The 71502-nt window shown below is 40.2% G+C and overlaps 3 protein-coding genes, 2 long non-coding RNA genes and 2 pseudogenes across 10 annotated transcripts in view; 4 read left to right on the top strand and 3 right to left on the bottom strand.

Annotated features, from left to right (window-relative positions):
* The window catches only part of LOC121770532 (adenylosuccinate lyase-like), a 5724-nt gene extending 250 nt beyond the window's left edge, over positions 1-5474 (bottom strand). The window contains exons 1-11 of the mRNA XM_042167255.1: positions 5225-5474; positions 4270-4514; positions 3006-3161; positions 2036-2251; positions 1717-1899; positions 1275-1496; positions 936-1052; positions 708-851; positions 498-599; positions 319-387; positions 1-191 (exon numbers count right to left, since the gene is read on the bottom strand). The exon at positions 1-191 is cut by the window's left edge and continues 250 nt beyond it. Of these exons, the coding sequence (XP_042023189.1) occupies positions 1-191; positions 319-387; positions 498-599; positions 708-851; positions 936-1052; positions 1275-1496; positions 1717-1899; positions 2036-2251; positions 3006-3161; positions 4270-4464 (1595 nt within the window). The 5' untranslated portion in view covers positions 4465-4514; positions 5225-5474. The remainder of the gene's footprint in view (positions 192-318; positions 388-497; positions 600-707; positions 852-935; positions 1053-1274; positions 1497-1716; positions 1900-2035; positions 2252-3005; positions 3162-4269; positions 4515-5224) is intronic.
* Positions 5475-16247: 10773 nt separating this feature from the next.
* Positions 16248-22598, top strand: LOC121772254 (annotated as a pseudogene).
* Positions 22599-23254: 656 nt separating this feature from the next.
* LOC121772253 lies at positions 23255-23921 on the bottom strand (annotated as a pseudogene).
* Positions 23922-27599: 3678 nt separating this feature from the next.
* Positions 27600-35280, bottom strand: LOC121772255. The gene is made up of 4 exons (XR_006044304.1): positions 35148-35280; positions 35019-35078; positions 33665-33724; positions 27600-27657 (listed from the first exon to the last, which is right to left on the bottom strand). It is a non-coding gene; the product is annotated as an uncharacterized LOC121772255 (long non-coding RNA).
* A 2172-nt stretch (positions 35281-37452) lies between these two features.
* LOC121771754 (SPX domain-containing membrane protein At4g22990-like) lies at positions 37453-46262 on the top strand. 3 transcript variants are annotated; one of them, XM_042168619.1, is made up of 12 exons: positions 37463-37607; positions 37784-37964; positions 38162-38220; positions 38593-38713; positions 39389-39700; positions 39860-39964; positions 40066-40520; positions 41156-41457; positions 42059-42228; positions 44510-44700; positions 45456-45589; positions 45778-46262. In XM_042168619.1, the coding sequence occupies exons 3-12, from the start codon at positions 38168-38170 to the stop codon at positions 46014-46016; spliced, it is 2082 nt and encodes a 693-aa protein (XP_042024553.1). In that variant the 5' UTR covers positions 37463-37607; positions 37784-37964; positions 38162-38167; the 3' UTR covers positions 46017-46262. The 3 variants fall into 3 exon arrangements, with proteins under 3 accessions (XP_042024554.1, XP_042024552.1, XP_042024553.1); XM_042168620.1 differs by lacking the exon at positions 37784-37964 and having other exon boundaries at positions 37453-37607; XM_042168618.1 differs by having other exon boundaries at positions 37461-37964.
* A 1011-nt stretch (positions 46263-47273) lies between these two features.
* LOC121770596 (protein HOTHEAD-like) lies at positions 47274-51649 on the top strand. Of its 3 annotated transcripts, none has more exons than XR_006043769.1 (6): positions 47274-47647; positions 48679-49320; positions 49648-50036; positions 50300-50865; positions 50965-51083; positions 51494-51649. XR_006043769.1 is itself a non-coding variant. In XM_042167349.1 (6 exons), exons 1-5 carry the CDS (start codon positions 47566-47568, stop codon positions 51005-51007), a joined length of 1722 nt encoding a protein of 573 aa, XP_042023283.1. In that variant the 5' UTR covers positions 47274-47565; the 3' UTR covers positions 51008-51037; positions 51494-51649. The 3 variants fall into 3 exon arrangements, 2 of the variants coding, with proteins under 2 accessions (XP_042023283.1, XP_042023282.1); XM_042167349.1 differs by having other exon boundaries at positions 50965-51037; XM_042167348.1 differs by lacking the exon at positions 51494-51649 and having other exon boundaries at positions 50965-51120.
* Positions 51650-68638: 16989 nt separating this feature from the next.
* Positions 68639-71192, top strand: LOC121770709. Of its 2 annotated transcripts, XR_006043815.1 has the most exons (3): positions 68639-69400; positions 69596-69756; positions 70979-71192. It is a non-coding gene; the product is annotated as an uncharacterized LOC121770709 (long non-coding RNA). The 2 variants fall into 2 exon arrangements; XR_006043814.1 differs by having other exon boundaries at positions 68639-69756.
* Positions 71193-71502: the final 310 nt, after the last annotated feature.

The following is a 71502-nucleotide window of genomic DNA, read 5'->3' as shown; positions in this document are numbered from 1 at the left end:
AGCTTCTTTGCCAACTCTTCAGCTTCCCCAGTATATGTATGGGGCGTCAAATCTAAGAGACCTTTCTTGGCATCTGTGGGAATATCCAGGCGTTCGATGAACTCTCTTATGCTTTCTCTGGTGACTGCTCTGCCTCGAGTTAGCTCTTTAAGCTTCTCATATGGCTCTGGAACACCACATCTCCGCATTACCTATAACCAGACGAAAAAGGGCCACTTTAAGAGATGCAACTAGAGAATCTATTGTCCGCGGAAAAGAAAAACTACTTGGTACTTAGAGTGAACAAAAGCAAACTAAAGCATGACAGAAGAGACATACAGTTTGTATTGGCTCCGCAAGCACCTCCCAAGTCTGGTTCAAGTCTGTATTCAGCGAAGCTTCATTGACCTATATTTAGTAGACAATTTAATTGAGATTATCAAATCATACAAAAATACCATATGTATGTAGGCTGTGGAAATCAGCACAATTACACAAATACTAGTAATATTTTATACCTGGAGCTTTGCGATTCCTTGCAATGCACTTTTGTAGGCAAGAAGAGAATGTCCTAACCCAACACCCATGTTCCTCAGAACAGTCGAATCAGTCAAGTCTCGCTGCAATGAAAAATCACAGGACGGTAAGGATTTAGACGCTTAAAGTTAATAATGAAGATAATACAATTCAAATTTTATATTGCTTCAAATTATTTGGAAAAACGTTACCTGCATGCGTGATATAGGCAGCTTTGTGCTTAGATGTGATAAGCCTCCATTTGCAATTCCACAATTGCCTTCGCTATTTTCAAAGTCGATTGGATTAACTTTGTGGGGCATTGTTGAGGATCCAATCTCCCCCGCCTTAGTTATCTGCTTAAGGTTAAGAATGTATTAAATATGGAATGATGCAAGAGAAGAATGATATAGAATTAAATAACAGATTGTTGCTCTCACCTGCTTGAAGTAACCCAAAGAAATGTATCCCCAGATATCTCTGTCAAAGTCTACTAAAATGTTGTTGAACAGCATAATAGAGTTGAAAAGTCTAGCCATGTAGTCATGAGATTCAATCTGTATTAGAAGGATAATAAATGGTTAGTTAGTTCAGGTTTTCACAGAAAAATCCTTTTTCGATCTGAAATAGAAAAGGACGGGTGATATTTTTTGTCAGACAATCATTCTTGTGAGATGGGATTAAACAACACTCAAAAGAGCATATATTAGATACTGTCAAATGAAAATGGACCTAATAAGCAACAACAAAAATTAGAAACTCGTTATTTCGTTACATACCTGAGTTACATAAGGATTAAAACTTATTCCAAGAGATGTCACAAACTCCTCTGCAACCTGTGGCCAGTTCACTTCAGGATATGCAACTAGATGAGCATTGTAGTTTCCAACGGCCCCAGCAAACTTTCCTAAAATTTCAATTTGCGACAATATCTCGCGTTCTCTACTGAGTCTATATGCAAAGACCGCCATTTCCTTCCCTAATGTGGTTGGTGAAGCTGGCTAAAAATCACAAAAACGTCACAAAGTGGAAAAAATATGGTTAGCTATTTCTCAGTTAGTCATAGAATGACGGAAACAATCTTGATAAATAATTTTGTGCTTTCGTATCTGATTAATGCATGTTAATGTATCATCAATACACAACAGAAGACTACACTGCAGGGGCATGATAATATTAAGTATGAAAATTATTTGAAAGCTTAGCACCAAAGTGTATTACTTGTCCATGAGTTCGAGACAACATAGAGATAGAAGCAGTTGCAGTTGCAATGTCACACAAAGCTCTGATCAATTTGTCCATAGAAGGTAGTATGACTTTATTGAGGGAATCTTTCAGCATCAACGCATGCGCCAGGTTGTTAATGTCCTCCGACGTGCAAGCAAAATGGAAAAATTCAAGCACCTAACAAAATGGATAGTGATTAGTACATACTAGGTGCTACAGTGACTACCGAATTCTTGTATATTATTCGAAGTAATATTATAATACCAAAACCAGATTCAAAATCATCCAAGGCCAAGGGTATAGACATGTGCACCTTATTTATTTCTGGATGAGACTGGCATATTTGTTTCAGAAAGTACTCAACAGCTTTGACGTCATGGTTAGTCACCTTCTCAATTTTCTTCACCTCCAATGCATCGTCCAGGTTAAATTGATCGATTAAATTTTGAAGATAAGACTCGGCTTCTTTAGAGAATTTCGGGACCTCAGAGACTTCATCGATTTGAGAAAGCTTGAGCAACCATTTAATCTGACAGAAGTTGTTTAAGACCATTCAGAAGGTGAAAGAGATCAATGTGGATGAATCACATATAAAATGTAGTAGCTTTTATGTAACAACACATCATATAAAATCTATCCAAGCTTTATCATGTCCAATAAAACATCAACAAAACTCCATACAACTCAGTTAAGTAACTTCCGTAATATTTTGAGTGAAAGGCTTGACTCTTTGAACTGCACAAAATTAAAATAAATCATGTGTTGGGAAAGAGGAGGAGGATTTCCATTTCCACAAAACTGAAATAAATCCCAATTCTTAATTCCAGATGAAAAACAAAAGCTACTAAGAATTTTCCATAGCATGATTTTCCAAAGTCTAGTATACTTCCGATCCAATCCCTTTATACCCACCAGATACCACCTGAACAAGCAGCTAGTGAGAACAATGATCTTGACAAATAAGCTGCCATTTCATTTTTTGGTCAAAAACTAAAGTCACTACATCTGTAATAGGAGTATTAAGTTGTAATGAAAGAGGGTATAAACCTTTTAGCTGAGTGTATAAACTAAAACGAAAGAGTTCCTTATGATAGTCTCCACTCTCCAGCCATGTAGTTCTTATTGTCATACGAGCTAATTGATCAGGGCATTTATGCCACATACAACATCTAGTACATTCTACGAATGTGATGTAAGAGCCTAGATACATCTAGCCCACTGCCCGCTGTTATAGTGATGACCAGCAAAAATAGTTATAATCGAATTGTAAACCAAACGCTTACCTCAACTACAACTCGATACTTAATAAGACCGAATTCGCTCATAAAAGGAGCCAAATCCTTCACTTTGAACCAATAACGTCCATCCAAGGGGCACAAAGCTGCCAAACTTGATAGCTCAAGATCCAGTACATAATCATGAGCATCCATCGAGTTTACCTGAAAAACGATGCAACTTGCATCAGGCAAAGTTTATGCTTTCACAGTTTCACATGTGAAGACATCAGTCAAGATAAGTTACGTCAACGTAATCAGTGTATCAAGTTACAAAAAAAACATGAAACTTCCCTTGACTATCTCTTTTCTTTTACCAATTACCATTATATCCTCATATACCATGAACTGATCTGAACATGCAAACCTAGTTACCCACAGCGATCCAAATTCCGAAGCACAGATTTTTCTGAATGTTGAAAAACAGCAGTATATCTGAAATATGCCCTTAAATGATACAGATAAGAAACACTTCTTGCATAAGTATCAATATGCCAACTCATGTTGACTCTTGTTTGAAATTGGTTCAAAGTCAACCAGGCTACACTTTGTATGTACCTATAACAATATCAATTGAGATGATTGTCATAAACATCTATTGATCAACAAACAAAATTATTTGTGCTTGTCCCTGGAATTCCATTTGATTTTCGACTAACAAAAGATACTTCCAATTGTTCCCATGATTAATAAATAGAACCTGAATTGGTCATTCTGTTCCCCTTACTTCTACTGCAAATATCAAAACCATTTTTTACTATCAGCTAGGATTAGGAATAATTAATACAGATCCAACTTTCTAGTACTCCCTCATTCATGAGTTTGAGTAAAACATACTCCCTCCGTCCACGAAAAATAGGACACATTGTGAATAACACGGGTTTTAATGTGAAATTGGTAAAGTAAGAGAGAAGGGAAAAAAGTAAGAGAGAAGTAGTATTAGTGGAATGTGGGGTCCATATTATTAGTAAGAGAGAAGGGGAAAAGATAAGAGAAAAGTTGTTGAAAACTTTCCTTTTTTAAATTTGCTCTTTTTTTCGTGGACAACCAAAAATGGCAAAATGATCTATTTTTCGTGGACGGAGGGAGTACTATATTTCCTACTCTATATTCATCTTATCCAAAATAACCTATCTTCAAACAACCACAAACCTTTCCAACTCTAATCCTAAAATTGAACTAAGCACCTGTTCAATGTATAAACTAACAAGAAACTTAACTGTACAAAAATTCATTTGAATCTTAGGTTCCTCAGCAAAGTTGTGCACATTACCTTCGAAACAGAATCGGTGATGCTGTTGTTCACTTTGACAGACGCTCGCCCCATGGGATTCCGACGAGAGTGTAAGAAAGCATATGAGGCGACGCGATTACTATTAAGATTGTCAGGTTTGATGTGGTGGAGATGGCTGAAGTACGAGGTCGTGGTTTTGGTGTTGAAGCTCCTGACTGCAACACCCAAATCCATCTAAGCAATTGCAGTAGGGAAAGTCTGACAATGTTTGAAGGTGATAGGTACTGTAGAGAATTCAGTTAGAAAGGAGTCAAGTCAACAAAGTAGCAAACCCAAAAACTATAACATCAACTACATTAAATTCTCTTTTCTCTGTAAAAGTTCTACTGGTTTTGCTTCTTTGCAATTAGTTTTGTCCTTACTGCTCTTCTGCTACTTCATTAAAAACAACCGAATAACACACAATGACACAAAAAGATTACTAACATGAATGTGTACATAATTATATTTTTTTCATATGAACATAAGGTCGGATAAAAAACAAAGAAAATTCCTTATTGAGTATTGATTATACACTTTAATTTGAAAAAAAATGTACTATTACTGCAATTACTCCATCAGTGTCACAGATTTGAAATACTTTCAAGGAAAATGAAAAACTTAGCGAGAGCTAGATTCTTTAACAGCCAATCTAGTCTACTACAGTATTATACTTAAACACAAGTTTTTGGCACTTAATCTTTATTGGCGCAAGATATAAAATATTTCCTGCCGTGAAGAGTTACTTGGTAATTCATATAGGCTATAGCTAGAAAGAATCGGATGACAAAAATAGATTATGCCTTGCAGAATTGAATGACAAAATAGATGTAATCGATTATGCATAACTTGGCATTCCATGATCAAGTGTACACAGTGCTCCCATACCCAAATCAGTTCATTTCAATTCAAAATTGGATTTTTGTGCGGCTATATAAGCAGAAAAGAGTAGCACCTTGGATTCCTGACGTCTGGGCGTGACTCAACGGAAGCAAACTGATGCAGCCGATGGAAATCAGCAGCGTTTAATCTAATAAGACAGCAACTCGCGATGGTTAAAATTTGTCTTCACTTTGGAGATTTTTCTGTACGTGGTGGGAAATGGAAATTGAAGAAAATCAATGGAGAAGAGACACCCAGCCAAGTGCGGCGCGCTACTGGAATTAGGGCGGGATGAAATCCTCTAAAACGACAGCATTTATTGTTGTGCACTATACGCAAAAAATAATGAACAAAACGCTGATTCTCTGCTTTCCTTTTTACATGATGTTTTTATTTTTATTCTTATTCTTATTCTCTGTACTAAAAAAGCAAACCATCTAAATATTTTATTCTAGATATGCATGATTCCTTATTTGATTTTTCATGATATTTTTTAGTTTTATTGTTGATCATTTTTTAATTTAAACATTTAAAAAGTGGAATTAAAATTTAATTAGATTAATAAATTAGCATATTTATATGTATTAATTATTATAAGTATGATTTATTTTTTAATATTTTTATTTTATATTATCATTTTATTTTTTAAAATACCTTTTTTCTTAAAAAAATCAAAGCTAGTGATTTTATTGTAGTAATAATTTCTCCTTTGAATCTGTAACTAAAATCTTATAAATATCCCTACAAGTTTCGAATCGTAATTAGGATTCAAGGTACTATAAAATAAGGAATCATCAATCATGCATATCTAATATAAAATGTTTAGCTTATAGAATAAAAATAAAATATCATATAAAAAGAAAAGAAAAGTAAAGAATCGTTTTGCTCATTAAAGCACAAGCAAATGTAATGTTTTGTTACACTGTATGATCTCATTCCATAAAGATACAGTCACACTCGCCATTTTCCCTTAATTGCAATATTTTGCAAGTATATGCCATGCTTCCAATTTTTTAATGCCATGCTTCCAATTTTTTAATGCCATGCCTCTTCCAATTTTTGGATGCCATGCCTTTGTGATAGTGTTTGTGAGCATGATTGCGCTCGCAAATTTATTATTTGAGTGACATTACTATATATACATTCAATTGTTCGCACAATTTTTACTAGTGCTAGAATCGGTTTCCAAAAGCAAATCAAAGGTGGCAATTCTATTCCATTAGAAGTGAAATTTTTATATTTTACATGTTTTTTGAGAAAATAATACTAATAAGTAATTAAAGTGAAGAATTGGTAAAGTAAGAGAGAAAACGATGTGGAGCAATGGCGGATCTAGGATTTAATAATCATGGGCTTGAATTAAACAAGATAATAAATACATATTAGATACTCCCTCCGTCCCATAATAGATGTCACACTTAGAAGGAGACACGGAATTTTAATTAGAAGATGTTATTTTGTGTGTTAAGTGATGAGAGAAAATATAATTTTATAATTGATGTGATAAGAAACTTTTTCTAAAAGAGAATATGTGACATCTTTTGTGAGACAAATTAAAAAAGAAAGTGTGACATCTACAATGAGACGAAGAAAGTATATTTCTGCAAAAATACATGAAATATAAATATCACAATCTTATGTTATGCGGTATAATTTACTTTCACGAATATCAATATTTTGAAATCGATTCAAATTTTTTATTGGGAAAAGTTGCAAACACCCTCCTTCTCATTCTATACCATTAAAATGCCATTCAACCAGTCATCTTTTATTATTGAAAACACTCCTTCAACATATATTGTATTATCTTTTCGTTATTGTTAACAAATATTGTATTGTCTTTTCGTTATTGTTATAAAGTAAGACCAATTTAATCAATGTGACAAACCAATGGGGATTACTAAAAGTAAGAAAACACGATCGATCCTCTAAAAAAATTATAATTTATATTCTGTCTTTAATAATTAATAACATTTTATAGCATTTTGAAGTTAGTCTCATTAAGGATAAGACAAATAAAACAATTAAATCAATAATAAAAAACTAAATGCTTTATGAATACTTATTAGGCGTTAAAAATGAGTGGTATGCCCATTTTGTGCCAACTTACTACTTCTGCTATGTAAAATATGTTGGAGCTTGTGCCACCTTAATTATTATGTTTGGTAGGCCCATTTTATGAAGCCCAATTACTTGTTGAGAATTCAATTGTATCTCTCATCTTCTCCGCAGCAGATTTAGCTCACAGCAGCGAGCCAGAGACTTGGGGCAGGAGAGTTGGCGCCGTGGGGTCGGCAGTTGAGGGGGGTGGAGGGACTAGGAAAGAGATCGAAAACACGAACAGAATGCGGATCAAGTTATATGGAGTGATAACCGAACCAATTGGATCAGTTAGCAAATGTCGTTGCCACTTAATCAATGCACTCTAGCTCTCGCCCTTTCCGCCTTGCCAAAGTAATTTATAACTCCCAAATTTGCATAACTTTAACAGTAAAGCGGCAAGTTCGGGGTCGATCCCACAGGGAAGTTGGTGTGTTGAGTGTGTGAGTAGTGAACATGGGGGGTTGGCTGCTGCCACGCTTTAATTTGGGAGTTTTAACTACTGTTTTAATCTAGACAGAATTTAAACTAGCTAGCTTGATCAACAGAATTCTAACTACTGGGTCAAGTGATTTGCAGGAAACAACAGAAAAGTAAATGCGCGGATTTAAAGCTAAAATAACTTGATTAAACTAAAAACTGATTACAGCGTGAAATTAAACTAAGCTAACACTTGGAGTCTAAGAAAGCGGTAAACTGAGAAGAATCTCAGCGGGAAACTTAAGTCACGCTAACAGAAATGAGTATTCTGCAGCGCTCCCTTTGGTCGCCCTTCTAACTAAGCTATCTAACTAAGCTAGAGAATTAAACTAAACTAAGCTAGAGAGCTGGACTACGCTAGATAACTATGCTAAACTAAACTAGGCGGAAAGTAAAGTGTCTCCTCTCTTCTTGTGGTGGCACACCCTCTATTTATAAGCTCGATTCGGCATCCAGCTGGATAACGATCTTGTCAGGGAATATTCACTCATTCTGAGAATGAGCGACTCATTGATTGCTACGTGTTGTTCTTCTAGAATGTCGGCGCTTTTTGGTAACAAATTTGTGACTCAGCTTCGACCTTGCGTCTCATATTCCAGCACGTGTCCCCTTCTAGAACGTCGTCCTTGATAACAGAATGGTGCGTTGTATCCAGCTCATTTCCTCACGTGCTCTTCTTCTAGAAGCCCGTGGTCCCCTCCTAACTGCTTGATCGCTCCCCTTGATCAACTCCACCGATTCTGAGCCTTTTATCGCCTTTGTACTTGCTTGATCAGGTCGGCCGTGAAGCATTGGTCAAGTGGTAATTCTGCACATTTAACACTTGTTTTGCGCGATAAACTGATCAAGTAGCATGTATTTCACCCATAAACCGATGCATGAAATAGGCCCTATCAAACTGCTCACACTTAAAACATACTTGTCCCCAAGTATAAAGAAAAAGAAAAGAAAAAGATAGGGCAAATTTCAGGCATGGTTTATTTATTTTTTAAGTAAAAGACAAGACGAAAAGAATAACAAGACCTTAAGATAAAGACACGTATTCACATGTATGCATTAGACCGAATAATTTTCCAACAATCATACTCGAGGTCGAGGTCAATCCATTTGTGAGTAGTTTGTGTTCATTCTCTTTCGCCTTTGCTTGATCAAGGTGTCAGCTTGTCAAGATTGCTCAATTCAAAAACCACTGTTGGATTCACTCAGTCACTCATTCCTTACCTGAGAAGTTAGGACTGTTCACTCGATATTGCCATAAATTTAATACCTTGAATCGGATTGCACAAGATAGTTCCTTAAGGTCTTTGTTTTAAGGTTGTAACGAGACTCAAGGTTAGTAACGTATTAGGGTGGGTCCTAGGGGTTCTAAGTTCAAAAATAAAAAATAAAAAAAATAACAAAATTTAAAGAAAAATCACATGAGTCAAAAAGCCAAAGATTTTCCTAGACTCGCTGGATCAGAATTGGGATATTTTTTTTTTCTTTGGTGCTCATTCTTGGTCAGATTTCAACCTTCAGCCTTATATTATTTTTTGCTTTTGATTTTCTGGGTTAGGTTACAACTATTTCCTGCCCTTTTCTTTTTTTCTTTTTTTTTGAACCTTTTCATCATTTTCTTTTTATATGATCAATGATCAACCCGATTGTCTAACTTGATCAACCTGGCTGCCCCTTCTTTTTCTTGCTATCCCCTTTCGTTACCCTTGACAAACTCCATCTCTTTGACCCTCTTTCCTCATGTGATATGAAACTTTGAATTTGGTTTTAAGGCTTCAAAGAAAGGGAAAGAGTGTATAAACTCGAATTGGCTAACTAGGGGGTGCCTTGACTAATGAGGTGGGTTTGTGGAACGAAGGAAGAACACGGCTCAAATGGTTAAGTCCTAATGCCTTTAGTCATTACTACTTGTGCAATTTTCATCTCAATATTAAAAATCAGCCTCTCATAATTTTTTCTTTTGTAAAAATAGTAGAAAGTGTTCTACTTTTGGCTTATAGCTCACATATAGAAAGACTTCACAGTTGGTTTAGAAATTGAGCGTTTCTATCATACTTGCGTCATTCAAATTGATCAAGCTTTTGCAATCAAGTTTTACATGTGAGCATACTGAATCCTTTTTCTAACTCTCCCAAGAAGTAATCAAGTCTTCTATTTATCCAATTTCATGCATATTTCCTATTTTATTACTATCTTGAATTTGTTATTTTTTGAAAAAAAAATTTAGCATGTATGATTCTACTGTAACTAACCCGTCCCCCCTCCCCACTGCATATGAACTCGTCCTCGAGGGGCTGGATGCAGTGGAAAGAAGGGTTAGGCACAGTCAACGGCATAACAACAATCAAGGGAAACTTCTCACACTTAGACCGGACACTGGACTAAGTGTGAGATAGTGCCAGCAATCAAAACATGCTAATAACCACATAGAAATAAAACAGATATAGGCAAAACAGAAAACAACTTCCATAAACTTCTCACACTTAGTCCAGCCACAGGACTAAGTGTGAGATTGGAGTACACAATTTACACAAAGAAACAAGGTTAAGGGTGATAGTACTGCCTTCTAGATAACTGAATCAGGGGAATGTTGCGCTCCTTCCTTATTGCCTCCATTACACAGGCCTTCCTTATTGCCTCTACGGCTTCGTGCTTATCGGAGCTCCTCATCCTTGGTATTTTTATTTTTTTTCTCCTTCGGGGAGGGGAAGCAAAAGACCTACTGGCAGCTTTAGTAAGCCCCATACCTTAATTGGTATGGTGGCCCATATTAGGGGGAGGAAAGATACTTTCTTCCCCCTTCCTCTTGCGCCCTTTCTCTGCTCTCACCTGGTTGATCTCCACAATCTTGCTTGCTTCAATGACTGCTCCGGTCTCTTGATTTTCGCCTCATCCACTTGCTGTCTTGAACCCTCAGCTTCAAGAAGCAGCTGGTTCATTGTCTGGTGGCGCGTTCTTCTCGGAATGGAGTCTTCTTTCTGTGGTCGATGAAAGGTTAAATTCTGCCTCCTTTCGTCGTAAAGGGAGATCACTGAGACGAGGCAGCCCCTCTGTTGGTGGTGGCGGAACTGGGTCCTTAGACCGAGAAATCATTGGGCGAGCCTTTAGGGCAGTGTGAATCTCCACGGGAAAACTTCTGAGTACGGAGTCCACACCCCTTATGTCAGCCGGGTCCACATATTGGAGTGGGCCGATGAATCTAGGAGGCGATAATGGGGTTCTGGTGGTTGGTGGACTCGGTGGTGAAAAGGATCTCTGATTATTACTGTCGAGACCGGCTCCTGAAGAAAACGAGGAAGTATTGGAGGTCTCGAGTTGATTGCCCTGCATTTCTTTCCGAATGAAGATAGCACAAAGGTTCTGAAGATATTTGATGGAAAGTGAGATCCGGAAAACCCTCTTTTATACTCAAATTCCGACTGTTGAGATCTCCGCTTATTGATATCTCTGTGACCTTTCGTGTACCGGCGCGCCTTTTTAGAATGCCAGATGGCAAAGCTTCCCCGATATGTTTCCTTCCTCTCTCCAGAACGTCCTTTCATTTCAACAGTCGGCGCCGCCTGACACCTCTCTACTTACTGCACATGTCTCGTCATCACATGCTCTTATCAACTCAATCACTGTTCCACTAATTAAATTCAAATTGCACTGATCACGTGAATCATTAAATCTCGATGACAGCTCACATTATTCCACTTGATCAGTTCCTTTCCTCCACTTCCGACTTTTGATTAACGAAAATAAAACTAAACACACTTAAAAAAACTATTTACAAGGATTTGACCGGGTTTCCTTGGAATGTTACTTGATCAGATTTAGAGATTTAGAAATGATTGCTTGATCAAGCAGACCATCCATGAATACCCGATCACTCCTTATACTTGTTTACTGGTACAAGCTAGGCATTGGTAGTGAAATGTCGTCCACTACAAACGCCTTCCTTTCGTTCCTTCCGGGTAGCTCGCTTTGCTCCAAACCGTTGGTCCTTCCTGCGAACGTTGCCCTTTTAGGTTTACGTTGCTATCAGTTTCTCTGTTTACCTTGATCAATCCTCCTTTCCTGATGGATCTTTATGTTTTCACATTTTTTTCTGTCAACTGCTTCCCATTCAAACTCCTGTAGAAGGAGTAACCATCTGATCAAATGCGGGTTTGATCCCTTCTTCGACGATAGGTATTTGATGGCCGCCTAGTTTGTATACACCGTCACCTTGGAACCGAGTAGGTGCTGCCTGAGCGCCACAAATGCAAAGATTATCGATAACATTTCTTTTTCTGTTACATCATAGTTCCTTTGCGCCTGACCCAATGCTTTTGATGCGTAGAGGAAAACATAACTTTTCCCTTGGATTTTCCGACTTAGTGTTGCTCCCACAGCACAGTTACTAGTCTCACACATCACCTCAAGGGAGTGATTCCAGTCAGGACCACGAATTATAGAATAACTCATCAATTGTTTCTTCAGGAATGGGAACGTGGCTTTGCAGTCATCAGAAAGTTTAAACTCCATGTCGTCCTGGGGAAGCTTTGTCAGGATCTGCGCTCCCCCGGTGAAATCCTTGATACGTCCTCCACGGCCCTTAGCGTGCCTTAACAAGATTATGATCTTCCCCTGGTTAATAAGGTACGGAAATTTTGCCACATGTGTGTGTCTTGCCATGACTGTCCCATGTTCCGGCCAGTTTGAATTTTGCTTCTTGGGCATCAGCTGGGGTTGATGTTGGAAGAGTAATTATTCCTTTCTCTGCAATCGTGGTTTGACTGTCTTGTGATATGTCTGACTGGGCAGGTCCTTGAATGCCATCGGTGATGCTGGTACGGAAAATAGTTGTCTTGTAAACGAGGGATCCTTCTTCAGCATTTCTTTTAATGGAGCGCCTTGGTCAGGTGGTTTCTCGACCCTTTTTGGCTGAGTAATCTCTCTTGCCTCAGCTGGTTGTGACGGCTGGCAAAACTCCATAATTGCCCTTCCACTGGCTTGGTCATCCATTGCTTCAGCCATTGTCGTATCATACCATTCTGCTACCTCTCTCTTCAGCTGTTCGCCTTCAGCGGAACCAGACGGTGGCTCTTTGATGGATTCCCTTTTTGGATACTCCTTTTTTCGAGGGTTGATAGCATTTACTGTTTGTATGCTCTCTCTGTCCTGTGGCTCTCTTGCAGCTTCATTAATGCCGACTGTAAGTCGCTCTCCTTTAAACTCCAGATTAATTGTCCCATGGCGGACGTCAATGACTGTGTTAGCGGTGGATAGGAAAGGTCTCCCCAAAAGGATTCCTATAAACTCCTCCGCTCCTGGTTCCGTCATTTTTATAACAAAGAAGTCAGCGGGATACATGAATCTGTTCACCTTGACGATTTCATCTTCCAGAACTCCCTTGGGGTAGATGCAGGACCCTTCTGCTAGCTGTATTTCCATATTGGTTGGACGAGCTTAGCGTTCTCCAGCTTCCTGTATATAGAATACGGCATAATATTGATGGACGCCCCTAGGTCGCACATTGCGTGCTTCATTTGAACGTTTCTGATAGAAATTGGGAGCGTAAATACTCCTGGGTCAGTTCTCTTTGAGGGAAGATCATCAGGTTAGATCTTACCGGTTACTTCCTCTGCTTCGACCCTCCTTCTCTTTTCAGCACCATGTTCACATATGTTAGACTCTTCTTTCGTTGTGACTTGATCATGGGCGCTGGATTCAAGGTTTTTACTAAGACTTGCCCTGGATGCTGGAAAACTTGCAGTTGAGCTCTGATAAACTCCTTTTGATTTCAGAGAGACTGTGTTAACATTCTCACGCCCTGCTGGAGGTTGCACTGTAGCCGGAATCTTTCCATCATTACCTCTCAGCTCGCCCAGTGACATGGCGACCTGAGATAACTGCTTTGTAAGCATTTCTAATGCGGCTCTCTGTTCCTTCTGGGCTTCCTGTATTTCCCGCACAGCATCATGAGGCTGATGTGGAACCATCATATCCCCTGGAACTTCATTTTGCTGCCTGTTATTTCTCTGATTAAATCGGCCTCCTCCATGGCCTTGCTGGTAGAAACCGGAAGATCCATATTGCTCTGGTTGGTTCTGGGACAGATGGTTTTGTTGATTTCATTGGTAGTACTGTAGGTTCCCTTGGGATTGCTGGGTTCCTCTGTGGTACTGTGGGACATAACTCACCATTTGATTACTTGGTTGCCTACCCTGGTTGCCATACTGAGGAGCTTGGTGTTGGTACCCCCATTCTCCTTCCTGTTGTCGGCTTGACCAGTTAGGTTGTCCTCCACTTGACCAGTTCCCTTGAGGTCCACTTGACCATCCTGCCTGACCTCCCTGCATTCTATTTCCTCCTGTGTTTGGTCTATCCAAGATTCGGGCTGGCCAGTTGGACTGCCCGTCGAAGGGTTGTACTTGTTGAGGTGCGGTTAGTTGTGGCTGGCTTTGATTCTAATCAGTCCATCTGAAATTGGGGTGGTCTCTCCACGGAGCATCTCTCTGCTTCCCCTGGATCCAGTTGTCATTTGTGTTCCAGTGGCCTACTGCGTTCACTTGCTCTACCTCAGGGGGAAATTCACAATAATAGTAATGATGTTCTTCTGGAGGTGGCGGCTGCGGTACGTACTGTGTCTCCTTTGGTGCAGGTGGTGGCGGTGGTCTCGTTTTTTCTACTGCTTCCAGCAGTTTCTTCTCCATCTGCTCGAATCGAGCCTGCAGCTTTTCATCGTTGCGCGCCTCTGCTGCGTGCACTACTCCTCTCATGTACTGCCCTCGAGAGGTTTCATACGACCACTTAGCCTCAATCAGTCTCTCCAAAATATTCTTAGCTTGGCTAAAAAGGGTTTTTGAGAAATCCCCTTGTGCTGCGAGGTTGAGGTCGTTTTTGCTATCCACCGTGAGTCCGCTCATAGAAAATCGAGTAGATTTCCTTCTCTACCAATTTATGGTTAGGGCATGCTTGAAGCAGCCCTTGGAACCTATCCCAGTACTGGACGAGGGGCTCGTCGTATTCCTGTCTGGCTTCTGTAATTTCCCTTTTTAGGGCACTTGTTTTTTATGTTGGAAAGAAACGATCGAGGAATATCATGTGAAACTCAGCCCACGTTTTGATGGATCCTTCCGGCAGCCTTGACAGCCAGACACCCGCGTCCCCCTTCAAGACAAAAGGAATAGCTTTGAGTCTGTAATCTTCGGATGTGGACCCAGCTGGCACGGGCTGAATATCACAGTACCGGCAGAATTCATCCAGAAAAGCATACAGACATTCCTTCGAAAGGCCATAGAAGTGGGGCAAGACGGCCAGTACTCCTGATTTGATGGTAATGGTCCGCATCCCAGGAGTAGCGGTGATGGCATGCGTGGGCTCTCTCTCATCATGAGCATGTAGAGAACCGATCCCCGAGTCGTCGATGACAACGACCATCTCTGCTTCCGTTCGTTCTAGTGGTGGTGGTTGTGTTTTCTGCTCGGTGGCTGCTGCTGCTTCTAATGCGGCTCTGCCACGAGTGATGACAACGTCGGCTTCCTGGACTCTCCACTGAGTGTTAGTTCTTCTGTATATCAAGGGATAATTCCAATAATCGCCTTGGTGGTACCTTCTAGAATGTCGACGCTTTTTGGTAACAAATTCGTGACTCAACTTCGTCCTTGCGTCTCATATTCCAGCACGTGTCCCCTTCTAGAACGTCGTCCTTGATAACAGAATGGTGCGCTGTATCCAGCTCATTTCCTCACGTGCTCTTCTTCCAGAAGCCCGTGGTCCCCTCCTAACTGCTTGATCGCTCCCCTTGATCAACTCTACCGATTCTGAGCCTTTTATCGCCTTTGTACTTGCTTGATCAGGTCAGCCTTGAAGCCTTGGTCAAGTGGTAATTCTGCACATTTAACACTTATTTTGCGCGATAAACCGATCAAGTAGCATGTATTTCACCCATAAACCGATGCATGAAATAGGCCCTATCAGGAGGGTAATATCCGGCGATTCTACGGCGACGGTGGTGGGGTTGGCCGACCCCACCTGGATCCGCCGCTGATGTGGAGGAAACTCTCTCTTTTACTTTGCTAATTTTTAATTTTTAAGTATTTATTAACAATATATTTTATTTTTAATGAGACGCATAAATTACAATGTTAAAATATGCAAAATAATTAGTTTCCAAAGGCAAATCAAACGTGGCAGTTCAATAATACAATGTTAAACTATGAACATATGTTACTCCCTCCGTCTGTATTGTGTATCTCAATTTTTTATTTTAGTCTATATTAATTACTATATCATTTTATTTATATCATTTTTAATAATAGACTCTATACATTACTAGCTAATAATAAAATATACATATAGAATTCACGTTCTACTACTTCAATTTTATCTTCGATTAATTATATTTCTTAAAACTAATGCTTAAAAAAACTATAGAAGGGCTTTAAGTGGGCTCAATTGTTAATGGCTTGAAAATAAGGTGAGACGAAAGCCCACTTGACAAATGATAACGATACAAGGAACGTGCGAGAATAATCCAGAATCTCGAAGATTAATCAGATAAATTCGAGGAATTTACTAGAAACAGCCAGAATGATCAAATCAAATCAAATCTTGGTGCCAGCTGAAAGATGTCGCTGATTCCAAGCTTCTTTGGCAACCGCCGGAGAAACGTATTCGACCCATTCTCCTTGGATATATGGGACCCTTTCGAGGGCTTTCCTCTCTCCAACCACCTCGTTGGCCAACGACCGGATCGACTGGAATGAGACGCCGGAGGCCCATCTCTTAAAGGTCGATGTCCGCGGGTTGAAGAAGGAAGAAGTCAAGGTTGAAGTTGAAGATGGTAGCATTCTGCAGATCAACGGAGAGAGGAGCAAGGAGCACGAGGAGAAGAATGATACGTGGCACCGTGTTGAGAGAAGGTTTAGGCAGCCCGAGAATGCCAAGCTGGAGCAGGTGAAGGCGGCGATGGAGGATGGGGTGCTCACTGTTACAGTGCCTAAGGAGGAGGTGAAGAAGCCTCAAGTGAAGGGCTTTGTTGGATAAAATTGGGAAAATTCCCGAGCCGTTTACAGGCAGTACTCTAACTATTACAACCGAAGAGCAATACAGATACAAGTGAAACGGAAATTACAACAAAAATAGAAAATTACAGTACTAATGATAAGTCGAGTCGAGGAAAGCCCTCTTTCCGCAAGACAATTTACGCCCCGGCTAGTGCTCACGGATTGGCGTAGTGTCCCCAAAGATAAAACGACTTCGTCCAAGTGAGTAGAAGCACCTCAAACTCACTAGGCACCGGCGAACTTTCGGAGTTTCGAGAATTGAGGAGACTATGCTCCTAAATGGCTAAATGAGAGAACTAGTTTAGAGAATTGTGATCTTGATCTTGTTATGATCTCTCCTTCAACCCCCACACATATATATAGGCTTAGGAAAGATAAGTGGTGATCATTTTTGATTTTACTACTTAAGAGATAGTTATCAAATTGATAACTAAGTTGGTTATCAAATTGACAACTAAGTACTTAAGAAGCTTCTAACTTAATCAACTTGATAACTAAGTAGTTATCAAATTGATAATTCCAACAATCCCCCATATTGGTTAGAGCTTCACAAGCTCAAACCAACATCTTAGTCACACCTCTATCGGAGGAATGAATATGAATGTATGCAGACGCTAGCCTCAATTCTCAAGAAATAATATTGCATTTGAAATGGTAGCTTGGGGCTTTGAACCTTCCATAGTCAATACGATCGGGCATACTGGCGGCCTAGTGGACGTGATGCCTTGAACCATTCCTCCTTGGTGTATACCGAGACAATAGTATTGACACAATATTGTTTACAAACTCGTCAGTTCTCACGTTTGTGTCCTTTTCTGGCCATGGAACACCACTTTGGATTCATAAGTGATTTTACACATTTTGAAGCGGCCCTCACTTCTCACTTACATAGGTGATTCTTTCTCGAGTATCCTGCTATACTCTACCTCCTAGAGGTTTCCAATAATCATTAAAAGTCAAAGACTTAACCTCTTACCACGTGCAGGTTACAACACTCAATGCTTTCTAAGGAATGGGCGAAGACTAAGTTCTTCTGAGTGTTACGACTAGATTCGTATAGCTTCGTTTTCCCATTGAACCAAGCCCATGGGATCTCCAATCGTATGGTTGGGTTACCACTATAATCATCTTTTAGATGTGGTTTTCAACCCCATTCCTTCTAGCAGCTTAAGCATTTGATCACGACATAACCCTTTGGTTAATGGATCCGCTAAGTTATCTTTTGACTTTACATAATCAACTGAGATAACACCACTCGTGATCAATTGCCTCACGGTATTGTGCCTTCGACGTATATGTCGAGACTTTCCGTTATACAAACTATTATGTGCTCTCCCTATAGCCGCTTGGCTATCACAGTGTATCACTACTGTGGGCACTGGCTTCTTCCAACATGGGATGCCTTCTAGGACGTTTCTAAGCCACTCGGCTTCTTCCCCTGCTTTATCTAGAGCGATAAATTCAGATTACATGGTGGATCGAGCTATACAGGTTTGTTTCGTTGACTTCCACGAAACAGCTCCACCCCCCACAGTGAACACATACCCACTTGTCGAAAATGAGTCTTTTGAATCAGAAATCCAATTTGCATCACAGTACCCTTCAAGTACTTGGGGATATCTGGTGTAACGCAGCCCAAAGTTGAGAGTATACTTCAAGTATCTCAAAACTCTACGAAGAGCTTTCCAATGTTCGTTACTTGGATTGCTCGTAAATCGGCTCAACTTGTTCACTGGACATGCAAGATCAGGACGGGTGCAGTTTGTGATAAACATCAAACTCCCTATGATCCTTGCATATTCTTCTTGAGCAATAGGCTCACCCGTGTGCACGCTCAAATGCACATTTGGGTCCAATGGAGTCTTAGCTGGCTCACAATCAAATGAGCGGAACTTCTTGAGCACTTTCTCAGCGTAGTGAGATTGTGTCAAAGTAATTGCCTCGTGATCTCTTACAATCTTGATTCCAAGAATCACATCAGCTAGACCCATATCTTTCATGTCGAAATTTCTTTTCAACATATTTTTCGTCTCGTTGATAATGCGATTATTACTGCCCATAATCAACGTATCGTCTACATAAAGACACACAATAATAAACCCATTATCTGTGTTTTTAATATAAACACACTTATCACACTCGTTGATAGTAAATCCATTTGACAACATCACTTTGTCAAACTTCAAGTGCCATTGCAATGGCGCTTGCTTTAATCCATATAGAGACCTCACTAGTTTGCATACCTTCCTTTCTTGGCCAGGTACAACAAACCCTTCAGGTTGCTCCATATATATCTCTTCTTCCAATTCACCGTTCAGAAATGCAGTTTTCACATCCATTTGATGAATCTCAAGATTGTGCAATGAAGCAATCGCAAGAAGCATCCGAATAGAAGTGATTCTCGTAACCGGTGAATAGGTATCAAAGAAGTCATATCCTTCTTTCTGCTTAAAGCCTTTCACGACTAAACGAGCTTTGTACTTATCAATAGTACCATCAGCTTTATATTTCCTTCTCAGGATCCACTTGCACCCTAAAGGCTTACAACCTTCTGTCAAGTCCACTAACACCCATGTGTTATTTCTCATAATTGATTCAATTTCACTATTGATCGCTTCTAGCCAGAATGGTGCATCTGGGCCAGACAGAGCTTCTGCTAGTGACTTTGGCTCATCGTCCAACATAAAAGTAATAAAGTCGGGGCCAAAGGTCTTTGCAACTCTAGCTCTTTTGCTACGTCTTGGTTCTTCATTCTCAGTACTTGGATTCGTCCTTTCCAGAGAATGAGAACTAGTAGCTTCTTCCACCATTCTTTCACTAGAACGGTCCTCTTGCTTCTTACAAGGATAAACATTCTCAAAGAATATAGCATTCCTTGATTCCATGGTCGTTCCTTCAGCTATGTCAGGCACAGCCGACTTATGGACCAAGAAACGATAGGCGTAGCTATTGAGTGCGTAACCAATAAAGATACAATCGACAGTTTTGGGGCCAATTGCAACTTGTTTTGGAAGAGGCACTCAACCTTCGCTAAACATCCCCAGACTTTGAGGTATGAATACGATGGTTTCTTTCCTTTCCACAACTCGTAAGGAGTCACATATCTACCTTTAAGTGGAATTTTATTCAAGATATAATTTGCTGTTAACACAGCATCCCCCCACATGTTCTGGGGTAACCCTGAATTAATCAAGAGAGCATTCATCATCTCTTTCAATGTTCGATTTTTGCGTTCAGCAACGCCATTCGACTGGGGAGAATAAGGAGCCGTAGTTTGGTGAATTATACCACTCGCATGACATAATTCTGCAAACGGGGCTACATATTCACCACCTCTATCACTTCGAACACACTTAATTTGACAACTAAGTTGATTTTCGGCTTCATTTTTTAAGTCTTTAAATGCTTCAATTGCCTTATCTTTACCTCTTAACAGATAAAGGTAACAATACCTTGTGCAATCATCAATAAATGTGATAAAATATTTTTTACCACCTCTAGTTTGCACAACTTTCAAATCGCATACATCAGTATGGATCAACTCTAGAGGTTTCGTGCTCCGCTCTACCGAGTGAAACGGCAGCTTAGTCATTTTAGCTTCAACACACACCTCACATCTTTCAAGTGAGTTGAATTTGTTGACTTTTAGTAAATCGAGATTCACTAATCTTTTTATAGCATTTAAATTTACATGTCCCAATCTACAATGCCATAAATCAGAGCACTCAAGCAAGTAAGAAGAAGATGCATCATTTTCATTACTTGATAATTTCGGAGTGCGGCGCACAACCGTTACATTTAGTTTGAACAGGCCATTGGAAAGATAACCTTTTCCAAGGAAAGTACCAAACTTAGTCAGTACAAACTTGTCAGACATAAAAACTAACTTGAAACCATGACTAACAAGTAGGCTACCCGAAACCAGGTTCTTCCGGATGTCTGGGACATGCAGCACATCCTTCAGTTTCAGCTCATGACCTGACGTCATCTTGAGCTTCACTTCTCCCAAGCCGATAGCTTCAGATGAGTTTTGGTTGCCCATGTGAAGCTTTTTCCCTTCGACTTGTTTGTATGTTGAAAACTGATTTCGATCTGAGCAGACATGTACAGTCGCTCCAGTGTCGATAAACCAAGACTTTGGGTTATCTACATGGTTCACTTCAGAGACCACGGCCGCCAAGTCATCCTCATCGAAGTTCTTCTCGACCAGGTTCAAGTCTTTCTTGGCTTTCTTTTTCTTGGGTTTTCGGCAGTCCTTCACCATATGACCCGGTTTGTCACAGTTATAGCAGTTGCCTTCAAACTTTCGGGCAACTGCCTTCCCTTTCCCTTTATCTTTCTCATTTGGGCGGGGACGTTTTGAGGATCTTCCTCGCTCTATCAGATTTGCCTTTGAGTCTTCCGAGCTTCCCGGCTTCTGATGATAGCGCCTGTTGTCCTCTTCGACACGAAGACGAACAATCAGGTCTTCAGGCTTCATCTCCTTTCGTTTGTGCTTCAGATAATTTTTAAAATCTGTCCAGCACGGAGGAAGTTTCTCAATCATTGCCGCAACAATGAACTGATCTGGTAAGACCATTCCTTCAGCGTGGACATCATGGATTATGATTTGCAGCTCTTCGGCTTGCGCCACCACTGAACGAGAGTCCACCATCTTGTAGTCCAAAAATTTTGCAACTACATACTTTTTTGTACCGGCGTCCTCGACGCGGTACTTCTTGTCAAGAGCCTCCCACAATTCTTTTGAGGTCTTAGTCCCTGCGAAGATAGAATAAAGACTATCCTCTAAGCAGTTCAGGACGTAATTCTTGCACAAGAAATCGCCTTGATGCCAAACATCATAGGCGTTCCGGACATGGAAGTCCGTCTCTTCCTCAGATACGACTGGCGCATCTTCCGTGAGGAAGTTGGCAACACCTAACGTAGTTAGGTAGAACAACATCTTTTGTTGCCAACGTTTAAATTCAGAGCCCTTAAATTTCTCTGGCTTATCGGCCTGAGGCATCACCCTCGAGGTCGAAACAGGTGTCAACACCGATGTTTTGGCAGCAGCAAAAGTAGATCCATTTTGTTGGTGTTCGTTTCCTCCAGCTCCATGGTTTCCGTCCATCGTAACTTCGGTTGACATCACTTAGAGTACGACTAAATTGTCTTGCGACTGTTGGATAAAATTGGGAAAATTCCCGAGCCGTTTACAGGCAGTACTCTAACTATTACAACCGAAGAGCAATACAGATACAAGTGAAACGGAAATTACAACAAAAATAGAAAATTACAGTACTAATGATAAGTCGAGTCGAGGAAAGCCCTCTTTCCGCAAGACAATTTACGCCCCGGCTAGTGCTCACGGATTGGCGTAGTGTCCCCAAAGATAAAACGACTTCGTCCAAGTGAGTAGAAGCACCTCAAACTCACTAGGCACCGGCGAACTTTCGGAGTTTCGAGAATTGAGGAGACTATGCTCCTAAATGGCTAAATGAGAGAACTAGTTTAGAGAATTGTGATCTTGATCTTGTTATGATCTCTCCTTCAACCCCCACACATATATATAGGCTTAGGAAAGATAAGTGGTGATCATTTTTGATTTTACTACTTAAGAGATAGTTATCAAATTGATAACTAAGTTGGTTATCAAATTGACAACTAAGTACTTAAGAAGCTTCTAACTTAATCAACTTGATAACTAAGTAGTTATCAAATTGATAATTCCAACAGGCTTTTGATATCTCTGGTTAAGAGAATCATCTCAAGAATTTCGATTTATTTGACTGTAATGAACGATGATGCGATAAGTATAGTGTGTTTTGCTTAAGAATTAATGTTTGGTCTTCTGATTACTTTATATAATGATTAATTAAAATTATACTTTTGACGGTTTTCTAAATGTCCGATGAATTTGAATTGAGCATGGAAGCCAATAATGTGATTAATGAGATGAGTTGAATGTGATTTTTTCAATCTTGTTAAATTATTACTTTAACAATCGCGAAGAGAAGAAAAATGGAAGTAACACGATTTCAACCCTTCAAAAAGAGACATAAATTTGGAGTGGTATGACGTCATTTAATCCATGTCATACATTCGCGGCGCGACATCTATTTTCATGCTTAAATTTCCCAAATTCAAATTTTTAAGACAGTTCAAAAACTCATTGAAGTTATTATAAATTAATCGGTCATTTTTAAAACCTATTGAATGGACAAAGTTCTGTGAGTTTATTGGCTAAAAGAATAATAAGGCACAGAGGAAGCATGAACTCAAAACTTTGGTCTATCTTCATCAATGGTCACTGAACAATAGAATTTCTTGTTCCACGCAAAACAATTAGCAATATTTATTGTTTTACCTAAGTTGTTCCTTTAATACTTGTTAGCTTGTATAATTATACGAAACTTTAAGCTATGTATCTACACACACAACACTCCGAGTCTCCGACCATACAGAGTATAATTAATTAATTTGCTTTTGTTTTTCTAATAAAAACTTCAACATACACAATGATACTGTATTATATTCAGACTCAAATCAGATTTATACATCAAAAGATAAACTAGCAACTCACTTCATTCATACATAGCTTATTCAAATTCCAAGCACAGTTTCAAGATAATATTCTCAGCCAGAGATATCAATAGCTTTGACCTGAGGCTTCTTGGGCACGGTCACGGTCAGCACCCCATTCTCCATACTCGCCTTAACCTGATCAGCCTTAGCGTTCTCCGGGAGGCGGAAGCGCCGGAGGAACTTGCCAGAGCTCCGCTCGACGCGGTGCCAGGTGTCATTCTTCTCCTCCTTCTCACGGCTGCGCTCGCCGCTGATCTGGAGGATATTCCCTTCCTCCACCTCTACCTTGATCTCCTCCTTCCTGAGGCCGGGCACGTCGGCCTTGAACACGTGGGCCTCCGGTGTCTCCTTCCAGTCCACGCGAGTCGCAGCGAACTGCGACGTCTCGTTGCCAAGTCGCGGAAAGGGTCCCACAGATCAAGGGAGAAAGGATCGGAGCTGCAGCGGCCGAAGAAGCTGGGAATGAGCGACATTGCGATTGGGGATTGATGAGAGCGAGTTGATTACTGCGAAATGGCGTTCGAAGTGTTTGTTTCTGTGGCGGATTGGGATAGGATGAGCTATGTATTTATACACCAGAAAATGGTGCTTTTCTTTTGGTAGAATATTATGGAGCATTCCAGAGTCTGAAGGGTGGTTCCACAGAGCTACTATGTCACCATTCTGATGGCCAATCAAATCTTAACATGTGTATTCTATAGCCATTTTCATTTCTTTATTATTCGTATAATACTTCTGTACATGTAATTCACGCTACTCATTCGTGTTTATGTATGGAAATTTTTGAAATGACATAAGTTTTAATGTAAAAATTAAAAAAAAAATATATAAAGAAAATGTATTAGTAAAATGGATTTAAAAATTTTCATAAAATGAAAATTTCTATATTTAAGGATTGACTAAAAAGAAAAGAGTTTTTCAAGAGACAAAAAGGATAATTTGAGCACGAAGATTAAAAATTATGTTGAAAAATAAGAGAGAGAAATGAAATAAGGACGATAGAAAAAAGTAAAATAGATGATACAATAAAACAAGAGTAATTTGATATTTTGTATTTTGTAAAAAAATGAAATGACTCAACTTAGTTAGAACATAAAAGAGAATTCAACTCAAATTAATTCTTTAATTCGGGAAGTATTTTATTTTTCAGTAATAGCAATTCTTTAATTCGGGAAGTATTTTATTTTTCAGTTATAGCATTATATTGGATCCATAGTATTTATTATAAATACAAGGGATCAAAGCTTATGAAAGCAATAAAAATAATTCATTTTTAGTTACATACGCAACATGAATAAAGCTACACATTCATGCACACATGTCTCAATACTTGTATATTAGTAGTGCTTAACTATCGGTAATCATGCAATACGGTAAAAATAACTTTCTATCGTCGCATGTGAGAGAGTAATAGTGGTTTAGCTTAGAGGAAAGAGAATAGTGGTATTTGATCCTAGAGCTCATTGTTTATATACAAAGAATGATATACGATCTTCTATTCCTCTATACTCCCCCCATCCCACAATAATTGTCACTCTTTTCTATTTCGGTCCGTCCTATAATAATTGTCACATTTCATTTTTACCATAAATGATAAATATGTCTCACATTCTACTAACTCACTTCACTCACATTTTATTATAAAATTAATATAAAAAAGTGGGTCACACATTCCACTAATTTTCCAACCAACTTTTTTTTACATTTCTTAAAACTCGTACTCACAATAAGAGTGACAATTATTATGGAACGGATGGTGTATTATTAAAATACATAGTTTATAGTTATCTTTTGAGTAGCATTCATAACTTGATTTACTTTTAAAGACTAATTTTGTATCCGCACGTATATATTTATAAGGAATCTTACATATTAACTAATCAAGAAATACAATTACTTCTGTGTCCCAAAGAAGACGTATTCCTTGGGCAGACATTAGATTTTATGCAGTTTTATTTTGTCTTGGGTGGAGAGAATAAAGTAAGAGAGAGTGAATAAAATAGAGATAAAGATGTTTCTATTTTTAATGATGAGTCGTCTTAGATAGAACAAACTAAAAAGGAAAGTGGATCATCTTCGGGTGGGACGAGGGAGTATATTTTACTACATTTTCCTTGTTCACGTTTGGGAGAAAACCCTAGCAAAAAAATCTCATTCTCCTCGACGGACTCAGCGTCTGCGACGGAAAACCTATCTTCGATCGCCGATCTTCGGACGCCGATTACTCGATATGGGAAATACCCGTTTCATCAAGGGCTCTCATCATGGTCTCATCCTTCGTATTACCATTATCATGTCATACAACTATGCCGACTATCACCATCTCCAATTCGACCACCCTCATACACAACCGCTGCCTGAGTCAGAGTCCCTCTACTGGACAGCGCCGCCACACAACTTTCATACCGGGTATTCCGCTAGACAGTCCGAGTATCATCAGCCAACGCCTACCGCAATCAACCACTATCAATACCTGTGGCTTATCAGTCACACCAAGATATGCCATACGATCAACCGTAGTGGCAGTCTCAGCCAATGCCCACTGCGCCCCCGCTAACAACACCGGAGTTGAGCGCTGTGTACATCTCTAGGATTGACATGCTGAAGGAGGAGAGCCTCGGATTCTGATAGCGCACCACTTGGTATACTCCAACCACCGCTTCGCCCTATACCGGCTCCACCGTACGGTCAGCCCTTAAGCGGGACGATGGAGACCGTTCCAACGATTTGGAATCAGCATGCAAATTAAACCTGGAACCCCTTATCAGTAAACCCTAATTCTCATTGGAACCCGCAACTGCTAAACCAGCCACCGCAGTCGGTCCAACCACAACGTGCAATGCAGGGACTCTCCTGGCAACCGCAATCCTCCAAGGTATACCACAAATTACCTTATACTTATACCATAATTTTAGCTATATATCGAATTTCAGATCCCTTAATTTCAGTTGTTGAGTTGTTGATAAAATAAGAGAGAAAATAATATTTGATTATAGAGCAGAAAAAATGCATAAAATAAGGATAAATAAGTTCTTTCAATATTTAAAAGCTGCTAGCGTAAAAAATGCATAATAAGGATTAGTAAATTCTTTCAATATTTAATCAATGATTGAAATTGAACACCAGTTCCTTAGCAAGACACGTAAGAGAAAATAAAATTCAAATATGTAAGCATTAGAGCATCCATAACCGTGCTCTTGCCAGCGGCACGGTTGTGGGCCCGACCCCATTTTTTCTACCTGCTCTCTGGCAAGAGCACAACACCCACAGCTGTGCTCTTCTGCAAGGACGCAAGGAAATGATTGGGCTTAAGTGGATTTGAGAAAAAAAGAATAACAAGGAACTACCCTTTTGGGTCAACAACATCGTGATACTATGTCACGTTAATGAATTCACAAAGTTTATAACCAAATCACGAAAATTAACTAGTAGGGAAGACAACCAGAGCGAACAAGTTTGGGAAGAGAGCAAATTACTTTAGACTTGGAGTTGCTAAAGAGCTCAAAGCATGATGGAATAATTATAGTGTGATTAAGAAGAGGTGACTATTCTTTATAAATTAAAGAGAGTCAACAAGCACATTTGAAAACACTAAAGATCTACTAATGATCTTTGAAGAATATATTATCATTGAAGAGACAATAGTTTAGGGAAACATGTTCATTCTGAAGGCTATAAATAAAGAACCTCCGAGTATAGGAGTTTAGTGGCAAGAATTCAGACAGTCAAAGTATTACTTTTATACAGAATGAGTAAAGAAGGACCGTAGTCACTGGAGGTTATCAGAAAACATGAGGGAGCAAGCTCAAAACTGAAAGGGATGCACAACCTTGACATAGTAGAGGGAAGATAATGTCACGACCGCCCATACCGGGGGTATCACAAACGCGGCGATCGTGACCGACATGCATGGACAACAGTTTAAAAGAACAACTTAAGACTTAAAGAAGAAAAACAACTTAGTTTAAAGAAGTTTAAGGTCATTTTTTTAAAAAAGACGTAAAGAAACATACTTTTATAAAGGGCACCGGAAAAATTTGACTTAAGAAATACAACTATATATATAAAAAAACTAAGGTAAAATGAACATTTAACTTAAATCTCGGAAAACACCATTTTCAGAAAGACAACGTAACCACTCGTTTAAACCTAACACCGCCATACATGTTCAAACACAACACGAAAAGATTAAGGTCTTAAGACATAATTTAAAACATAGCAGCGGATAAATAAGGTTCAGGGAGAGTCAAGGATCACGCCTATGTATGACGACACAACGTATCCTAGGGTCTTTAGCCAGCTCAACATCCACCGCAACATCCCGCTCAACCTGCACATAAGAAAAAGAATATGCAGGGCTGAGTACTTGTTGTACTCAATGGGCTCATGCCGAAAACATTTTAATAAGTTATGTCATCCATACCAGTGATCTCGAGTTTTATATAGTAAGAAATATCACGAGAACACAAAAATCCAAGTCTGGCCAGACAATTTATCTCCTCATTTTCCACATCAATCAATCAATCACATCCTCTTACCATAGTGCGACGAAAGTGTGGCCACACTATTCGCCCACGAGACCGGCCGACTAGCAAGGACGGCTCACGATCCCCTCTGTGTACACAGCCTGATATTGCGGCCCTACTCAGACCCGAATTCGTTTATCATAGCCCTATAGCCTAATGGAGCGTACTCACAAACTAGGCATCAAGCACAATCTCAACATAGCCCTATAGCCTAACGGAGCAAGCTCAAACGAACTAGGCATCAGGTAAAAATCTCAACATCAAAACAATCACGGCATGACATAACACTTTAAACCACCCTTATAACACCACATCATATTTTCGGAAAAATAAAGAGGTTTGAAAAGAAAGCCCACCTCGATCGCTTAGCAAAATCACAACCCAACTTATAGCAACTCACGATCCTCGAGTTCACGAGTACACAACACCCTTGTCAATGACAACACAAGTCAGCCTTCCACAACAACATTTTACTATGCATGTCCTATCGTTTTCTCTCTCATCGTTTTTCTCACATTCCCCAACCCAACATACGTCACAAAGGTGTAAAGACACACGTAACACATTCCAACTTATCACAAGTGATTTCAACATTTAAACACGTTCCTTGGACATACATGCATCATATAATACTTTTAAACTTGAAACTAGGTGTCATTTTAACAAGGCAGAAAACTGGCAGAACTGCGCACCGTTTTGTAAAAATCACTATAAATTCAACCGACCTCATATGAAGCTAAATTTTGGTCACAATACAGAGGGCACATTCAAGTTCATCCATGAAAATTTTCACACCGAAATCACGTCATTTAGTCAGTCATATCACATATTAAACTCTCTGGTCGGAACATACAATTTCTGATAGCACTGCGCAGTTCATTTGAAAAATTTACCATAAATTCATCCAATGCCCAAAAAGGATGAAAGTTTAACACGACTCAGAAGACACTTCAAATTTTCATATAGTTCAAGAATCACATCAATCGGAGGTCATTTGGTCAGTCAAACAGAAAACGAAACATTCTTGGCGAGAACACTAGTTTCTGGCAGATTTGCGCAGTCAACTTCAAAAATTTATTAAAAATTCATTTTTCGATAAAAAGGGCTGAAATTCACACGAGACACAGGTAACACCTTGAAGTTTACTCAGTAAAATTTTTATATCAAAATTTTGATAGGTCAATTACTCATCAGAAGCTACTGGTCGAACATCACAGATAACATATACACAATTTCTAAATTAGGGTTTCCTTCTCAATCATCCAAACACCAATTCTCATTCTTATAACACACAATCATGCTTGATAAGACTCTCTTAATCATGTTTGCACATAAACTTACATCATTCACCAAAGATTCCAATCAAACTTCACACAATTCAATTGAAACGCATATTTATCAAGGTTTTCAAGCAAACTCACCTTCCCTCCCCGATTAAACTTGCGATCTACGATTCCTACACCCACTACATGCATGTAGGATTCAAGAACATGGTTCAAATGAAAAGAATGAGGAAAAGTGAAGCCAATATACCTTCTTTGACAAAACGAATCGGTAGAACCAAGAAACGAGGTGATTCGTCGGAGATTCTTGAAAATAAACTTCAATGGATGCAAGAAACAATGGTGGAAGAAGTTTTTTTGGAGAGAATGTGGAGAGGGAGGAGGGAGGCACGAAAATTGAGGGAGAATGGGGGCTAGGGTTTAGTTTAGGTGTTTTTATAGGATTAGGGTTAGGTTTAAAATCAATTAATTAATTAATTGTGGGGAAAAATACAATTAAATAAATCCCACAATTAAAAGAATAAAATAAGCATGTGGGAAGGGGAGGAAATTTTCAAAAATTCCATGTAGGAATAGCAAGGAATTTATTTGGTATTTACTTGGAGAGAATATATTCACAACTTAGGAAATAAAAGTGAATATTTCATAAACAAGGGAACAAAATAAATTAAATCTCCAAGTATGAAAATAATGGTGGGGGCCGAAAATTTCCATAAGGAATTTGCACAAGGAAATTATTTAAATCCCCAATTAAAAGAATAGGATTTAAATTAGGCAATTTATTTATAGGAAAAAGGCTCCCATAAAATAGGCAACAATTAATTAAATTCCCACAAGGAAAATATTGCATAGGGGGCGTGTGATATGGGAGAAAAGTAGGAGAAAAATATTTACATCCCCAATTAATTAGACCTAGGAATTTATTTGAATAAAAAGAGATTCCACAAATTAGGAAACAAATAAAATATCCTCCAAAATTTAGTGGAGGGGCCGAAAATTGCTAACCAAGGAATGTCCCAACTCTCTATTTATTTTAGATGAAGAAATAAATTATAACATGATTTAATTGGATTAAATTCAAAGGAAGAGAGTCAATAAAGCACCAATTAAATCAAATGAAAATAATTCTTTCTCCTATAGGAGATTTTCGAAAACTCTCAAGGAAAATAAAAATGGAGTTCGAATTCCATATAGTACCATTTAGGGGTCATTTGGTTTGGATTTAATTTGGATAAGTATCCCAAGACAATTAATTAAATCCAAGAAATGAAATACTATTTCAATAATTAGGAAGGGCCGAAAATTCCAATGAATTGGCTCGAAAAATATAAATGCATGATCCTATTAATTATTTCCCCACATTGGAAAATATAAAACATCAAGCTCATCATTCCACATTAACCACGAAAATTTATTTCACGCAAAACACTTAATCACATAGAAACGAAAGTTTCATAATTCCAAGAATCCAAAATTCGAATAACATATAAGAAGAGTCACACAAAAAAAATTTGGGATGTTACATCCTTCCCCTCTAAACAGAAATTTCGTCCCGAAATTTAATCGTCTCACACAAACAATTCGGGAAACTTTTCTTTCATCTTATCTTCTAACTCTCACGTAGCTTCCTCGGGACCATGGTGCTTCCACAACACCTTCACGGACGCTATCGTCTTGTTTCGTAGCTCTTGTACCTTCCGATCTAGGATTGCCTCGGGCCTTTCCTCGTAGCTCATGTCGGGGTTAAGACCACTTCCTCTTGATGAATTACATGTTTGGGGTCGAACACGTATTTGCGCAACTGCGACACATGGAACACGTTGTGCACGTTCCCAAAGCTGGGAGGTAACGCCAAATGATACGCTACAGGGCCTACTTCATCGATAATCTCGTACGGTCCTACGAAACGCGATTTCAGCTTGCCTTTCACTCCAAACCTCACAACTCCTCTCGTCGGGGACGCTTTCAAGAACACTTTGTCACCGACGTTGAATTTGATTTCCGTTGGACGCACGTCGGCATACGACTTCTGCCTATCTTGAGCTTCCTTGATCCTTGCGCGGATTTGATGCACAATTTCGGTCATCTCCTTTATCGCATCGGGGCCTAACATCTTCCTCTCGCCAACTTCATCCCAAAAAGTGGGGATTGACACTTCCTTCCATACAAGGCTTCATACGGAGCCATATCGATCGTCGTTTGGTAGCTATTGTTGTAGGCGAATTCAACCAATGGTAGAACAGTTTCCCAACCTTCCCCTCGATCTAGAACAACGGCTCGCAGCATATCCTCAAGCGTTTGAATCGTCCTCTCTGACTGCCCGTCCGATTGCGGGTGATAAGCAGTGCTGAAGTTTAGTTGTGTGCCCAATTCTCGTTGCAAACTCATCCAAAACTTCGATGTGAACTTCGTATCGCGGTCGGACACGATGGTCTTTGGCACTCCATGCAATCGCACAATCTCATTCACGTAGAGTTTAGCTAACTTGTCCGCGCCATAAGTAATTTTCATCGGTAAGAAGTGCGCGCTTTTAGTAAGTCGATCAATGATCACCCAAATCGCGGTGTTGCCCTTCTGTGACCTTAGCAAACCCATCACGAAACTTTGGTTAACTAGAATGGTGATACTCCCTTGTTTAATTCCTTATAGAGAATGATAACTGAGTTATGAGAAACTTTGGTCACAAGCTACTTGCACCTTACGATCACATCAGATGATCATATGTGGGGATTATGACTCTTTGGTACTCCCGGTTCGTCATAACGCTCATCCTCGTAACACGCCGTTTCTGTTTACTTATTATTGTAAAGCTAGATTCTTTGTTTACATTGCAATCATATTTTCTTGCTATGTATGTGTACATCGCTTAGTTGGATCAAGGGTATGATCCTTTGCAGTGATTGGATTGTCAAGAAAGACAATGGCTAACCCAGATTATTCATGTCATTGGGACGTAGAGAATGGCATATAACCCCTACCATCTTTCTAGAAACATCGTTTTGTTCTATGTTGGATTACTTTTCTCGTAACGAAGTTTCTTTCTTATCGCGTCCTTTTCTTTTCGTCGCTCAGGAAAGCGAGAAATGTTCATACTGTACTTCTAAGTTCGAGTTCATATTGTGTTCTAGAAGGAACGCATAACTAAGTATTCTAAGTTCTTTGAAATTTTCGATTTCCCCATACTAGCAACATGATTCAATGACTAACTCAAAAAGAGATATCATTTAACCAACTCAAAAAAGAGACATCATTTCAACAATTGGTATCAGACTCATATACTTTATACTTTCATATTCCATTACCTTTTTTTTTATTTAGGAAAGTTGCTCCTTTTATTCATACATTCACAGTCTTTAGCCAAAAAAAGACATATTAACTCTTTCTTTAAGCACGTTACCCAATCAAGAAACATCAACTCTTTCTTTGAACTTAACATTTTCATCTGTTCACTCAAATTAAATGTATGAGTTATTTCTCCATTTCAAACTTTCAAACACCTTGACTTTCTTCTGAAAAAGAACAAGTTACCTTTTCCTCATTGAGCGCGATTGGTGGGAGTGCTAAGAGCATTTTCATCGATTAGACAGTCTAGTGGAACAAGGCTAGACCAAAGATTTTCCAAGAAAACTCTCGGGTTCAGAGCGAGAAAGAATGCTCTGATACCACTCTGTCACGACCGCATTTTCTAAGGATAGAAAACACGGTTGATCGCGACCTAGGGGAGGACTAAAGAAGCGGGGAAGAAAGGGGAAAAACAACACAACTCGACCATAGCTCCAAACAAATGGGAAAAACTCGAAATAAAATCAGAGTTTTGAACAAAATAGACTTGAATCTTTTAAGATGCACAACGGAAGCAAATGAACGCGGTTCCATGTATGAAGACATGAACCTCCGAGAGTCACTGACTGAATTAAATGTCTTGTCTCAATAGCACTTCCTCCACCACTTCGCTGCTCAACCTGCACATTTAGAAATATATGCAGGGCTGAATACAAAAGTACTCAGTGAACACATTGCCGAAAAAATACAAATATACATTTGAAAATATTGTCAAGCCATCATCACAGTAACACTCAGGTGTTTATTGAAAAGGCCCCAGCTTACTAAAATATTCACATTGGACTGCAGTCCCTTTTTCCTGTACTTAGCCATATCTGATCACATTGTGCCGTCGAGATGGTGTTCTCGCACGGTCACCTTCTCTGCCCATCATGTCAGAGGTATTCTTGTGCCGGGAAGGTGGCCACCTTCCTCGGTCACCTGCTCTGCCCAACATGTCAGAGGTGGCTTGTGTACACTAGTCCGAGCGGGGACACCACCCTCACTAGGACCCGAATTCGACTTATATCATCATTCATAATTCCTTTGGCCTTAGCCAAACAGATAGGCATCATACACAAAACATTTATGGCAAGGACAACATCACTTGAAACAACAACGAACATAGGTTCAAGTTTTCATAAAATATCACCTCAAAATAATTTGCATTTTTATCCACATTAGTATGTAGGATAAGAAAGTTTACCTTGATCGTTTAGTCCCCTTAACTTGAATCTTTCGTTCCGACTTTACTTGCGAACGTACTCTTTTGAAAATATCACAATATATACTAATTAGACTTCAAGAAATTCTTAAACTTTAATATGAATGCATGCCTCCTAATTAATGTCTTTTATTTTTCACTTATCCTTAAGAAAATTTCTAAAAAACATATATTATCATTTAGTACTCCTTCTTTCGCTATTCCAAGCTCCGGCTAAAGTGATATTCCATACACTACTACAAATTTTACGCAAAATTATAACATTTCAGATCGCAACTAATTATTTTACCTTTCTTAACCATTTTATTCTTCAGTCCAAAATCCCTTAGAAATTAATTCCATCCGGTCCAATGGCTCTTCTTGCTCAATGATAAATCTTGACCCAATAATTAATTATTCTAGCCTAGCTGTAAAATCCACAGACTAGCCCATACTCTTTGGGCCAAAAAAAATAATAGAAATTTACCCAACTCTAATTAAATTAGTGGCCCAACAAACAAATCCCTTGGCCCAATAAATCTCCCAAGTAAATCACCCCATCGGTCTCTCTCTCCCTCTCTCTAATCTCATTCCTCAATTTCATTCTCCCCCAATCTGAGAACCCCAAACCAAATCCCCAGTGTTCACTGACGGAAATCAGCCTGTTATCTTCTCCATCAAGACCCCCAACTTCTCCCTCTATCACTCCAGAACTGCGCCATCTCATCTCTCTCGATATCTCTGTTCTCCGGCGAATTCACGACCGGAGCATTTCTCTCCACTTCCGTCGAGTTCCCTCCGGTTTTTCAGATATGGAATTCCTTGACTCGTGAAGGAACGACGCTTCCAGCCGCTTCTCTCTCTCTTCTCCGGCGAAACGCTGCCCCCTCGACATCAATCTTGGAGTCCGTCGTCGTCCCGCGCCGTTCACCGTTTCTCCTTCACGAGGCAGCCACAACATGCACCGGAGCTCGCACTCGCTCCCTCCGTCGAACGCCCTCCGGCGAGTGTTTCCCCCTTTCGGCGAAGTCGGCGGTGGAGAGGAGGCGTCGCCTCCCTCTCTCTCTCAGCCGCGGCCCGTAGCTACCCCGCGGAGTTTCCGGGATTCTGCCGTCGCCGGACTGCTCCCCTTCCTAAGCTAAGTCTTCACCTCCTTTTTCCCTTCTCACTCGATTTATGTCGAGTTACGCAATATTTTGGTAATTAAGAACTTTGTCTAGTTGTGATAAGTTAAATCTAGCTCTTTGGTTTTATTGTGAGTTGGGCAGTAGCTATGGTATTGAGATCCTAAGTTCTTGTAATCCTATCATGATGCATCAAGGGTATTGATTGAAACTTGAAATTGGGGGGAGTATACCTTCAACGGATTTTGAGAGAATTATCGATAGCTCCCTCTCTCGAGTTTGGTTCTCGATTTCTGCCGGAAGAAGATCGAATGAGTTGATTTTAAAAAAAAGTATAACATAAAGGAAGTTTGCAAGATTACCTTAAGTAGGAAATTAAAGAATAATTCTTGTTTTGTTGCAGAGACAAGAGAAACGAATGGCAGCAAAAATTATAGAGGAATAATATTTGGTTGAGATGTGGGAGAGATTTAGGGAGCAGGGAGAGAGATTTATGGAAGAGATGGGAGGGACGGTGTAAGCAAGTTGCCTGACATTCCTATCTCTAATTAAATGCAGCATTTAATGCTCTGTCTGAAAAAAAAATCTGTTCTTTTTTTTATTTATTTTTTTATTTTATTTGTTTATTAAATTAATTATTTGAGTATTTGTTCACTTGTTCATTTAATTTGGTGTAGGTATAATCGGTTCAAGTTCGTGGCTGTCCACGTTGTAGTACCTGATTTTCGTAGAACGCATGATGTATAGATTAAATTTTGTTGGACTTTTGTTGGATGTATCGGACATTAAAATTTTGATTATGGGACTTGATTCTTTTATTATACATATATATTTTTTTATATATACTTGGCTGACGTTAGAAACATCAACGACGATCTATCGCAATTCGGATTTAATCGCATAAAGGTCACTTATATAGGTAATCAAGCTAATAATATTGTTTCTAATAATATCGGCTTAGCGGGTCGTTACACCAAGTTAGCTCCGGCGAGTTGGCTAGCCACTTCTTCGGAGCCGGAGTCGGATAGGGATACCGACCTTGACCGTTTGGAGGAGCCGCTCGAGGAGGATGTTACGCCTCCCATATACCTCGGGTGGAACCGCGTTTCCTGCCAAACGTTGAGGTACTTGAACGACTTACCGTTCAAGGATTGGTAGGTGCTCAGCGCGGCAGTGATGATGTCGACCTCGCTCCGGCCGCTCCCGGCATTCCGCGACTCCTGGAGGAAATAGCCATTGAACTTGTCAATTTCTTCGTTGGCTCGGCCGATGCAGTTGCGCACCATACTCTCGTTGCGCTCAATCGTTCCCGACGGTCGGTTTGCATTGTACCGGCGAGAGACGTGCCACCATAAGTGATCGCCGGATTGGTTCGTGCCAACCGCCGCATCTTCGGAGATTTTGAAGTACGCCTTGAACAATTTATCCATCTCCGCCGGAGTGTACGATTTTCGGACACCGCTACGAGTAGGAGCCGACGGAGTTTGGGAAGGGGCGGTCGGCCTAGGCTCCGGTGTCCACCCGTATCGCCCTTCGAGGCACCTTGGTCGTCTATTGGTTATGGCCGGTAGCCACCCGGAACGGCCGAATCTTGGGTGAGAGGAGGGGCCGAATATTCCTTTTCCGGACTAGGAAACGATTGTGCACCAAACCATTCGGGGTTCCAACCGTGAAGGGCGGGTTGTCATCGCCTTGGCCGGACATTGTTAGGGTATGAGAGAGTGAAGATGAAAATGGATATGTGAGAATGAAGATGAGAATGGATATTGGAGAATGAAGATGAGAATTGTGTAGTTTGATGTGAATTTTTGGGTGTGAAAGTGATGGTATTTATAGATGAAAGTGTGTATTTTTGGGGGGAAAAAAATAAAAAGTGTAAAAAACGGTAATAAACGGTTATAATTTTTTTGGGAAGTGAAATTTTTTTATATTTTTTATCGGTTTTTTAATTAAAAACTGATTTTAAATAAAAAAATAAAAATTTAAAGGCAACGGCTATGTCGTTGCCCAATCGCCGCGCGACACGTCAGCTGCTCGCTGGCGCGGCGCGAGCGCAGCGGCGGCGAGACACATCCGTTCCAGCGGCGCGGACGGTGGTGGCGACGGCTGCCACCGTTGCGGATGCTCTTAGTTAGGTTGAAGATATGAGTCCGTCATGAAATATATATACAAATAAAAATGGAAAAACCATATAATGGATGGTTCATAATTAATGGAGAGTTTTGAATATGTCAAACACACATATAGTATATAGTTCTCTCACTTTCCAAAAATCCAAAAAATTCCAAACAATAAAATTATATCAAGCTAATAAGAGCAAAATAGTATCATAACGTGATGACAATTATAAGGAATAAAGAATGCAAATAATATTATAATCTCAAAATAGATGTGACACATTTTATTTTTATAGAAAAATTCTCTATAAAATTAATATATAATTTTTTTTATTTAATATAAAAAAATAAAAATTTCTTGAATCCCGTAATAGTATTATCCAAGTGTCACATCAGTGAAAAAGTAACAAAATTTAGGCATTAAAAATGTCGTAATTAAGATATCATTGTCGTTATGGGGTTATTTTAGTAATATAAATAGCGAACATTTCCTGATCATATACTACCCAGTTATGGGTCCTACCATTATTGAAGGGAAAAAAGAAAATTAAAATTCCAATTACAGGTTCGTGTAGCTATCCATTTCTCTAGTAAAAAATTTCATAATCGTTGCTCTTTGAGTCTATGCCGACAACTATAGTTCAATTCTGCACCAGCCACCAATTACTTGCATAGCTGATCAAGTTTGAACACCGATTGATTCCTGTGAGTTGAACTACTCAACTACCTACGCTGAATTCATCAAAATTGAGTTGATATTTGTTTGTTGATGTTCATCTAATTCAAGCCACTTCGATTTCCGGCGGCATCGACTATTACGTCAGAAATATAGTAGTAGTAGCTTCATTTGTTGCCCCTGAATGTTTAGTTTGCAATTTTAGAGTTCATGATGAGACTGGTTTCCGATCAGCGCTTGAGTGGCAGAGCAATCATTTTAACTTTGGATCTCAAGTCTTGTGGAGTAATTGTTTGAGATATAGAGAAGATTCTGGTGCTAGTTGTTTGTGGCTTGTCAAACTCAGTTTACACCAAACTCTCTTCAACAATTGAATTTATCGTGTGGTAAGAGAGTAATATCTGTAGCCATCATGTAGAAGCCGTGCCTTCTACAAGACATTTTTTTTATTTTTTATTTTTCTGGTGTGGATTTGATCTCGAATTCAGTAGTTGTGTTTTCTCTCTTATTAGCACTTGGAAGCCGAGAAACTGTTACCGGCATTCTTTACAACTTTAGTTGATTTTCTCTCATTCTGTTGCAGATAGAGATGGTGGAATTCGGGAAAAAGTTGAAGGAAAGACAAATCCAAGAATGGCAAGGGTATGCAATTATTTACAGTCACGGTGTTTGTTAAGCTGAGAGTCCTTTAAAATGTTCAACTATTGAGGGAATTATAGTTGTTTAACTTACAAATACAGTTTATTTTTATAACAAAACTTATACAGAGTTACTGACAGTTGTTTTAATGGTTGACAAAAAGTAGTAGTAGCCAATTTTCCATATCCTTGTAAGGCTTATGAATGGTTATCCGGGAGTTATTCTTCATGTAAAGTATTGCTCGGAGAAACCTGTACAAGTGGGAAGCTTATGCAGTCAGATGAGAATAGGATCATCGACTCATGATGAAACATACTGCATATGTTGTAGAGTTTTTGTGCTAGCTGTAGTTTGAAATATTTTGATATCGTACAGATTCTACATCAACTACAAACTAATGAAGAAAAAAGTTAAGCAGTACACTACTCAAATTGAATCTGGAGCATTGGATCACCGAAACGCTCTCAAGGATTTCTCAAGAATGCTGGATACTCAGGTAATCAAACTTCATATATGTTATGGAACATAGTCCCATAACCAATGTTCCCTAGTATAGGACTTTGATACTTTTTTTTCTACGAGAATGTGATATGTTCCTTGAATATATGATCTCAAAAATTTTTTTGTGGACATGATGAGTCCATGACATGGCACGTCAGTCTTTCATCTCATATTTTTCTGCTAAGTATAGTTATTTTCCGCTCGAAGTTGTACTTGTATTAGAGGTACAACCATATTGCTGTAAATGGTGCACTCTACCTATCAGGTGCCTGACAGGAATTAAGCCTAAAAAATTGAAAAATTCACTTTCCACTCATGTGTTGACAAAGTTACAACTGGCCTCGGAACTTGTAGAATTTTGAAAGAAAAACAGTTGGGGAAGGAGATCTGCTGTTTGGTTTTATTCACCTTTTTCTACGTTTTCTGTTTCTATGTAATCAACCTTCATGTTTTCTATGGAAAATACAAGATATTATCTGCCTCTCTGCAGGGTGTGTGTGTGTGTGTGTGTTATTGTCTATTTTTTGTACCATAAAGAAGTTGTGCATCTGGACAAGTGAAGCCTAGCATTTTTTAACAAAAGTGCTTGAGAATAAGACAAACCTAACGGCTCTATGTATTGCTCAATTGTTTACATCAGAACTTAGTAAATCTTTTGTTCTCCTTCCAGATTGAAAAAATTGTTCTATTTATGTTAGAACAACAAGGCCTTCTAGCAAGCAGGATTTCCCAGCTTAACAAGCAGCAGGATTCTCTTCAAGAGGAGCCTGATATTTCCAAAATATCTGATCTACGTGAAGCCTACAGAGATGTGGGGCGAGACCTCTTGAAGCTACTCTTTTTTGTTGAAATGAATGCCATTGGTCTGCGGAAGATCCTTAAGAAGTTTGATAAGCGACTGCGATACAAGTTCACCGATTACTATGTGAAAACTCGTGCTAACCATCCTTATTCCCAACTTCAGCAAGTCTTCAAGCATGTGGTAATATGCTTATATGAATATAAATTGCATCCTTTGGCTACTTTTCCCTGTCCATACTTTTGATAGTTTTTTTCCTGACATTTTACTTTAATATTCTGGGGCTTGGCAATTATATTGAAATATGGAACAGATCTTGGCTGACTTGACCAGTGATTGCAGGGACTTGGAGCTGTTGTTGGAGCAATTTCTCGAAATCTTGGAGATCTTCAAGACCGTCAGGGAAGCTACTTATCCATATATGATCAGCCCGCTCTTCCACTCCAGGTATTCACGCGTCCGACGTCAATTAGCTTGACCATATCTTCTGAATCTATTAGTGTACTTCACTATCATGTAATCAATTCTCATGGAGAATAAATTTGCAGGATCCTGTCGTTGACGCCATAAAATCAGCTTCTGACCGATTAACACACTCAACACATTTTCTCAACTTTTTGGCACAACATGCATTTATCATGTATGAAGAGTTGCCTTCTGCTGCCGAGGAACCTCCAAGTGAAGAAAGATATCATTTCATGTCACTTCTTCTAAACTTAGCAAGCACATTTCTCTACATGATCAATACATACATTATTGTACCGACAGCTGATGATTACTCCATGAGCCTTGGGGCAGCACCGACGGTCTGTGGTGTTATAATTGGAGCAATGGCGATCGCACAGATATTTTCCTCTGTGTATTTGAGTGCTTGGTCTAATAAGTCATACTTTGGACCTCTTGTATTTAGCAGCTTAGTTCTTTGTGCAGGAAATGTTATGTATGCAATGGCTTACGATGTCAATTCAATAGCTGTACTTCTGATTGGAAGACTACTTTGTGGGTAAGTATTATATGTGTGTGTGTGTCGTGCATGTGTGTCATGTGTTCACCTGCCTGTGGTAAGTCGATCAGGCACTATTAATTTCTCTTTGAGCATATGTCATATTTTCCTATTTTCTGCAGAATAACCTTGATGCTGTTATATCAATGCTACTTTCTTTTTGAGAACTGTCTTACTCATGCTAGATTATAGGTCTATAGATGCTAGCAGTGTTTGTCCTCTAAGGCGTCCTTGATTGACTCTCGTTGTGCTACCAATTAATGGTATCCATAGTTCCATAATACAAAATTAATGTTTCCTAGTCCACAGATTATTAAATTCTAGAGACAACTCAAAATGACCCCATAATGGATTATTAGGGGTTTAATATTTAGCATTGTCGAAGTTATAAATTGTTAACTTACTTTTCCCACTAAGAGATCGTAGTTTAACATTTGCTATCAACAAATTGAAATATGAAACTCATATCCAAAAAATTGATGGTGATATTGAATATTTATTGTGACAATAATGGTGGCCTTATCTGCCATAATGAATTTGATATTTTATGTATACAATCTGATTGTTCCCTACAATTACTGAACTGTTGTAATTGACTCGGATATATTTCTAAGTTCCATTAAATGAATATGCAGGTTGGGTTCAGCCAGAGCTGTTAACCGACGTTACATTAGCGATTGTGTGCCACTTAAATATCGCATGCAGGCCTCAGCAGGATTTGTCAGTGCTAGTGCTCTAGGAATGGCATGTGGCCCGGCATTAGCCGGGTTACTTCCAATCAAATTCAAGATCTATAAAATCACTTTTAATCAGGAGACTTTGCCTGGTTGGGTGATGGCTGTGCTTTGGTTATTGTATCTAGTGTTGTTGTGGATCACATTTAGAGAACCTGCACGTGATACCGAAGTCGATCCCATCCCGCAGGAACCCAACACCGGTAAGTGTTTCCTATCATGTCTTTCGCAGTGCTTGATTCAATTCTTCCATTTTCGCTGAGTAAACAAAACAAATGTATCATGACTGGTTGTAGAGTCTTCTATAGGGTGTGAAAGAAACCAACAATCCTGTTGTTACTTACTTGATATCATGTTAGTAGGCATAAATAAATAAACTATTCTCGTAATATTAAGTGAAGATTAGAATTGATCCTCCAATAGCACTCGTGATCAGAATTACATATCAATCAGATATTGAGCACCTTATTTTGGAAACCGCAGTTTCACATGAAGCTCATGTCCCACTAATGGAGTTAGTTTCTGGTATCATCAAAAGTTCGGAGAATATGAATTTTTACATGTATATTCTATGTTTCCAGCAATGCTTATTACTTAATGATAGTTCAAATCTTGCTGTGTCTGTTAGTCAGAATGCAAAATAGGGCTAGTTTTTGTGATTAATTGTAAAGAGAAACCAATTCACTCATATCAAATGCTTATAAATACTCCTTTGGTTATCTCTTTCTAGAATTCAAATTATACTGTATTTTGCACCCCTGTAATAAAATAAATGATATTTTTTTTCTTAATTGTTTTGACCAGAAGAACAAGTCTCCCTTGAGAATGGTCCTGCACAACCATTACTTCTGAAGTCAATTGAGAATGAAGAAGATGAAGAGGGGGATGAAGAAAGTGAGGAGGCTTCAGAGGAATCTCGTCGACCAGCCAACTCACTAGCATCAGCTTACAGGCTGCTTACACCTTCTGTGAAGGTAACAAACAAACTTTCTCTATTACTAGAGTAATTCTGTTTAGAAAGCTAAATTACCAAGCCTGATACGGAGTGAAAGACGGCCATGATAAGTTATACACGCGAATTGAAATATGATAGGAAATAGAAATGCAAACTGAAATGAACAACAATAATCCTCTAACGAGGCCCTACGGTAAAATACCGTCCTTAATCTAAACTCAATATTTCATAATCTCTAAAACCTTAAGGGACCTATATATACTACTAAGGAACTAAAGATAATAATTACTATTAACTACAATAATAACTATGTAACAACCCATTAACTCCCCCACTAACTTCAAATAATTACCCACTAATACAATCATCAAGTAACCGTGTATCAATAGCACACCCGGTGGAAATAGCCTTGTCCTCAAGGTTGGGATTGAAACCTAAACATGATTTCTTATTAGGAGGCGGCTCATACTCAAGCTTGAGGACATGAACAAATGTGAAAAATCCCTGAACATTTAAAGGCTATGCATCGAACCAAACAAAGCCTTCTAAGGAGCCGTCATGAGAGAAAGATAATCCGTACATACTCCTGTCTTGACCTTCATGGAAAAGAGATTCTTCACCAGTCTCTACATCCCACAAGCTGAGTTTTGTCAACTCTAGTCGTAGCCAAAGGAAGGTGGATTGGAGAGAATGTCACATCAGAACGTTTAGTAAACCCTTTTGGACCTGAGACCTTCTTTACTTCTGTCACGTTCACGGATTTTGCAACTCCACTTAAAAAGATTACTGGATGTGCTTATGGCGATGCCAGAGTGCTGCACAGGGGCAGAAGCAGTGGCCCCACGTCGGAAGACACAAGGGCTGTCGTAAACTGTGGTACTGGTGGTGGCGAAGGGCTGGACTGGAACGGAGATGTTGGTGCCATATCAGGAGACAACAGGGTTGCAGGGACGCTCGCTGTCTCGTCTGTTGAAATCTCAATGGGCAAAGGTAGGGGCGTGAATGCAGGTGCAGAAATCTGTGCGTCAAGACGTCGCAAAATGCGCTCGATGATAGCCTGCACTGACCGAAGCAATGCATTCCCATATGGAGGTGTAGATGTGGGCGGAGTCTCTCCACAAGTGTGACTTCGGGGTGGTGGAGTAATCACCACAGGCTTTGTTGTTGGTGTAGAAAAGGGAGGCTGAACCATGGGGTTGGCTAAACGGGGGTCTGATTTGTCTAGGAATGAGACATAAGATGGATGCACAGGCAGTTGTGGTGTGTTCTGGGCTGATGTGTTTGGCAATGAGATGTAGGATAGATGCATGGGAGGCTGTGGCGCAGTGTGCAGGATGGCTGAGTTCTCTTCAGTCGTGTTGGTTGGATGGTCGGCCGGAGGTTGTGACTTGTGCTGGGAAATGTTGTGGGGTTTGGAAGGTGACGAGCAACGAACCAGAGGTTCCTGCACAAGGGCATCGAATTCAGTCTGCCAACAAGAGGCAAGGGTAGTGAGTTTTTCAGACTTGGTGTGCAAGGTTTCCATCGCCTTCTCCGATTCGTTGAGCCGCATGCATTCCACGTTCACCACATGCATTCCACGTTCACCGCACCATTTGATACGGAGTGAAAGACGGCCATGATAAGTTATACACACGAACTGAAATATGATAGGAAATAAAAATACAAACTGAAATGAACAACAATAATCCTCTAACGAGGCCCTACGGTAAAATACCGTCCTTAATCTAAACTTAATATTTCATAATCTCTAAAACCTTAAGGGACTTATATATACTACTAAGGAAATAAAGATAATAATTACTATTAACTACAATAATAACTATGTAACCACCCATTAACTCCCCACTAACTTCAAATAACTCCCCCACTAACTTCAAATAATTACCCACTAATACAACATTTTCTTACATTGAGATCTAGAAGATGATTTGAGAAAATGTTATAGCTGTTCTACGTTACTAGAAGTGTGTACTAATACAAACAGTCAGACTGTATCTCAAATAATTCGAGCAATTGTTGATAATTAGAAGGAACATCATGAAACCAGTATCTGTTCTTGAGCTGGACTGGTTTTCTTCTCAGAGAATTATATGCTGCCAGGGAATGTATGAGTTCTATAGGGCTCTACTGAAAAGTTAATATAGCTTCAATAGTATATGCATAGATGATAGTACTAATATTTTTGTAAAACCTTTTTCTCCCAATAATAATGTATCCCTCACCCATCCTAGATTGGATGTGGATAGTGGATATCATGCTCTCCCAGTCTCATGAAGGTTCTACATACTATTGTGCAGGTTCAATTGCTTATTTACTTTATGCTCAAATATGCTATGGAGATCCTACTTTCAGAATCAAGTGTTGTTACAACATACTATTTTGGTTGGACCACAAGCACCGTGTCCATATTTCTTGCCTGTCTAGGTCTTACAGTTCTACCGGTAAACATTGTTGTTGGGAGTTACATAAGCAACATGTTCGAGGACAGGTAATTCTTTTCCTGCCTTGCCAGACCTTGGATCTGTCTTATGATATGGCATTGAACTTTTTCTTAACGTCTCTAAACAGATTCACTGTTGACCATAATTGCTTTTTAAGTGTAACTAATCCAAATGCCACTAGTGGATAGGAAAAAAACATAGAAAGCTGAGTTGTACATGTATTTTCAGAGAATTTCTATTTGCGTGCCACAAAATTCATAGTTATAGTTGTGACCTGGTATTCCGTTTTCCTCGAGCCATTACTAATTAATTTCTTCTGTTTCTTACTCAAACTGGAGCAGCATTTTTCGGATCAAGTTTGAATTAGTGTCCACGTAAATAATGATGGAACAGTGATGCTATTCAGCTATGTAGGTGTGGGTGGGGCTTGGTTGTCCCATTTGGTCAAGATTATATGATCAGCCTTATAAGTTTCTTCTTGAGCAACAACATCAAATATTTCATATCAAGAACTTGCCATAACATGTCATGCTTTTGTTGTATACTCATTGGATTTTAGAAATCTAACCATAAAGTGCAAATCACATAATGATACCTTATAGGTAAGAACCATGATTCAGTGAGGCCCACACTTCTATTTTGTTCATAAATGCTGCATTGGATATGATCCAATTTTTTTGTACTCTGTTCTAAAATCTGATGTTTAATAATTTTAGTCCCTCAATCTCTATGTCATAATGGTTGGTGTGTTCTAGAGGAGATTTTCAACCCAACTAAGCATTACACGATGAACTCTTTGCAGGCAAATATTGATGGCATCTGAAATTGTGGTCTTCCTGGGTATACTATTCAGCTTCAACTTTTTTGTCCCATATTCTGTGCCACAATATGTCGTAGCAGGCCTAGTCATGTTTGTCTCTGCTGAAGTGTTGGAAGGTAAAGCAAATAATTTGAAACATTTTCTACTTCAATCATCAAAATATTTATGTGAATGATTGAAAACAAAGCTGGCCATAACAGTAGTTTCAACTTGTTGCTTAATATTTGCAGTAGTCTTAGTATATAAAACTTACCCAGAAACTGTGATAATTTTAACACTGTGCTGTGATTTGTTATTGTTGCAGGGGTCAATTTGTCTCTCCTGTCCAGAGTAATGTCATCGAGACTTTCCCGTGGGACGTACAATGGTGGCCTTCTGTCGACGGAAGCTGGGACACTTGCACGAGTTGTTGCTGATGCGACGATCACCCTTGCCGGGTTCATAGGGGAGAGTAAGCTCTTAAACATCACCCTACTTCCTTCCCTAGTGATTTGCATCGCCTCAATTGTTGCTACATGCTGCACATACAACAGTCTGTATTAACCACAGCATCACCTCTATTGTTGCTATCTTTGGCCTCAAATCATTTCTACTCTACCACTAGGCCAAATTAAAGTCATCCTAGTTATCTCAAGAGAATGTTATATGCTTTCAAGTAAAGTAAGTATAGATAAATGGTGTGCCATTGATTATTATATACTGTATATCTTTTTGGTTGATTATTATATACTGTATATCTTTTTGGTTGATATATTTGATTATGTAATTAGTACTCCATCTTTGTATTCATCTTGGGATTCTCTTTATCCTTGTCAGTCTTGAAATGTGATGGGACCATTCATAATTTCCACAAGCCATCTCTAATTAGGGCGTTCGATTTGCAAGATTATATCTCGGGATTAAATATATAGTGTGTTTGGTTCATAAGCAATCTTACAACTCAATCCTAGATGAATAATCATGAGATGGACAGTCATAGCTAATCCTCTTCAATTAAAATAATCTCACAACTCAATCCTAAATTATATCTTGATACAATTTTATTTAAGAAATTGAACACCACCACCAATGATTATACCAACTTGAGTTTGGCCCACCACTCCTATCCTCTTTTGAGCAGTGAAATATTGTTAATTGAAAATTTCAATGCCTATTAGTTACAGTGTACGTATTTATTGCTAATTACTAATTAGTTAACTTGTACAGCAACCATGTTGGGTTTGACTTTTTGTTAAGAGGAAAATCAGAAAAATTCAAAATTCATTTATTTATATTTAAAAAAAATTAAGGGAAAAAAATGAAAAAATATTGAAAGTTTATGTATTTACAAACAAATAACCCAAGTCAATATTGCTTTATTATGATTGTTAAGGCGATCAAGTCATTATTGCAACGTTATCAAAGACCATGTTAAAATTAGAGGAAATTTGAGCATTAACTGACAATTAATTCAGTAACTGCGTAATAGCCATTTTTTATACTTCCAACCAGAATGCACACTCCAATTAACCATAATTCCTGAATATTTTCGTCACCGGCCATGTATAACTCGAGCAAGACCTGAAATCACTTTATATTAATCCCACCTAGTATAGTAGTATATCATATCATAATTAACCTAACAGAAATATCTGCTCATTGAGAGTATTATTTCCACGTAGCTACTACACATATACACCTCAAAAAGCAGCATGCAACACTGCAACCCCCACCCACCCTCCAATTAAATTGCCACTAATTCAGGTGCATATATATTTATATGACTCTGAGCGTATCATTATATAAATGCCTCCAAAAAAAATGTACATAATTCTTGAATTTGCTTCTTTTAAGCTCTCATCTTCAACCACCAACCATCTTTTCATTCTCCCAACTTTTTGTGAGCTTAGTAACCCTTCTCAATTCTTGCTCTTCTCCTTATTCAATAATTCTACCCTTATATATATACTTACTTTATACATATATAATATATCAAGAAAGCTTTATATTCTCTAAACTATTTACAGAAATAACTTTTCACAAGTTAAAAAGTCAAAAAAAGAAAGAAAGGAAGAGCAAAATTATTTAGTTTACAAATTCAGATTTTGAAGTCATGGGTTTTTGGCTGTGGAGATTGTTCTTTTTTGCCTTTGCTGAGATTTTGCTCTTTCATGGCTTCTGCTCATCAGAGCCAGGTATATTATTTAACTCTAAATATTTCCTTTACTATTTCTTTTGTTTTCATTTTCTGCATTTAATTAATTTTCCCTATATCTTCTTTTTTGTAAGAATTTTTTTCATCTGTTCACCTACTTACGATTTTGTTTTGACTGAAACCTCATTGAAGTAGTAGTGGATTTCAAAGATTCATTTCAAAATCAATGCTATTGAATGTTTTCTTTCATATTATGCACTTTGATTTATACTATAGTACTTATGTTTTTAACTGGTTATCACTACTGTATTACTTGATTTGCATCCACAAGTTATGGTTTTCTTTTCCATTTCTCACTCTGATTTCATTTTGTAATTTGTAAACATAATTCATTTAATAACTTGTATTTATACCTGTAAATTTAACTAATTTTCACTAATTCATTAATTTGCTGGCATCTACGAGCTACTCCATTTCGGTCAATAAATATTCTTCACAGATATATGTAACTATATTATGTCCCTTTTTATTAATTATGCCCCGTAAAAGCCACAAACTGTCCAACTACTTCTTCCCAAGGAACATTAATTATATATCCAACTATTATCAATCAATCATTTTTAGCTTTATATAATCAAATGAGTCATCTTATCAATTAAAGCATGTTTCTATGGATGAAATTTCATGTAAAAAATGACATTTTTTTCATGGAATTCCATCCCGAGATGAATTATCTACCATACCAAACATGCCCTTAGCTGAATAGTACATAGATATACAAACATATTAAATATAGTGCATGTTACTAATTTCGTTCGAATAGTATATTTTGTGAAAAAGTCAATCATGGCCATTCATTTAGATACATCTGACAACTTTATGTTTATTTAGAAGCCTAGAGACAAGATAGTCACATAGTGCCTTAAAATTCAATTGAAGTTAAAAACAATTGTACCCCAACTTTGGATTATCAATCTTGTATTCATATCTACATTTACTAACTTCATTAGTAAGATTATTAATTAAACATCCAGCTTTACAAACTTTTTTCATGTGGTAAAAAAATTTCAGCTCCAAACTACAGTTTCCTACACCAAGCAACCTCCGCTCCGCCACTCTCCTACTACGACTACATCATCATCGGCGGCGGCACCGCGGGCTGCCCCCTCGCCGCCACCCTCTCCCACAACTCGAGCGTCCTCCTCCTGGAGCGCGGCGGGTCCCCCTACGGAAACCCCAACATCACCAACCTCTCCTCCTTCGGGAGAGCCCTCTCCGACCTCTCCGCCTCCTCCCCCTCCCAGCGCTTCGTCTCCGAGGACGGCGTCATCAACGCCCGCGCCCGCGTCCTCGGCGGCGGCTCCTGCATCAACGCCGGCTTCTACACGCGCGCCTCCTCCAGCTACGTCGCCGCCGTCGGCTGGGACAGCAGGCTGGTCAACGAGTCGTATCGGTGGGCGGAGAAGGTGGTGGCGTTCCAGCCGCCGATGAGGCAGTGGCAGACGGCGGTCAGGGACGGGCTGCTGCAGACCGGTGTTAGTCCTTATAATGGGTTCACGTACGATCACTTGATCGGGACGAAGGTCGGCGGGACCATCTTCGACGGCGAGGGGCGGCGCCACACGGCGGCGGATCTTTTGGAGTATGCCAACCCCAAGGGCATTACCGTCATGTTGCATGCTTCTGTCCATAAAATTCTCTTCACAACTACAGGTATTCTCACCTTTTTAATTTTATTAGGAAAAGTTGCTGGAAAAATCATAAAGTTTAGTCAAAATTTTTCTATTGAATTTAAATTAATGGAAGAATTGAGGAAAAATAATTTCGAAATTATAATTTAAATGACAATTTTAAAAGTTACAGGGTTGATAGTATTTGACCAAACTTTATGGGCTTTTTTGATAAATTTTCTTTATTAATGATGCTTAGATATAGTATTCACCACTTCAAATTCGAATGAGTAACTAATTTTTTTTCACACAAAAAAAATTCTGAGTATAAATTTATGTAATAATAATTGATATTTAAAATTGTGAACAGGGAGGAAGAGGGCGTCAGCTCATGGGGTAATATTTAGAGACGCTTCTGGAAATAAGCACATAGCTTATTTAAATGATGGAGAAAAGAATGAGGTAATATTATCAGCAGGGGCGATTGGGAGCCCACATCTACTAATGCTAAGTGGGGTGGGCCCATTGGACCACCTTAAGGCCCATAATATAACAGTCGTTTTGGACCAGCCTTTAGTGGGCCAAGGCATGGCCGACAACCCAATGAACGCCATATATATTCCGTCGCCGGCTCCGGTGGAGGTGTCCTTGATTCAAGTCGTCGGGATTACCTCCTATGGGAGCTATATCGAAGCCGCCAGCGGAGAAAACTTCGCTGGCGGCTCCACCCACAGAGACTTTGGAATCTTCTCTCCAAGGGTAAGTTTCTACTATAAGTTTACCTTCAACTTAATGATTTAAATTGTGGGGCCTTTTAAAATTAGAAATTTAGTTGCAGCATATAACTATTTTCATGAGTGCCCATTTCATATCTCAAGTCCATTCCCAAAGTCGTAGGGCACATGTGCCCATGTTACACTAAATCAATTCAGTAGATTAAAAACGTTACACATCTAATTCGATACATATCCACCACATAAATGAACATGTAACAATTAAATTCTTGAATTATGTTGACGCAGATTGGTCAGCTCTCAACATTACCACCAAAGCAAAGAACTCCAGAAGCCCTAGCAAAAGCAATCTCAGACATGGAAGCCCTAAACCCCATCGTTTTCAACGGCGGATTCATCCTCGAGAAAGTTCGAGGGCCCCTCTCCCAAGGCCACCTACACCTCGTAAACACAAACCCTAACGACAACCCTTCCGTCACATTCAACTACTTCCAACACCCTCAGGACCTCCAGAGATGCGTGGAGGGCCTGAGGGTGATTGAGAGGGTCATCCAGTCGAGGCCCATGGCGCCCTTCAGATACAACTCCCTCTCCCTCCCCGTCCTCCTCAACATGACTGCTAGCTCGCCCATCAACCTCCTCCCCCACCATGCTAATGTCTCCACCTCGTTGGAGCAGTACTGCAAGGACACGGTCATGACCATCTGGCATTACCACGGGGGATGCCAGATGGGACGGGTTGTGGATTCCGATTATCGGGTTATTGGGATTGATTCGTTGCGTGTTATTGATGGATCCACCTTCCGTGACTCTCCTGGAACTAATCCTCAAGCCACTGTTATGATGCTCGGCAGGTATGTCTAAAGATATATTTCCATTTTATACATGAATGTTTCATACATTTTTGCATGATTTTAATGTATATGCGTGTGTGCTTTGATTTTGTGTGATAGGTATATGGGAGTGAAGATTCTGAAGGAGAGATTGGGAAATTAATGATTGTGCTAGTCTTTTATTTTCTCATACGTAAGAATGTATTCAGAAGGATGGATTGTGGTGACACTTTTTTTTGGTAATGCAATAACTAAATGAATCTATAATAGCATCCACTACGCTGTTCCCCCACCGTTCCTTAACCGTTCTTTAAACCAGGGGCGTAGCCACCGTATGAGGATATGGGGCAATTGCCCCTCCTCATCCACTCATTCGCTTATATATTTATACATAAATTTTTAATTATGTACTTTAACCACACTAAATGCCCCTTCTCAAATACATAAAATTTTCTATGTATTATATTTTTTCTCCTTCTCCAATAAAATCCTGGCTCCGCCCCTGCTTTAAACTACTATTTGCGGGCCCCACTGTACTTTTTAACTTCATTTCTTAACTAAGATATATTTCCATTTTATACATGAATGTTTCATACATTTTTGCATGATTTTAATGTATATGCGTGTGTGCTTTGATTTTGTGTGATAGGTATATGGGAGTGAAGATTCTGAAGGAGAGATTGGGAAATTAATGATTGTGCTAGTCTTTTATTTTCTCATACGTAAGAATGTATTCAGAAGGATGGATTGTGGTGACACTTTTTTTTGGTAATGCAATAACTAAATGAATCTATAATAGCATCCACTACGCTGTTCCCCCCACCGTTCCTTAACCGTTCTTTAAACCAGGGGCGTAGCCACCGTATGAGGATATGGGGCAATTGCCCCTCCTCATCCACTCATTCGCTTATATATTTATACATAAATTTTTAATTATGTACTTTAACCACACTAAATGCCCCTTCTCAAATACATAAAATTTTCTATGTATTATATTTTTTCTCCTTCTCCAATAAAATCCTGGCTCCGCCCCTGCTTTAAACTACTATTTGCGGGCCCCACTGTACTTTTTAACTTCATTTCTTAACTAAGGAACGGAACCTGCAACCCTCCGTTCCTTATCCGTTTCTTAACCGTTCCTTAAATTACTATTCATTCAATTTCATTTTTTTTATTTCCATCCCAATTCAATTAAAACAAACACACTTCATTAAAAAACACACAATATAAAAAAATTACAACTTAAAATTCTAAAAAATAAAAAACACACAATAGATGTTAGATGAAATTTTAAAAAAACACACATTAAAAATTACAACTTAAAATTCTTAAAATTACAACTTCATTTTTTATTTTTATTTCCACCGCCGGAGTTGCCGTCGCCGGACATTTTTTGAGAAAATTGGAGAGGAAATGAAGTTGATTTTAGGAAGAATAGATGTGTAGTTGTGTGTGAAATGAAGATGAATTAAGAGTATTTATAGAGTAAAAAAATAAAAAATAAATAAAAAAAATAAAAAAAGAAAAAAATGGATATAAAAAGGTAATATTACCGTTTACACATTTTAATTTTAATTTTTTTTATAAATTTGATTTTTTTTTAAAAAAAAGATTTATTGCGTCATAAATGACGACTCCCACTCGCGGGCCGGCGAGTGGGCATCACGCACGATGCAGGGGCGGGCCACGTCGCCGAAGCGCGTGGCGACGCAGGCCGTGCCGCGTCTCGCGACGACGGCACACGGCACGGCCTGGGCACGGAACGCATGTCCGCAACGCGTCGCGCCCCCATTTCATTCCTCTGGCACGAAACGCGGAACGCAGCGCGCTTGGTGGATGCTCTAAAGCACTATATATTTTGACTTTGACCCAAATTTTCGAATGCAATTCAAAATCTAACGTTATGATGTATGTGCATGTGCAGAAGCTGACACAGAGATAATATGGACATTGTGCAAATTTTTAAAAGATGCATTTTTTAATAAATTTAATAATTACAAAAAATTGGAATGTATATTAATGACGATATATAAATGGACACATTTACTAACAATAATGTTAAACACAATTATATATTGTAAAAATATGCAAATTAGAGGTGATAAAAAAATAGCATGACTAGTCCGGATCGGAGAAAATATGACTAGTCAACCTCTTATCTGTTTTTGTAATAGGATAACGGGAGTACAACTTTTTTATATCATAAATTATAAATTTAAACTAAATTGGAAAAAGTATAACCACAACATGCAAAAAAAAATCATTAAGAACAATTTTAATGCAATTTATAAGGACGCTAATTTGTGTTTTAAATATACGTACCACCAATACTTCAAAAGGTATTTGATAAGGCTAATTTCATGCATGGGTCTAGGGATTTAATTCGTGATTTTACTAGGACTAACGCACGTTTTAAGCCAGGTGTGTGAAGGAATTCGCCAGGTCCAGGAAAGAAGACCAAAAAAATCACAAGGTCGAGGAACTGGCGATTTAGCGAACGATTATGAAGAGAATTGCTCGACGGAGGAAGCTCCAGAGTTGAAGGGTAGAATAGGGATTTCTACGAAGACTAAGGGCTATGTCCGCATCTATAAAAGGCAGAAGCATGCAAGCTGGAGGGATCTTCCCGGGGGAGACCTCACCACAGCCTGTTGCTTAGTTCACTTTCCCACACACACACTTGATACTAGTTTTGAGGAGATCTCAGTTCGCACGTTCGGGTTTCATCTTAGCTTCCGATATGGTGTAACACCGCTCTTGTTAGGAGCGAAGAAACAATTTATTTTCCGCTTTCCGCATTTTACTTACTCTGCCGAGCTTCGTTGTTCGAAGCTCGGTTCGCTGTTTTCACCGAATAGTTTCTGGTTTAAATGCAAGTTTGATTTTCCGTTATGGCGATTGTGTTGATTTCTGGTTTGATCGTTTCGCTTATTGAGATTTTGGAGTTTTTAAATTGTCTGAGTTGGATGCGTTTCGCAGCTGTTTACTGAGTTATTGTAGGTTAATGGTCAGATCTGGGAGATTGGAGTTGGATTGTGGAAGAATTTTGGTTGGATTTGCTGGATTTGTTGGTTGTTGGGTTCGGATGTCTTGGATCCGGAGTGGATCAAGTATTCTGACGTGAATCTGAGTAGTTTCGATCTGATTTTCATGCTTAGTTTACGTGTTTTTCTTTCATTCCGTCTAGTGTACGCAGATCTGATGTGTTTCCGAGTTGCAGCAAGATAACGACGACCAAATCTCTATATTCTGTTCGAATCTCGCTTTTTGCTCTGTTTTGTTCATCTGCAAGTTTAATTTGGTTGAGAGGATGCATTTTGCTGCGAGCTAGCGTCAGAGTTTGTTAATCTGCAGTTCTTTCCGCACTTGCCATTTTTGGAATTATGGTCCCCACTTTCAGTCATATTCTGTTTAGCTAGATTAGGTAGTTGTTTACACTGTCTAGGAAGTGGTTATGTTTCTTGTTGTCGAAGTCTGAATTTACAAGTTTAACATGTCCTAGGTCTAGCATTTACATTTTCTGCCTAGGTCTAGAGTTAGTTTAAAATTCTCAACCCTTTTGTTGCGTGGCAGCAGCCATTTGTCTGTCCAAAGTCTCTGAGCACTACTTTGCGAGTCCATCTCTGTGGGATCGACCCCACTTCCCTATACTAATTCATAGTATTCGGGTTGAGGGATTTATATTTTTTTGAAGGGGAGTCGATGTGTGTCCAACGACCAAGCACTTTATGTTCTCTTAAGTTCCTAGACCTTGTGCTCTAGTGGATTTAAGGAGCGTGGTGTCTTGACCAAGCGCTTGCAGTGATCTATTTCTGTGCACACGCGATATAAAAAAAAATCCTCGTTTCAAATGGCGCCGTTGCCGGGGATGGATGGCGTACTTTGTGTTAGTGCCTAGAGTTTTTGGTGTGAATAATTTTAATTTACTTTTTCTTTCCGTTTTCTTTGTAGTACATGAGCAGGAGCTTCCACCGGAGTAACTCGTCTGGTTGGAAATACGGTCAGTTCGTTTGGAAGATCAAGGATACAGCCTCCACTGTGACTACCAGATCAGGGTTCACGACGGGAGATCCGTTCCCGACTGAGTTTTTGAGTGACGAATCCTGGGAATCTTCAGGACGAACAGATCCGGAGTCCCCACCAGAATCGGAAACAGAGTCAGAAACAGGGGAGGAAGAGGAAGTTGAGATGGCACACGTAGCGGACCCAGATCCAGAAATAGGGTCACTAACGGCTCATCTCGATGGAGAACCAGCACACGCAATAGTGATGAACCCACGTCAGAGATCTATTGAGATCAAAACGAATGTGTTAGGTGTCTTGCCAACATTTTCTGGGCGAAGGAGTGAATGCCCGTACGAGTTTTTGAACGAGTTTAGCAAGTTATGTGGCATTCAAAAGAGGCCTATTGATGCGACAGAGGAGGACTATCGCTTGCGCGCGATTCCTTTCACTCTAAAGGGGGAGGCAAATACATGGTTGTTGAGATTACCCCCGGATTCTATCCGCACCTGGAGGGACTTTAAATTGGAGTTCCTAGATTACTTCTTTCCATCCAACAAGACGAACGCTCTGAAGAAGGAGATAGTGGAATGCAAGCAGGGTTACGATGAGTCATTGAGCCAATACTGGTCAAGGTTCAAGGGATTGCTGGACGCATGCCCGAATCATCGGATGATAGAGGCAGAGACCTACTCTCTGTTTTATGAAGGGGCAACTCCCGAGTCTAAGGATTTGATGAACTCCTCGAGCGGGAGGAATTTTACAAGAAAGAGAGGAAGTGAGGCAAGAGAGATTTTGGGAAGATTAATCGACGCCAAGAAGGCGTATGACAGTACGAGGAATGCTGTGAGAAGAGGCTCTGTGAATGCATTGAGGGAGCAGGAGGATGACAAAGTTGAAGCAAGGATTGATAGGCTGGAGAAAGCCTTGCTGAATGCTATCGGAAAAACTAATACAGCCGCACCAAAGGAAACGGCTAAGTTGTTAGGTCCAGTAGATAATCAACTCCAGCAATATTACGGACCTCAGGAAGGTGATTACCAGGCCCAGGCGAACGCGATGGGAAGTTGGAATCCTGATGGAAGTTGGAACCAAGGAAGACAAAGAGATGCACCCTGGAGGAATCACCCGAACTTTAGATGGTCTGAAAACGAGCAAAGCCAGCCAGCACCCCAACTGAGTATACAGTCCGCACCGCAGCCCGAGAGGCAGGGTAACTGGAGAAATCATGAGGGGCAAGGAAATTGGAACAACCGTAATGAAGGAGATCACTCGACCTGGGGAAACAAGAATCAAAATTATCAAGGGAATTCTTATGTACCACCACATCAAAGGAATTTCCAAGCACCTTACCCAGGTCAAGGAAGTAATATCAACAACAATCCAGGAGGTCAAGGGCACATTCGCCCAGGCCAAGGAAGTGGAACAAACCAAAATATAGGGCCAGGCCCTAGTCAGCCAAGCTCTAGACCAAGGAACCTTGATGAGATGGTTCACGACCTCGTTAGTTCCCAGCAGCACATTCAGAACAATTTACAGTCGAACAATGATGTGGTCCACAAGCTTCAGGATGCGCAGCAAGAACAGAAGGCGGCAATGGATATGTTGGCCAAACAGTTGTCTCAAATAGCTACTTCCTTGAGTGATATGCGGGGAAACGAGGGCAAGATTCCTGCATCGGTAAGACCACCTGACAAAGCCAATATTAGCCAGATCACGCTGAGATCTGGGAAGGAGTACGAAGGGCCGGTCATGAGGTACAGAGAGGTCACGACCCCCATTAAGGATAAGGAAACAGAGGAAAAAACCACTGAATCAAGAAACTCGGTTGAAAGCAACCCTGCAGTTAGAGATGAACTTCAGGCAGGAGATTTAGAGAAACGGCTGCCCAGGACAATCGAACCATTTTTCCTAGATCCAGAACCGGAATTGGTAGAGAAAAAAGGAGTCGATGAATCTTCAGCAGGTGAATGTTCCGGAACCGAGAAACGACCAAAACCTTTCCCAAACCGAGGAGAGGCAAAGAAAAAGAAGGATGAGCCAGTGGATCTTATGGATATTTTCGGGAAACTGGAGATAAATCTACCCTTCTTACAAGCTTTGAAAATGCCAGTTTTCAGCAAGTTCATCAAAGAGTTTATAGCTGGGAAGGCTAGACCTAGTGGAAAAATCTTGATAGGCGAGAATGTGTCCGCGGTAATTCAGAAGCGGAGGATGCCTTCGAAATGCAATGACCCAGGTATGTTCACCTTGCCTATTTCCATCGGCGATGTAAAAATTGAGCATGCTATGTGTGACTTGGGAGCATCCATAAATGTGTTACCCCTGTCCATATACAAGAGGTTAGTGGGAGTAGGTATGGTGGATACGAAGGTTGTGATCCAATTGGCGGACAGGTCATGCATCTGCCCTGAAGGAGTGCTCGAGAACGTAATAGTCAAGGTACACGACTTCCTGTACCCGGCTGACTTCCATGTGATTAAGATGAGCGATAATGAGTCTGTAGAGTCTGGCGGAGTATTATTGGGGAGACCTTTCCTGCGAACTGCTAAGACTATCATTGATGTCTTTGATGGTACTATCTGTCTCGATTACAATGGGGATAAATATACATTCAGCATAGATGAGGCAATGAAGAAGCCACTTGATGTTGAAAATATGCATTCTGTAGATATCATTAACCCCTTGGTCCAGGAATACCTCGAGACTGAATTAATGCAGGGACAGATTGAGAACTCAGAGATGAGTCATGCTGTTGATAGGGAGGTGGCCAGTTGGTGCCAAGCAATGAATACGAGCAAGTTGTCAGATGAAGAGCTAGCAGAAGCAATTCTGGAATTTTGCACCAAGCCCGAGCTAGCCAGATCGAGGGAGACACTTTATGGGGCAAGCAAGGAAGATCTTCCTGGATCGACTAAGGGGATGACGACTGGAGCAGCAGAAAAGAACCCCCTGCCCCAGGAAAAGGATGTTCCCAAGAAGGAGTTGAAAACACTTCCGCCAGGCCTAAAGTATGCTTACCTTGAGGCGAATGAGACTTTTCCGGTGATTATCAACAGCAACTTGATCAAGGAACAGGAAGAGGAGCTGCTGAAAGTCATCCGAAGGAACAAGAACGCTCTTGGTTGGACACTTTCTGACTTGGTAGGGATTAGCCCTGATCTGTGCATGCATCACATTCGATTAAATGAAGGAGCGAAACCCTGCAGAGACCCTCAACGCAAATTGAATCCCAATATGAGGGAAGAGGTATTGAAGGAGGTATTGAAGTTGTTATCCCTAGGAATCATTTATTCCATACCAGACAGTGAATGGGTTAGCCCAGTACACATGGTACCCAAAAAGTCGGGAATCCAGGTTGTCAAGAACGACAAGAATGAGTTGGTACCGACCAGGCTAGTCACCGGTTGGAGGATGTGCATTGACTACAGAAAATTGAATGAGGCAACCAAGAAAGACCATTTTCCCCTTCCGTTCATTGACCAGATGCTGGAGAGATTAGCAGGCAAGCAATATTTCTGTTTCTTGGACGGATATAGTGGGTATTTCCAAATTTACGTGGACCCCGAGGACCAGGAGAAGACAACTTTCATGTGTCCGTTCGGAACGTATGCATATCGGAGAATGCCGTTTGGCCTTTGCAATGCACCAGGCACTTTTCAACGATGTATGATGAGTATTTTCTCAGACCTGCTGGAAGATTGCATCGAGATCTTTATGGATGACTTCACTGTATACGGGGATTCATTTGATTCATGTCTGGCGAGCTTGGATGTAGTGCTGAGAAGATGTCAAGAGAAGCACTTGGTTTTGAATTTCGAGAAATGCCACTTCATGGTCCCTGAAGGAATTGTCCTGGGGCATGTAGTATCGGAAAGGGGCATACAGGTGGACCAAGCAAAAGTGGACGTGATATCAAAACTGCCCCACCCGACAAATCAAAAGGAAGTGAGGGGATTCCTAGGTCACGCAGGATTCTACAGGAGATTTATAAAGGATTTTGCCAAAATTGCTCAGCCACTCACTCATCTGTTGCATAACGATGTTGAGTTTGTTTTTAATGAGGGGTGCATTAAGGCTTTTCAGCTGCTGAAGGACAGACTAGTATCTGCCCCCATCATCAGAGCACCTGATTGGGGTTTGCCGTTTGAAATCATGTGCGATGCGAGTGACTATGCAGTAGGGGCGGTGCTAGGTCAAAGAGTTGATGGAAAAAGTTACGTGATTTTCTATGCGTCAAACACGCTAAATCAAGCCCAGAAAAATTACGACACCACGGAGAAGGAAATGTTGGCAGTCGTGTACTCTTTTGAAAAATTTCGACCATATCTGCTCGGGTCGAGGGTGATAGTCTTCACAGATCACGCTGCGATAAAGTACTTACTGGCAAAGAAGGAGTCTAAGCCAAGGTTGATCCGATGGGTGTTACTGTTACAGGAGTTTAACTGGGAAGTCAGAGACAAGAAGGGGACGGAGAACAAGGTGGCTGATCACCTGAGTCGCATTTACCAAGGTGAGACGGATGAAGCAATACCTGATGCGTTCCCGGAAGAACATCTTTATTATTTTAACGATTCTCCTAGACCTATCAATTGGGAAGAAGTAATGGCAGCAACAGGTCCAGGAGATGCTGAAAAAAGGAAATGCCAGGCGATTGCAGAGCCATGGTTCGCTGATCTAGCAAATTACTTGGTCACTAGAGAAGTGCCCAGTTCCGACGAAATTTCCCGGGCCCAGAAGATGAAATTAAAAAGTGAAGCCAAATACTACTTTTGGGACGATCCGTATTTGTGGAAAATGGGAGCTGACCAGGTAATTAGGAGATGCATTCCGGAGTGGGAGCAAAGGGATGTGCTGAATCATTGCCATGCTTTAGCTTGTGGGGGTCACTTTGGACCTAGGAAGACTGCAAGGAAGGTTCTAGACAGTGGTTTCTACTGGCCTACATTACATAAGGATGCATTCGAATTCTGCCAGAATTGCGAAAGGTGTCAGCAGATTGGAGGAATTTCTAGAAGGGACGAAATGCCACAAGTTCCGGTGATTGTTTGTGAGATTTTCGATGTTTGGGGTATGGACTTTATGGGTCCATTTCCATCTTCATATGGGAATACATACATACTTGTGGCGGTGGACTACGTTTCGAAATGGATAGAGGCAAAAGCTACGACCTCCTGTGAAGCTGTGGAAGTAGCCAAATTTCTGCGGTCTAACATTTTCAACAGGTACGGGATCCCTAGGGCTGTCATCTCAGACCAAGGAACCCATTTTAAGAACCGTACAATAGAGGCTCTCATGAAGAAATACGGAGTCCACCATAGGTTGTCTACACCTTATCATCCTCAGTCCAACGGCCAGGCAGAAATATCAAATAGGGAGATAAAGGCCATTCTCGAAAAAACGGTGAACCCGTCTAGGAAGGATTGGAGTAAGAGACTGGATGATGCATTATGGGCTTATAGGACAGCTTATAAGACACCTATTGGTATGTCACCATATAGGTTGGTATTCGGAAAAATGTGCCACTTACCCGTGGGAATCGAACACAGAGCATACTGGGCGGTCAAAGAGATCAACATGAATCCGCAGGCTTGTGAAGAAGAGAGGAAGATGCAGCTCCAGGAACTGGAAGAGTTACGGCTTGAGTCTTATGAATCTGCCATGTGGTATAAGGAAAAAACTAAGCTTTGGCATGATAAAAATCTCCGGGTCAAGGAACTCAGGGTAGGACAGAAAGTCCTTTTGTTTCAATCCAAGCTCAAGTTGATGCCTGGAAAGTTAAGGTCTAAATGGATTGGGCCTTACATCATCATGGGACTTCGAGCAAACGGAGCAGTTGAAATCCAGGGAAGTGCACCAAATTCCATACCTTTTCTTGTCAATGGACATAGGATAAAGGTCTTTAGGGATAGCTCAGAGTTGTGTGTAGTGGACGAAGTGCCACTACGCGCACTCTTTGATATCACCTAACCAGTCTAGGAAGGAAGTGTTTTTAAAATATCTCCTGGGTCTAGTAATTAAAAGTTTGACCATACCCTGATCCAGGAAATTTTGAGAACACTTGACAACAATTTTGTAAATATTTAATTGCTTTCTTTAAATCAAGAAAAATCCAAACAAATAAAAAAATTTTATTCTTCCAAAAATATTTTCGAAACACCAGACCCATCGGGAATGTTTTTGATGCTGTCATATCCTAGACCCGGGGAGTTTGGCGTTTCATATTTGTTTTTTTTAGTTTGATGTTTTCTTTTAGTGTGTTTTGGCAGAAGGAATTTACTTGAGCAAGGAATTGTGGGGTAAAAGAGTTTTGGAGGGAGTTGGCACCGGTCCGGATTTCAAAGAGCACTTTATGGGGAGGCGTACGGTCGCTAGCGTCACCACCTGCACCCGCCTGCAAAGGGAAACTGTCCTCTCCAATGCCTACACTATGATCGGTTTTGGCCTTTTTTATTTTTTTCATTACTCATTCTCTCTCCAAATATTCTCTCTCCCAAATCAAAAACCCAAAATTTCAATCTCTCTCTAACCCTAATCTGAAAATTTCGCCCAAGTTCTTTTCAAAATTTTCTGCAGAATACCATGGATAACCAACAAGGAACCAGCAGTGCTTCTGGATCCGCCGAGAAGAGTGCGGCGGAGTTCATGAATGAACTATTTCAGAAGTTCGGAGGGGCCGATAAAGCGATGCAAGCGTTCGCGATGTTTGCAATGGGACAACCCATGCCAGCCGTTCCAACAACCACCGTGACACAACCGGAGGTTGTCGAGACACCACCCACTGCTGTACAAGAAACCGCGCCGGAGGCCGCTACCATTATTCCAGAAGAAACCACCTCTGCCCAGGACACAGTCCCAGAAACCGCCACCAGGCCGGAGGACGATGCAGTGCCCGACGTTCCAGGTTCACCCATTGCGGAGATTCGCGAAGTAGAGACAGATCTGGCCGCGGACTGACGTTATTGGCCGTAAGTGAACCCAGGTTAGGTTCTGATTCTCAGAAGGAATCCCCTGTTTTAAAGTTTGGAGGTGATGGTGTTTCAGAGGGAGTAAACCTTGATATTTCTGCTGTGAATTTGGTGGAGAGTGTTGTTGGGGGGGTAGATGCTCTTGTTGCGGTAGTTGAAGACACCGCTATTACTGTTAGTAGGGTTGAGGGGGAAACCCCTGTTCTGGAGGCGTCTGTTGAGAGGGATGCCGTTGTTGATGATGATGATGTTCAAGTGGGCGGAGAAGCCCTAAATTCTGAGAAGGATGTAGAAAAGGAAACCATAGACGTAGTTGGGGGCGATGAAGCCCAATTTACTGAGGAAGATGTTGATGCGGGAAGGACTCCCGAAAAATCTGTGGGCACTGAAGCCCAACCTGAAGGAAATCTTACGGGGTTAGAAACCCCTGTTTATATCACGGGGGCAACCCCATTGTTAGCAGAGGAAAGTGGAGCACTCGATTCTGAGGGTGCTCAAGAAACTGTCGATGCAGGACTCAACATGATAGTGGATTTAACTGAGGTCTCTGAGGAGGCCGATTCGCAGCTTAATCTAAGGGAAACAAGGAGACGGACACGTCGGAGTATTCTTGATGACATTGACGTATCTGCCCAACAAAAGGAAAAGGATACGCTGGACCTAGCGACAGCCGTGTCTGCGCAGGAAGACTCCCCCAGGCCGAGTGGAAGGGAGAGTGACGAAGAGGGGCGCCGCGCGAGGGCTAAGAAGAGGAAAGGGAAACAAATTGCTTCCTCCTCGACCGAGAAGGAGAGGGGGAAATCTACTGAATCTCCACTTCCTCCACCCGCCAAGGTACCATACGCCACAGAGCCCGAGAATCCTGCCAGGTCCAGTGATTCAGAGGAGGAGCAAGACGAGGATGTACTGAACTTTGAGCCGACGGAGATTTGGATTACAAACGAGCTGCTAGACGATATGAGAAGATTTGACGATCCAAAACGTGTGGCCATATACAAGGAAAAGAGTGCTGAGGGAAAGGTGGCGAAGTCCGGAAAAATGTACCACCCGGCGGAACTCAAACATATTAGCTCTAACGATGAGTTCAGGGGGTATATAGATGCAATCGGTTTTGATTGGTTACTAAAGCACAGCACTTTCGAAGTTCCAGTCGACGCGGCCCGTGAATTCTTTTCCACCTTCCGGTTCAAATCCACCGCCGATTTGGATGCGGATTCCATAGCTTTCAGGCTTTTTAATGAAGAACATAGGATGAGTATCCGGGAGTGGACGCTGCGGATGGGCTTGCTAACGAGAACAGAAGATGATGAGGGCCTGTGGAACGACAGAATGGTTGGTCCGCCGAAGTTGACGCCAGGATTTCAGGCACAAGGTGCGTGGGAGTTCTTGACTCACTCAAGAGTGGGTCAATTTAAAACAAGTTTTTCGAAGGCACACCATATAGAAAATCGGGTCCTGCGATTCGCCCAAACTTTTGTTAGCTACAACTTGATGGGCACTGCCAACAACGCCCTGACGACCGCCGACCTATACTTTACGTGGTGCATGGCCACAGGAGTACGAGTTCATTTGGGTTATTGGTTAGCCCAAGCCTGCCATCAAGTCACCTCCAACCCGTCCAGGCATCTGTACACGTGCCATCTTCTCGGGGCCTTGCCTATTTGCAGCGCAACATTGTAATTAAAATCAGCAAGGCCTGCCGTGTAGTAAAGATGTGCTCAGCCCCGGAAGTCTTCAATTTCGACTTTTTTTTCAACAAGGGGTTGCTGATCGCCCGAGGGAAGGAGGTGTGTTTTTATGAGGTCGGTAAGTCAGAGGCACAAGTCAAGCAGGAACCCGATGGTGTGGAGGTAAAGGATCAAGCCACTGAGGACGAAGTCAGGCTGATGGTTCAGGGAGTTCAGAAAGAAGTTGAGGAGGTAAGGAAAGGAATCGACGGGGTACGCAAGGAAATGACTGAGATCCGAAGGGAATTCGGAAAAAGCAGGGAAGAGGCCGCAGTCCTGAGGGGACGTATCACCGATTGGGTGGCTTCGTCAAGTGAGCAAACCAACAGGATGGCGGAGGGTGTTGCTTTGATGACGACCATGCTGAAATGGCTGCACAAAAAGTTCCCGGATGCATCAGAAACTATTCCTGGGTCTAGCGGCAACATTACAACGCTAAGTCCAGGAAGTGTATCCGCGCAAAAGCCATCACAAGGCCCGAGGCCTCACATCACCCCCTCTTCCGCTAGACCCGTGGTCCTGAGGACAGCCATACCCCGACCTACTGATGACAGACCAGAGAAGCCGGAGATGCCGGCCAGGAAGAAAGCAAAGGTGACCCAGCCGACGGTGCCACCAAAGTTTGGCTCCCACGGGGGCCAGACACCGAATTGAATTTCCCCTCAAACCCAAGTAACTTTTTCTTTCTTTTATTTAACAGTTCTTTCGTTTTATTTCTGTTTTACCTGCCAGCATGCTAGGTTCTGTATATATGTGTTGAACCCTTCCACTTAGACCAAGCATTGGTCTAAGTGTGAGAAGGGGTTATATGTCATAACATGTTTTGTGTTGTATGTTGTTCCTTCCCCCACTTAGCCCAATGCTTGGTCTAAGTGTGAGAAGTTTGTGTTTTGTTGAGTTCGTTTCATGTCGCCACTAACTGGCCTGCTTTCCACTTCATACGGATTGCTTGGGGACAAGCATAAATGAAGTGGGAGGGGGGACGCAGTTAGTGCAGTTAGTGTCTTGTACATATTCTGTTAGGTCTAGGAGTTTGTAGAAGTTTTTTTTTAGGTTTCGTGTTTGCATAACTGGTAAAATAAATAGCAAAAAGCCCCTTAGGGAGAGTAATTGAAGAGAAAATACATGCTAAATTGTGAATCCTTTTCTCTTAATAAATCAAAGTCAGTTGGATGAAGTAAGAACGATAGAGGATGCCTTAGATAACCCAGTTGTGCAGCCCTACTATAAGAGCGAGTTATAAGCCTATACACTTTGAGCTAACTTGTAAAAAGAATGGGCTACCACTTGATGCTTAGGGAGTAGAGAATAAAGGAGGTATAAGCTGGACGAAGTCCAGGAAAAGGAGGTATAAGCTGGACGAAGTCCAGGAACCGGAGGTATAAGCTGGACGAAGTCCAGGGGAGGAGTTAAAATAATAAAACCGGAGGTATAAGCTGGACGAAGTCCAGGAAAAAAAAAAAAAAAAAAAAAAAAAATTAAGGGCAGGAAGCAGTAGTAACCAGACCCAGGAATAAAAAGGAGACGGTAGGAAGGAGAAACTCTCATAACCCGATGCATCAGTGGAGTAACTTTAACTTAAGAGCGATCCGATCCTAACATCCCTGGTGAGGAATGAGTGATCGAGTGAATCTAACAATTGGGAAGTCAGAAGGCTATCTTGACGAACTGACAACTTGACTAGACAGAAGAAGGGAGGGGGAGGAATCTGAGGCTGTAAACGCTTGGATTGACCTTAAACTTGTGGGGATGGCTGCTAGGGAAATACCAGTTTATGCGCTTATGTGTTTTCTTTTCTTTTGTGATTTTTATGTGTTTCGTGTTGTAGTTGTCTAGGTCTAGGAGTCTGTTTTGTTTGTAGAATAGTACTTGGGGGGGGGCCGTGCATTGAAATTCGCCTTATTTCTTTTTCTTGTCTTTCATACTTGAGGACAAGCATGGTTTAAGTGTGAGCAGTTTGATAAGGCTAATTTCATGCATGGGTCTAGGGATTTAATTCGTGATTTTACTAGGACTAACGCACGTTTTAAGCCAGGTGTGTGAAGGAATTCGCCAGGTCCAGGAAAGAAGACCAAAAAAATCACAAGGTCGAGGAACTGGCGATTTAGCGAACGATTATGAAGAGAATTGCTCGACGGAGGAAGCTCCAGAGTTGAAGGGTAGAATAGGGATTTCTACGAAGACTCAAGGGCTATGTCCGCATCTATAAAAGGCAGAAGCATGCAAGCTGGAGGGATCTTCCCGGGGGAGACCTCACCACAGCCTGTTGCTTAGTTCACTTTCCCACACACACACTTGATACTAGTTTTGAGGAGATCTCAGTTCGCACGTTCGGGTTTCATCTTAGCTTCCGATATGGTGTAACACCGCTCTTGTTAGGAGCGAAGAAACAATTTATTTTCCGCTTTCCGCATTTTACTTACTCTGCCGAGCTTCGTTATTCGAAGCTCGGTTCGCTGTTTTCACCGAATAGTTTCTGGTTTAAATGCAAGTTTGATTTTCCGTTATGGCGATTGTGTTGATTTCTGGTTTGATCGTTTCGCTTATTGAGATTTTGGAGTTTTTAAATTGTCTGAGTTGGATGCGTTTCGCAGCTGTTTACTGAGTTATTGTAGGTTAATGGTCAGATCTGGGAGATTGGAGTTGGATTGTGGAAGAATTTTGGTTGGATTTGCTGGATTTGTTGGTTGTTGGGTTCGGATGTCTTGGATCCGGAGTGGATCAAGTATTCTGACGTGAATCTGAGTAGTTTCGATCTGATTTTCATGCTTAGTTTACGTGTTTTTCTTTCATTCCGTCTAGTGTACGCAGATCTGATGTGTTTCCGAGTTGCAGCAAGATAACGACGACCAAATCTCTATATTCTGTTCGAATCTCGCTTTTTGCTCTGTTTTGTTCATCTGCAAGTTTAATTTGGTTGAGAGGATGCATTTTACTGCGAGCTAGCGTCAGAGTTTGTTAATCTGCAGTTCTTTCCGTACTTGCCATTTTTGGAATTATGGTCCCCACTTTCAGTCATATTCTGTTTAGCTAGATTAGGTAGTTGTTTACACTGTCTAGGAAGTGGTTATGTTTCTTGTTGTCGAAGTCTGAATTTACAAGTTTAACATGTCCTAGGTCTAGCATTTACATTTTCTGCCTAGGTCTAGAGTTAGTTTAAAATTCTCAACCCTTTTGTTGCGTGGCAGCAGCCATTTGTCTGTCCAAAGTCTCTGAGCACTACTTTGCGAGTCCATCTCTGTGGGATCGACCACACTTCCCTATACTAATTCATAGTATTCGGGTTGAGGGATTTATATTTTTTTGAAGGGGAGTCGATGTGTGTCCAACGACCAAGCACTTTATGTTCTCTTAAGTTCCTAGACCTTGTGCTCTAGTGGATTTAAGGAGCGTGGTGTCTTGACCAAGCGCTTGCAGTGATCTATTTCTGTGCACACGCGATATAAAAAAAAATCCTCGTTTCAGTATTCCTATTGTTAGTGCCCCAATTAAAATTAGAAAACGCAAATGAAAGCATCCTAAAAAATAAAAAGATTAAGTTAATTGTTCTTAATTTAGGAACATTTTCTTTTGCGTCTTAAATTATTAATATTTTAAAAAATTTCATGCTAATAAATGCGTCTCAATTTTTATGTCCTTAAAAGATCAATTTTGTTTGATGTGGTTTATGTAGGATATAAAATGTCTTACTAAATTGATGGTTTGGCATTTTAGACCGTCAATACTCAATACCCTATGTAAACATCATGAAAGAAATCTAATAAGTCGAAAAAAACAGAAGATAACATAAAAACGGCGAGCTAAAACAAATTGACAGAAAATATAATAGGGACAAAAATAAGTTTTATGGTTTTCCGCTCTTCAAAGTTGCTTGTTATCGAAAAGTATAACAATGGGAATGCTGTCATCAAACACTTTCTCCTTCGGCGGGTGTATATCATACATAGGGTTGGGGTTGTTACTAATTAACACTCAACGTACGTTCTCCAGGCATCGCTCAAGGCGCAGCAGGCCGAGTTGATCAAAACATTAAGTCTGGATCCAGAACCAAGCCCAAAGACCAATTACCAAGATCCAAGTCCAAGGGCACGGCTCGGCGTGTGCGCGCATGTGAGCTCTTTCACCCATCTTAGTCCACGATAATTACTAAGTGTAATTAGTCACTTAATAAATACAAATTTAAAGATGTGTCTCATCTCCTATGTGGGATAATTAACACTAGTTAATTACTCCCTACACTTTCAACTCATAGCTTTATCAAAAGTTACAATGTGACCAACTCTTATCCACTATTTCTCACTCACCGGGAATCGGATTTGAGAAAGTGAATATACTACAGTCGTCTACGCGGAACGTAGATCGACGCTATATCATTTAATTTTCCAAAATTAAATGTCTCGTCACATTTATTATTGGTCAAACTTCATTGACCGGAGGTATTAAATTCAAGATTCCAAAATAGAATATTAATCCTACTAGTTTCTTGTAGTTGAACCACATAATTCACGGGATGACTTTGCGATGTGACATATCATTAGGTAGGCAAAAAATCTTTTCAAAATATCTCAAAATGGGTCTTTTAAAATATGAAAATACTACTGAGTCTATGAGTTTAAGACTATTTTTGAAAAGTATGCTGAAAATTCAGTACACAGATTGTATTTATTAGCACCTAAAAAATAAATGGTTGCAAAATACCTAACCTTTTTTTAGTAGTATAATTTTTAAAAACATAATTTATATCCAATTTTAAATAAGTTACACCCATCACACCCTATCAAGTACTCCACGAGAATAGAACAACGTAATGTTATTGACAACACAAGTGTCATTGGAAATTTGGAATTATTATGTATACAATGGCGTGACAAAACATCTATCTATTAAAGTGGTTTCTAAACTACAGTATATGTTTGTTGTCAATTCTTAAAATAAAATGTCCAGACATAAATACCTTAATTTCACTTATATTCGAACAACCAAAACATGAAATCTCGTGCCGCCCAGTGAAAAGGATTTAACAATATTTCAAGGTTCGATTCGGAGTTTCATGCACGAAGCAACCTCAGCGCTACCAATTTCCTTCTATGACTACATCATAATCGGCCTCACTCGCCGCCACGCTCTCCCGAAACTCCAGGAGCGCGGGGGCTCGCCCTACGGCAATCCCAACATCACCTATCTCTCCGCCTATGGGAGGAGAGCCCTGTTGGACCTCTCCCGTTCCTCCCCCGCCCAGCGCTTCATCCTGTATCAACGCCGGTTTCTACTCACGCGCCTCCCGCTGGGTGGGACCCCCGCCTCGTTGAGGAGTCGTACCGATGGGTGGAGACCACGTTGCGGCAGTGGAAGGCGGCGGTGAGGGATGGATTGCTCCAGGCTGGCGTTGCTCCTTATAATGGATTTACGTATGACCATTTAATCGGCGGCACTATATTTGACGGCAGATCTAATGCTGGAGTATGCTTACTGTGTTGCTAAATGCTACGGTTCAAAATATCTTGTTCACCACTCAAGGTATTGTAGTAATTTTATAGTATCAATATTTTACCAAAATTTGATAGGGAAGAAGAGGCCAACTGCTAAAGGAAAGATGCGTATGGGAAGAATCACACAGCATACTTAAAACAAGAGCCCAACAATGAGGTTATATTATCAGCTGGGGCAGTTGGAAGCCCTCTCAACTGTTAATGCTGAGTGGGATAGGCCCATAATATAACAGTTGTTATGGACCAACCTTTTGTGGGCCAAATAAATCAAGTTGCCTAATTTGATAAATACAGATCTCCGCACAAGCCCAAGCCCAAGCCCCAGATCAAGGGGGATTCATATTTGCAAAAGTGCAGGGCCTCTCTAGAGGTTAGTTGAAGCTCAAAAATAAAGATCCTAATTGGCAACCCTCTTGTTAGATTTAATTATTTCAACAACTCTATAGACTTGGAAAGATGTGTTTATGGCCTCAAAATTATAGCCAACGTAGTCGAGTCGAAACCCTTCAAATTCGAGAATTATTCACTGCCTGAATGACACGACGTCGTTGGAGCAATATTGCAGGCAGACTGTGAGGACCATTTGGCATTACCATGGAGGGTGGTGGATCATGATTATAAGGTTGTTGGAGTCGATGCTTTACGAGTTGTTCATGGTTCCACCTTTTATACCAGTCAGTCCTGGAACTAATCCTCAGGTCAGGCCACTGTTATGCTGCTTGGAAGGTATGTGTGTTTATGTTTCTCAATGCATTTTAATTAACACATTCATTCATGCATAACTTTGTCATTTTAAGTGTCTATTAGGAACACCAAATGATGTCACCTTTTATTTCTTTATTTAAGGTTCAAACTTCCCAATATGTTTTCTGACAATGAAATTTGTCACTTTAGCTTTCCTGCACTCAGTTTTATAAAAATGATACTTCCTCCGTTATCACTCTTTTCCATTTCGGTCCATCCTACAATAATTATCACACTTCATTTTTTCATAAATAGTAAGTAGGTTTCACATTCCACTAACTCACTTTACTCACATTTTATTATAAAACAAATATAAAAAAGTGGGGCTCACATTCTACTAACTTTTCCAACCCACTTTTCTTTACATTTCTTAAAACTGGTGCCCATAATAAAATGACAATTATTGTGGGACGGATGAAATAATAAATAGTTAAAGTGGATGAATGATAAAGTAAGAGACTCCTAATGTGGGACGGAGGGAGTCGTTATTAAGACAATCAATAGTTGGGTTGGGGGTTCAAAACACGATGACCATGGATAAAATGGGAACATTACTGATCCTCTGAAAATGAATGACTTTGTTCTTTAAGGCCATCCACAATAGGAATAGCCCAGTAATAGCCCAGCCATAGCCCAGCCACTGCCACATCAGCAGCACTAAAAATCCTCCTGCCACATCATCAAAACAAGCAAATAGCCCAGCAATAGCCCAGCCATAGCCTAGCCACTAATATCCACATCACTATTAACAAATATATATAAAATGAAATAATTAACAATCACACAATATGCAAAATTTAATTTACGAGACATATACGGGAAAAGTTTAATAATACTATTAAAATTTTTTTAAAAAAAAATTATTTTTTCGCGCTAGGCGGTGCGCTGGGCGATCCGGGCGCTGCAATAGCGCCGAACGGACCGCCCAGCGCCACGCGACCGCCCAGCGCTGCGCGGTTTCTCTCTCCAATCGCCCGCTGGGCGGCTGCAATAGATCGCCCAGCGAACCGCCCAGCGCCGGCGCTCGGCTGGGCGGTCGCTGGGCGCCTATTGTGGATGGTCTAAGAATGAGGATCAATATATTGTTTATTAGATGCATTGGTGGATTGAACATCATTTGGGAGATTGATGCATTAAAATGAATTTCCCTAAATTTTTATAATATTATAACAACTTTTTTACAATGGTAGTACTTGACTAACAGGTATGTGGGAGTGAAGATGCTGAAGGAGAGAATTGATATCTCGCGGAAAAGTGACTGTTAAATTAGTTGTAATTTATGAGACGTGAAATAGCTATTGCAATGCGAATTAGTATATTCGACCGTTTCGATGGATATGGGATGTTTCATGTAAATAAGAAATAAACAATAATTGCCTTTAGAATATTAAACTAGTACATTTTTTTTGTTTATAAAATTTTAATTATGGGCAATATTATATTTCCCCATTCGTCCGATAAAATTTTAAACAATGGTTGTTTAGGTAATATACATTTTAATTTTGGGCAATATTATATTTCCCCATTCGTCCGATAAATTTGATTCATTTGGATTTTCTCCTTACAAAGTTTAGTATAATTACCTTTCTAATTAGTTAGTGTGGCCCCTTACTTAATTTGTGTAATTATCTTCAAGAAAGACTGATGCAGCGAAACTTCAACCTAAAATTCTGCATCCAAAATAAAATGCAATTTCCATTTATTTCGTTCTAGTGAAATTAGCTTTGA

Source organism: Salvia splendens, chromosome 16 (genome assembly GCF_004379255.2).
Source record: "Salvia splendens isolate huo1 chromosome 16, SspV2, whole genome shotgun sequence".
Taxonomy (NCBI): Eukaryota; Viridiplantae; Streptophyta; class Magnoliopsida; order Lamiales; family Lamiaceae; genus Salvia; species Salvia splendens.
The sequence above is the reverse complement of the archived record's forward strand: the minus strand, read 5'-3'. Positions and strand labels throughout refer to the sequence as shown.

Coding starts and splice junctions, on each gene's coding strand:
- LOC121770596 (XM_042167349.1), top strand. CDS start 47,566: ATGGGTTTTTGGCTGTGGAGATTGTTCTTTTTTGCCTTTGCTGAGATT. Junction 50,037..50,299: donor TTGGAATCTTCTCTCCAAGG/GTAAGTTTCTAC, acceptor ATGTTGACGCAG/ATTGGTCAGCTCTCAACATT. Junction 50,866..50,964: donor ACTGTTATGATGCTCGGCAG/GTATGTCTAAAG, acceptor TTTGTGTGATAG/GTATATGGGAGTGAAGATTC.
- LOC121771754 (XM_042168620.1), top strand. CDS start 38,168: ATGGTGGAATTCGGGAAAAAGTTGAAGGAAAGACAAATCCAAGAATGG. Junction 40,521..41,155: donor ATTGGAAGACTACTTTGTGG/GTAAGTATTATA, acceptor ATGAATATGCAG/GTTGGGTTCAGCCAGAGCTG. Junction 44,701..45,455: donor AGCAACATGTTCGAGGACAG/GTAATTCTTTTC, acceptor AACTCTTTGCAG/GCAAATATTGATGGCATCTG.